Source organism: Micromys minutus (assembly GCF_963924665.1).
Source record: "Micromys minutus genome assembly, chromosome: 17".
Classification (NCBI taxonomy): domain Eukaryota; kingdom Metazoa; phylum Chordata; class Mammalia; order Rodentia; family Muridae; genus Micromys; species Micromys minutus.
Genome location: NC_137952.1, coordinates 22,184,494 through 22,256,582, shown reverse-complemented (window position 1 = coordinate 22,256,582; position 72,089 = coordinate 22,184,494). Strand labels below are relative to the sequence as shown.

The window sequence follows — 72,089 nt, the reverse complement described above, 5'->3', positions numbered from 1 at the left end:
AAATGCAACTGGAATTAAAATAAAATCAGTATGTCTTTTTAAGATGTCAATGCTTTAATTTGTATAATTTCATCAAACACTAAGCCAACTTGGGAAACAGTTTGTCATTTGTTGATGAGTGCTCAAATCCCTGGGTATAAGAAAAGAAAACTGATGCTTAGGTATCTATTGCTATATTCTAGTGAGGTGCAAGTTAATTTCAGAGTAGTCCTTTGGACTATATTAAATCCATTTGCAGACTGCCGTGCCTCAAGGATGTGAGGTAATTTGCCCGAATCCCTATGGGGAGGAAAAAGGGCCATGCCCAAATGTAGATCTGTCTGAGGAAAAGGCTCTCTTTTTCCACCATACTAAAATGGTAAGAGGTTTGTCCACTTTCCGTGATCCCCAAAGAAAAGGCCACAGCACAGGGTATGGCCTGACACTGCCCATGCCTTCCTCAGCCTCCAGTTTCAACTGGGAACTGCTCTGTGATAAAGATATCTGGGACAGAGAGCTGACTGTCTCTGACCTGCTCAAGCTACTCAGCTGTCATGACTGGCATGGCCTTGTACTTGGCCGGGATGGTGCAAAATGAAATGAAGGACTCTGGTAACGTAAAGCTGGGGCTGGGCTGTGAATTCAGACGGAGATGCACCAGCAGCAGCCTAGAAACTCAATCCATTTGTATATTCAGCACTAACTAGCTGAGACTAGCTGACTCCAGATTGGTAAGTAGAGGGGTCTCTGTAGGGGAGTGATCTCACACTGGAGTCCCCAGGATGAAGAAACTTCTTCGACTTTCTACACATACTTCCTTTAGATAAAGATCAACTGTTTCTCAGTGTCGGTATTCAGACCAGGGGAAGGAAGGCTTTGCTCTCCTTCTGAGGGCAGCGGTGTCCTTGACATGGCTGTGTTCCCGTCAGCTATACACACTCAGTCAGGACTCATCTGCTCCTCCCACTTAGGTGCCCAAATGTCTAACTCAACTATACATATGTATTCCATGGGTAAAATACAAAAGTGCCATATTTATCAATATCCAGAACTCTTAAGTGTTTCTTGCTTCTCAAAATTGCAGTTTCCATTTTTAAAGGAATCAAGTGCCCCTAAGTATTTCTGCACTTCTACAACCACCCGTGTTATACTATAATCCTCGAGCAAAACAGCACAAGTTGCAGGGCAGGCCAGAAACGCCCCCTATGGATTCTCGGCGGCTCGAGTTCCACTCTCCCCTCTGTAATGTAATGTCTGTTTCCACTCATCTCTTAATATTAGTGGCTCGACATGTCATAGCTCAAAGCCAGTGTCTGTCTGTCCAACACTCAGACCCTTGGTTCCAGTCACCCACAGCAACACTCGCCCAAGTGTGTTATGAATGCCAGGTACTATTAAAGTTCGGGGAATTTAGTCACTGGCCGAACAAATATTTTTGAAGCTTTGGAGCTTTCCCAGCAAACAAAAGAAATGAAATCTCTGCTTAAGCCCCAGGGAAACCACTTACGACAGGGACAATAAATAAAATGCTGTTTTCTGTGTCTGGTAACAAACAGGCACAGAAAATAGAAAGGGGACAGACACTGAGGGGACAAGAGGAGGTGGTAATTGCTTAGAAGAGTCAAAATGACTCCATGGCACACAGGGGGGGGGGGCGGGGGGGAGAGCTTTACTCTAAGTTGTGAAGGAGATGTTGGGGTGGTAGAAGGAGCTGTGTTCCTGTCTGGAGGCGGGGACACAGGCAGAGAGAATAGTAAGTAAGTGCTCAGTCTCCGGAGAGGACAGAGATGACTGCAGTGGGAATGAATGAAAGAAGGAAAGCAGAGCAGAGGTGTAGTGAGCAAGGGTCTGCTGGGAATTGTAGTCCAGTGGGGCAATGTCTTCTCTTGCTTGGACCGAATTGCAAAGACATTTCGAGCTCTTGAACGAAGAGGAGAGTTGGAGAGAATCGAGCTCGTGTTGTTGGGGGATTATTTGACTCCTGAGTAAGAAGACTGAAGGAGTCAAAGATGAAGACAGATTTAGAAACTGTTAGAGTCACCTGGGCGAGAGTTTGTGACTGACAGTGTTCTGGCTAACACAGTAGGAAGAAATCATTGGGTTATGATTGATATTGAAAGTCACCAACAGAACTTCCTGATGAAATAAATGTGGATATGAAAACATAAGAGGCTGTAAGGGACACAACTATGGGGACAGAGATGTAATTTATCTGGAAGATGAAGGAATGGAGCAATGACAAGACAGATCAAGAAAGAATACCACAGTGATGGCCAAACAGGGCACTTTCTTTTTGCTGTGTGCCTCTAAAATCCCAGCCTCGAGTCTTCTCACTGGCTGCGTAGATCTCTGTAGTCTTTCCTCTCTGCCATCACCTCTGGGCTTCCCATCTCTCCCTGGAGCTACTAAACAAGAGGAGCATGGTTTTATCGATAGTGTCTTAGCTGGGAAAGGGCTTTTTTTTTTTTTTTTTTAAGCAAATCATAGGAAAAGTTGATTATAAGAAATTCCAGAGTCTTACTTCCTACCTCCAAACAAACCAAAGCAATGACTTCTCTGTTTATTCAAACATCTATGAAGAATAAAAAGAAAGAGGTGGGAAGAAAAATGCATTGAATATATTTAAACAGAGGGAGAGAGAGAGAGAGAGAGAGAGAGAGAGAGAGAGAGAGAGAGAGAGAGAGAGAACTAGGAACTTCTTCCAAGAAGATGCCTATGGAAGAACTACTCTGCTTTCAGACAGATGTGGGACCATGTTCTTTCCCAATTATCCCCCTCCTTCCTGTCCACAACCAATCAATACCACTGAGGTTTTATTTCCAAAGAAAGATAAATGACTACATTATCTTTGCAGTTGCTTTGACTTTTATTTTTTATTATTTAAAACTGTAGTTATAAAAATTTTCATTCTAGTGCAGTACATATACTGTGAGGAGCGTGCAAAGGTGGACAAGCGAGTTTTCGTGCTGACCCACGCAATGCTATTCAGAACTCAAGTGGCTTAGCACTTTCTCATATTCTTAGGTGCATTTAGGTTGTCAGTTAACCTGCATTAAAAAATAAAATAAAATACATGTATATATTTTAAAAATAAGGTTTCCCTTGTGGGAAAACAGCAGCTACACGCTTCTTTCCTGTACTACTGTAGCAAACCAAGGCATTGATGAGAAGGCATGCAAACTGTGCTTCAGTTTACAGTGTTTATCAGAGCACTTAGTAAATGTAAGGCTGGTGTTTATTCAAAGTTGTACAGTGTGACTTAATTCACATGTATTGGAATAGAAAATATATTCTGTTGAGTATTTAAGAAGCTGGACATGTTGTCTTTTGATTCCTTTTGCTTTTTCATGTTCGATGCATCAATAAACAAAGTTGAAGGGGAAAAAAAAGGTAAATGACACATTTCCCCCAGAAACACACTGGCCAGGAGCATGTCTTTGTGGTTCAAAGATTGTTTTCTTCCTTCATGCTGTGCTCCAAAGGACAGGCTTAGCTTTACACTACCTGCTAGTGTGATACCGACACATGTACTACACTGGGTGTTAACACTATGGCACCTGCTTCCTCTGTGACCAAGGCTCATCAGCCAGCTCTAAGACAAGGACTGGGCGGAGCACCACTGAAGTTACCAACAGCCCGAAGACATACTTCTGCTGATCTCATTTTACTTGGACCTCCACTGAAAGTTTCTAGTATATACTAATGTAGGTAGACTTGTTAAAAAAGAAAGGAAGGGAGGGAGACCAGGAGGGAGGTAGGGAGGGAGAGAGAGAGGTGGGGGAAAATTCATACACCCAAACACCCATAAGCCAACCTCAGAAACGTCTAGTTCTAACGAACTGGGATTCAACTAACTTCCCACCAACTTCTCTCCTTCTCATATCATTTTGAAGCAAATCATATGTCCTCATCTGCATACTTTTTTCATTGTATACCTATAGATTAAATGCAGAGACTTTGTACATACACATAAACCAAACACCATTATTATATTTAAAAAGTAAACATCATATTAATGTAAAATTTTCAAACACATTTCAAATTTTCAGCTACATAATCGACAGCCTGATTGTCTTTTTATTATGTATTTGTTAGACTGTGAATCCAAATAAACCTACATGTTTTGATAGTTTAGCAAGACTTCCAACTGTGTGTATAAAAGCTGTGTCTTTCTTTCCCTCCTCTTCCTTTCCCTTTCCCCCCTACTCTCTTTACAGTTTATTGAAAGAATCAGGACTAAAGAGTCTTTGGTGGGCTATAAAGATGGTTCAGTGGTTAAGAGCATTAGCTGCACTTCCAGAGGTCCTGAGTTCAATGCCCAGCGACTACACAGTGGCTCATGACCATCTATGAAGGGATCTTCTGACATGATTCCTACTTTTTAAAAAATGCATAAATAAATAAACTTTTGGAAAAGGCTCTTCAGTGTTTTCCACAGCTTAGATGTTGATTACTGGTTATCCATGGTACATTTTGGTATTTTTTTTCTGTAACTGCCAAAGAATGGCTTTTTAAAAAATTAGTTCATGTTAGCACCAACCCCTGAGAACTACTGTATTTCTGTCAGGTACCAGACAAGTCTGCAGGATACCATAAAAAGTGAAAATCACTTTATAGCTTTATTTCAGAAGGGCAAGCCACCTTAAATCAAACTTTAGGTTAAAATTGTTATTTAAAACCCCCCGGAATGGGTGATAACTTTTTGGCATAAGTTATAATCACATACAGAACAAAAATTGTTCTCTACCTGGTCTCAGGGCAGAACTTTTATGTGGTGTAATTCACCTCCTCCTCTGGGAGGTAATTGGCATTGCTTTTAGAATGCTTGAACACACTTGTGATGGATCTAAATGAGATTAAAGACTTCTGGGAACCCAGGGTTACCCACCCAGCTGACTGGCCAGCCTAATAGTCTTTAACCAGACATTATTTTTTTCTGGTAGACAGTTTAACAAAGATTAACATTCACTTTTCCTACTGGATCCCCACAGAGAACCTTGAAGTGGTGCACACAGAGATGCCCCCACGGTTAGTTTGCAATCGAGCTTTGAACCAGACTTAAAATCTGTCTGCCAAGTTGTCTTAAGAACATTTTGGGAAGAATCTCTAACATTTTGCCTCATGAGGTTAAAAATGCCATCAAACAGCATTATACTTATGAGGAATAACCCTCAAAAACTTGAATATTATTTGAAATGTCTTTGAGGGCTCTAAGCTCTTTGATTTGACTAATGGAAAGAAATTCCGTAGACAGTGTAATTCCAGTTTAGCCCCTATCTGGGAGTTAAAAAAAAAAAATTCTTTCAGATTCTATAAGCACGTCTTGAAGGAACAATATCTCCTGATGAATAGTTTAACTGGGTTCCAAAGCATCATGGGTAATCTATGGACTTTAATGAGTCTGATGGATATAGGTTGAATTGTTAAAAGGTGGACTGTCCTTTCACCTTTTAAATAAAATAAATTTAACTCCATGGGAAGTAAAATGTAAATGCATGGGAAGTTTTCATTCTCAAGAATAAGGAAATTATGGAAGAGGACTGAAGAGATGACACAGTAAAGTGCATGCCGCAAAAACATGAAGACCTGAGTTCAGATCCCTACATCCGTGGAGAAGCCGGGTGTGACACTGTGTGTCTGCAACCCTATGTTACGGGCTTCAGTAAAGATGGGTGGATGCAGAGAGCTCTGCCTGCCTAGACAGTCTAACCTCACAGGGAGCTCTAAGTTCAGAAGTAAACCCCTTCTCAAAAATTAAAATAGAAAGTCATAGAGGAAGAAATCAGTGCCAACCTCTGACCTCTACAGATGCACACATGGGCAAGTTCACCCACATACGTACATACACACACATGCACTATTCCCACATACAAAGAACATTAAATGAAAAATGCAATAAAAAAGGCAGAGGCTGTAAATACAAATATTTGCTTTAGAAAACTATTTTAACCTATATATATAGAGAGAGAGATACATAGTATACGATTTTATACCAAATATATCATATCAATAATATATTTCAATAAAATATGTATCAAATATAAGTTATATTTGATATGGCAATATAAGTATTTTGGCAATATATATAAACTTTTTTGTTTTTAAAGTAAAGTATATGAACTTACATTAGATGTATTTCAGCAAAGTTGAGCCCCTGCTTTTGTGACTATTTGGGATGCTGAAGTATATTTTCCACCCTGTGTAGCTCCTTCGAGCCCTAAGTAAAGGTTCTAAAGGGTTAACCTGATAAAAAAAAAATCAGAAAGGATTTATGTAGATGTGCAAAACAGCAGGCCCATTCTAGAAAGCCAGCCCTGGTAATTTACACTGCCTCATCTACTTTCATTAGCCATGAGTCACTACCAAGAGAGAACAGGACTCTCACATTAAGGAAATGGACTCTGGGGGTGGTGGGGATAATGACTCTTTCATAGGATGTTTTAAAAGGATTAAAAATTATGTAAGGTATTTAATGTAATGTTCAGTAAATCTCTGAGATACTTTGAATATGTTTAACATTAAATTTCAAATAAGTAAATTTAATTTTTATCTAAAGTATTATAATTATAATATTTATAATTTTCTTCTCTTTTTAAAAATTCCCTCAGGGATCTTGGCAGTGCTTGTCCATCAACAAAGCCAGATGTGATCAAAGCACCTATATGTAGATGTGATGCTTTGTAATCTACAAAAAGCTCTAGAATCAATTACTGCACTTAACCCTTAGCTGGGCCATACCATTCACAGGGCTCTGTGGAACAGAAACAATATACCCAGGTTGAATATTCCCAGGAAGCTAGTAAATAAACATGTAATGATGTAGCCACATTCCTAGGGATTGTCACATCACAGTCAACACAGTCCCCATGCCCCTACATCTCACAGTACCACAGATTTCTAATTATGATGAGCAAATGAAGGTTTTCTAGGTTACAATACTTCCAATGCCCAGTGCAAGGACATCCTGGAATATCCAAGAGGAGACAGCCATTCTGAGTACAAAAGAAATGAACAAACTCTAAAACCCATAAACCAGGAATGCAAAACCTGCTGTCTTGGAGTCAAAGCAGACATGCTGTTCAGCACATTCTTGGTTTCATGGTGGGGCTCGAGCTTTCAAAGCCCTTACCTCTCCAAGGGAGTGTGAGGGCAGGTTGCAAAGCACTTCTCACCTTGGCCCCTAGCAAGGGGTCAGCACTCGTGTTAATCTCCTTCCTGGGTTTAATCATGCTCTTTCTGAAGCCTGGCATGTGTGTCTCAGCATGGAGTATGCAACCCTCTGGTTCAGGCTCTGGTTCCCCCTCACACTGCAAATGTCTGTGGAGGGCCAGACAGTCCTGCTGCAGCTACTTTACAGCAGCTATGATGAGAAACTCTACCACCATGCAGAGAAGGTGCGCAGTTTCCAAGCCTATTCTTAAAGAAGCCTAAAAACCCCATTTAAGATATTTTGAAGAACTGGATGTGTATAACAACAATGATACTTTGCATCTTTCAAAGTTGCATTCTCTCTAGTCATTCAAAATACGTATCTGGGTTTTAGAGTACATTGTTCTGCTCATTTTGCAGAAAAGAAGGTGAGTGATGAGATTGTGGTGTGTGGGGGTGGGAGATGCAGGAATGGAAGAAGAGAGAAGCATCCTATGGTCACCAATAAGTAGATGTTTCATAAACTAAGCTAACCTCCAGTGAAAGACAGCAGACGAGGGGATATTGATTTGTATTTTCACACCAGTTGCTGAAAGGAATGCAAACAAATACAGCACCAAGGGAAACCATAGTTTGGCATATGCCACTACCACAAGAGCAGCTTCTGGAAGAAACTAAAAAGTTCTAGAAGGAAACTGCAAGCCAAAGATGCAGGGAGACCCCAAGAGTGTAGGGAATCTTCTACCTACTATATGACTTGGCTATTTTAGAAAAAGGGTACTGTGGGAAAATTTGGTTCTACAGACTCTTAACAGATTTCACGAACATGATACATATGTCCCAGCAAAACTCTTGTACTTTGAAAGTTGATTTCAGCTGAGGACAATTACGCAGTGAGATAAATACCTTCAGCATCAGCCCTCCAGGTGCATTCCTTGACCTTGTCACCCAGCTTTAAGCTGTGGAATTCCAGTCCTTGCTCACTAAACTATCTCAGCTCTCTTGCCCTCCACCTTTGGGTTTCATTCAATGAATCAGAGATTCTTGAAAGAGTCAGACAAGAGAGACAAGAATGTAGGAATCAGAGGGATAGCAGAGATTGCTCTCAACATCAGGAAGGGTTGTCATGGTAACCTCCCTCTGGAGAAAAGGGGTATCTATTATGTGCATTTCTTCAACATCTATCTTTTAGGGCTCTGGTAATTTCTCTTTTCATCAACCCTTTCAAACCTAGGAATGGTGAAGCAACCCCACCACCACCACTGCTAACCCTGGGATCCTTCACTCTCCGGCGCTGATTTCCTTACACTTACCTACACCTTTCTTTTGAGTACATCTCTTTTTTTCCTCTTAGTACCTTAACTGACACTCTTAGTTTATTTAAGGTTGTGCACATATTCATAGATCACAGATCAACAAGGAAGAAGCACAACAGAGATAAAATATGGCTGTCATTTTATCCTGCCAAGAAACAGATTGCAGATAATAAAAGCTAAAATTGATCCTAAGACCTTATCCGTATTTCTCACATTACCGGCTTTTTTAGCCTCTGGATTCAGAAAAGGCTTTAAAATACAGTTAAATATTAGAAAACAGTTAAACTCTCACAAACCCATCATCTCAGCGCTCCATGAGAACTGGTTCTCTTCTGAAGACAAACTTCTCCTTTTCCCACACAAAAGAACACCTAGGTTTTTTTCTGGGTTTTTTTGTTTGTTTGTTTTGTTTTTGTTTTTGTTTGTTAGTTTGTTTGTTTGTTTTGGACAAAATTGAATGGGGAAAGAAGAAGGTTAAAACCATCACGGAAAAAGATGAAGTTTTTTCAGAGTATGTTGTGCATCAGGAATCCACACAAGTGATTCTAGTCAGAGAGGAGTTTCTTTAAGACTGGAGCTGCCAGTCTAGATAGAAAAGCTGAAAGAAAATATGAGCCAAAGGAGGGAGGACAGTAAAAGCACAGGAAAGAGTCCTGTAGATAAAATCCCAGGAGTTTATAGATGGGCACAGAACGGCTGGATGGCTAGAGGGTCTGTACAGAGGAGGTGGGTGGCCAGGGAATCTGTACTGGAAAGCTGATGGGACCAGAGAAGGCATATGGTCACTAGTATGTGAGCCATGAACTTCTGTGTCCTCCCGGAAAGAACAGTCTTTAGAAACAAGAGAAAATGCCTAAATCTCATTCTAGATCATCATGGGAAGACTGGATAAAAGATGGAGTGAGACTCCTCAATGCCCCTTGGTTTGAGCCCACTTTGGTCCTTAACCCTAAGTAGAAAAAGACCATAAGAAAGGGTAAAAAACAGCTGCCAGAATCCCTGCAAGCACTGCATCTAAATTGGTATGCTGTCAAAAGGCGTTGGCATTAGATTAGGGTTGTTTATAACACACCAAGAACAAAATCCTGAAGAAAAAAAAAATTCTTGAGATACAATCTTCAGAAAAAGGATCATAACATTTTGCTTCTAGAATTTGTATAAGTAAAGTGTGTACATTTCAACAGTTCTTCAAGTATTGTGTCTCCATTTTATTTATTTCAATAATTACTGAATAATAATTGTTTATAATATTCAGAGCTCTGTGTTTGACTCTGGAGAGACAGTGACCAATATAACCTGTCTTCAGATACTGTACATTTTGTCTTCAGGACATAGGAAAACAATATCAAACCTACCAGGAAATTGTTTCCCTGATGGTCAGCTTTCCTAATGCTGGAGAATACAGTGTGTGCTGCTTTGAGAGAAAAATCATGAATGATCTCCCCAGCACTGGACCCTGCATGCTGAAATACTTACTAACCTTCCAGACAAGCTGTGTCCACGGGTACAATAACAGTGCAACTGTTATCTGCTAACAATCACTTTCTGGTTGGAGATAAGGCATGCTGCAGGAGCAAACTTCACACTGGGAGATAATCCATGATTTGATTCTAGTCTCTGGTGTGGAACTTTATATTGTTATTTTTTGGTCATGCTGTCAAAGTACTTTCTATGTATTTATACACATATTAAATATATATCTGTGTGTATACCTATGGACCCGGACTACTCAACTTTTGTCAGAGAAATTTCTTTCTGCAGTGAGCAGCAGTCAAAAGAGAAATATATAACTGGTCAAAGGGCTGATACAAGGCTGGATGTTCAGCCCCGTAAGAGTACATCAACATTAATTCACATCCCATCCCTGTTAGGTTAAAGGAAAATTATGGAAGAGGAAGCAGAAGTGTCTGGAGGATGAAGAGGTGTACCGTGAGATGCTATCTTCTGGACTTGCCTTGGCTATCACATCACAAACACATAGCAGCTGTTGTTACCTGCACAAGACAAGCATAAGCTCAAATCAATGAAACCCAGCACAATTAGGAAAGATGATCATCAGGCCCCACTTTTTACTGAAGGGCTATAAGCAGTTGACAGTTGCTAAAAAAGGGAGAATCCTATGTATGTAAAAAAACACTAGTTACCATGTATATAAATTTAATGGGCCCAGAGCTCCAGCTGTCCCACCACCATCAGGACTCACAACCTGCCCTCAGAGAGCTAAACACACAAAAGCACTATTCCTCCTGAGCCCACAGGTGAGTCCCCACTTTCTCTCCACTTACTATCAGGGAGAGACCACCTGGAACTCTAAAGACAGAGGTATCACAGTGCTGAATGGAATAGGACCCTTCCAGCCTCCATCTGCTCCCAGAACAAGAACTGGATCACAGCCATCAGGACTCACAGCCTGCCCAAAAAGAGCTGAACATCCAGAAGCACTCTCACTCCTAAACCCACAGGTCCACAGGCCCACAGGAGAGACAAGCCCCAGTCAAAGACAACAAGATCAGCTAGCATCACAGATAATAAAATAGCAAGAGGAAAGTGCAAGACCCGAAGCAACAGAAACCAAGATAATCTGGCAACATTCTCGCACAAGCAGTGGATATCTCAACACATCAGAAAAACAAGAATTGGGTTTAAAATTATACCTCAAGATGATGATAGAAGGCTTTAAGAAGTACATGAGTAACTCCCTTAAAGGAATACAGGCGAACACAGGTAAACAAGTAGAAGCCCTTAAATCAAAAGAAGAAAAAAAAACACAAAAATCCATTAGAGAATTACAAGAAAACGTGAGCAAACAGATGAAGGAATTAAACAAAACCATCCAGGATATAAAAATGGAAATAGAAACAATAAAGAAATCACAAAGGAAGATAACCATGGAGATAGAAAACTTAGGTAAATGATCGAGAGTGTTAGATGTAAGCATCACCAACAGAATACAAGAAATGGAACAGGAAGATCTCAGGGGCAGAAGATACCATAGAAAGCATTGACACATTGGTCAGAGAAAGTGCAAAAATCAAAAAGCTTCTAAACATGCAGGAAATCCAGGACAAAATGAGAAGACAAAACCTAAAGATAATAGGTGTAGAAGAGAGCTAAGATTCACAACTAAAAGACGAACTAAATATCTTCAACAAAATTATAGAAGAGAACTTCACTAATCTAAAGAAAGAGATGGCCGTGAACATACAAGAAGCCTACAGAACTCCAAATAAATTGGACCAGAAAATAAATTCCTCCAAACACCTAATAGTCAAAGCACCAAAAGTTCAAAACAAGGAAAGAATATTAAAACCAGTAAGGGGAAAAGGTCAAGTAATATATAAAGGTGGGCTTATCAGAATTACACCAGAGTTCTCAACATAGACTAAGAAAGCTTACAAGATCCTAGACAGACATCATACAGATGCTAAGAGAACACAAATGCCAGACCAAGGTACTATGCTCAGCAAAACTCTCAATTAGCATAGATGGAAAAACCAATATATTCCAGAAAAATCAAATTAATGCAATATTTGTTCACAAATCCAGCCCCACAAAGGATAATAAATGGAAAACTCCAACACAAAGAGGGAAACTACACCCTAGAAAAGCAAGAAAGTAATCTTCTTGCAACAAACCCAAAAAAAGATAAGCACACAAATATAATTCTACCTCTAACAATGAAAACAACAGGAAACAACAATCACTCTTCCTTATCAGTGAACTCAATTCCTCAATAAAAAGACGTAGACTATCACAGTGAATATGTGAATAGGACCCAGCATTTTGCTGCATACAGAAAACTCAACTCAGTAACAAAAACAGATACCAGCTCAGAGTAAAAGGCTGGAAATTTTATTTCCAAGTAAATTATCCCAAGAAACAAGCTAGAGTAGCCATTCTAATATCAAATAAAATAGATTTTCAAATAAAAGTGATCAAAGAAGATAAGGAAGGACACTTTTTACTCATCAAAAAAATATATCTATCAAGATGAACTCTCAATCTTGAACATCTAATGCTCCAAATACAAGAATACCCTCATATATAAAAGAAACTTTACTAATGCTGAAAGCATATATTGCACCACACACAATAATAGTGGAAGACTTCAATACCCCACTCTCATCAATGGAAGCAGATCATGGAAGCAGAAACCGAACTGAGACACAGTGAAACTAACAGAGGTTATGAACCAAATGGATTTAACAGACATCTATAGAAATTTCATCCTAAAATAAAGGAATATACCTTCTTCTCAGCACCTCATGGCACCTTCTCCAAAACTGAGCATATATTCAGTCACAAAACAGGCCTCAACAGATACACGTAGATTGAAGAATCCTGTGCATCCTATTAGATCACCATGAACTAAGGCTGATCTTCAATAACAACAAAATCAACAAAAAGCCCACATACACATGGAAGCTGAACAATGTTCTACTCAATAATAACTTGGTGAAGGAAGAAATAAAGAAAAAAATCAAAAACTTTTTAGAATTTAGTGAAAATGAAGATACAACATAGCCAAACTTATGGGAAACAATGAAAGCAGTGCTAAGAGGAAGACTCGGCTCTGGGTGCCTTCAAAAAGAAGCTGGAGAGAGCATACATTAACAGTTTGACAGCACACCTGAAAGCTCTAGAACAAAGAGAAGCAAATACACGCAGAGAAATAGAAGGCAGGAAATAATCAAACTCAGAACAGAAATTAACCAAGTGGAAACAAAATAAAACTACACGAATTGTCAACAAAACCAGTAGCTGGTTCTTTGAGAAAATCAACAAAATAAATAAATCATTAGCCAGACTAACCAGAGGGCAAAGAGAGAGTATGCAAATTAACAAAATCAGAAATAAAAAGGGAAACAAAACTAATGGCATGGAAAACATAAACCCTTGTGATGGTCATCTTTGTCAACTTGCCATAACTTAGAATCATCTTACACAAAAGGCTCAATGAGGAACAGTCTACACTGGTTCACTTGTGTGCATGTCTTAATTAAATAAACTGATGTTGGAAGACCCAGCCCACCATGTATGGATCTTGACTATTTCTCATTTGAGGAGTCTTAAATTGTATGTGAGTGGAGAAACTGAGCTGAGCCCAGACACGTGGACAGTATGTGTCATTTATTTCTTTCCGCTCTCAGCTGTGCCTGTGACAGAACCAGTTTCAGATCCCTGCTGTCTTGGCTTCCCCTCCATAATGGACCATAGCCTAGAACTATAAACCCTTTCTTCTCTGAATTGTCTTTTAACAGGGTATTCCTTCACAGAAACAGAAGTGAAATTATGGTGGCCTTAACACCTGCAGTGAAATCACCAAAGTTCACTGGAGAACTGAAGATTGGATTTTAAATTATCTCTTCTCTTGAAATCCAAATACATTGTCAGGAAAACTGTCACATTTTCTTTGTTATTCAAATAATAGTGTTATTGTTTTGTTTTGTTTTTTTAAGAAAAGAAATTACCAAATTCCAATCTTCTTAATAATTCCACCGTGGAAATAAATGATAATTCTAGTCTAAGTGAGACTTTCCATCTGGTGATTCAGCAGGCAGAGAGAAAGAGAGCAGCTGAGCCCCATCAATGAGAAACCAATTTAGGTTAGAAGGATATGAAAATTAAACTAGTGTAGCGTGTCGGAACATGGTAACGTGGTTTTAAATCTTAGCCGGAGTGATTTATTGGGAAGCAGGAAGTGCCTCCTAGAAAAGAGGAAGTACGAACAAGAGAGCGTCAAGACTCAGTGGTGCTGAAAGACAGAAACAATCGTGAGACCAAGCAGTTCTGGCCTTCGGTTTGGCACCCATGTTTTATTGAATTTAAAAGGAAGCTTGAATGCTAAATTTATTTTATTATTCTTCGGTAAGCATATTAAGAATATCAAAGAAGCAGGAAAGAGTGAAAGGTGAAAGTAAATGAGAAGGAATGGTTCTGAACAGAAGAAAAACTGTAAGTGAGGAAGCAAAAAGGGAAGCCACAGACACAGAACTTCCAAAGGAGACAGAAGAAAACTGCCCAGAAGAATGCATTTTATCCGTCATGTTATAAAAAACACATATATCTCCACAAATTTTCTCCTAATGTAGGTGCATCTTATTTTCTTTTCTGAATATACCCTACTATACCGTTGAGAATTTTAAGACAAGACTTTCAAGATCCACAAATCTTCATTTGGAGCAACTGACTTAATACTGTATTCTCATACATAACAACTGGTGCTATGTGATAAGACAACACATTCAAACAAAATTGGCCCCAAACCTTACAACCTAAACCATCCTCAGACTTCAGAAATGTGAAGGGACTTGCCTGTGGGCATCACGTGTAGTATCAGGATGCATGGACTTGCTTGCGGGCATCATGTATAACATTGGCATGAACCTATCCACAGTCCGCAGGGTAAGAATGAGAAGCACTGAGGAGTGTGAGTACTGGCGGCCTGCCACACTGCACAGTCTCGGAGTGTGGATGCTGAAGGAGGCTGTGTGCTTGAGTTTCTCATCACTGAGTCGCAAAAACGCTTGAACTTGGCCTAATTTGTGGACCCTAATTTCCTATTTGTATTCCTTTTCAATCTTTCTTCTCATGCTTATTGCTTAGTTAGTACCTTTGACAGATTAAAAATCTCCAAACAATCGCTACCCCACAAAAGATGCATCAACACAGAGCGATGGGAACTTCTTCTAGTGGAAATATGGCTCACGGATTTCCTCTTTCCTTGTGGTTACTGGGTATGCTTTCTGCTTGACATCATGACCTTGACCTCTTTCCTGACCAAAAAAAAAAAAAAAATAGCCACAGACTTAGACTTGTGACATTACTATAAAACATCACATACAATAAGAGCATCTCTCTGGCTTCCTTTGTTATTCAGTCTTTTGTCTTCTCAGTCCCTCACCATGGGCATGGTGTAGGTAAAGTCTTACACTTCTAGCTGTCTTGCAGGAGTAAGATTGTAAAAATAAATTCATGGTGGTAATTTCCTCAAAGGAGAAGGTCAAAACTGTGCCAAGTAATTAAATTTTAAAAGTGATTTTTTTTTTCCTTAGGACAGGAAATCAGGAGGCTGGTTTATGGGTAATTCCGGGAAGGCTAAGGATGGGTGGAGGCTGAGGTCCTGTACCACTGCAGATTTAGTAGGGTCAGATCCTGCAAAGGAAAGTGTGTAAGCCCTCCACAGAACAATGTCATACTTTCAGGCCTCTGACTGTCAGCCCTCCACTCTGGTTAATATCGTCAAGGGAATCCTTGCCTGACAGAATGTAATTTAGTATTATTAAATATGATTACTGGGCCTTGAAAATTGATGGATATTGGACAGAATTATAGAATCACTTTACAAAAGAAAAGTCTCTTTTACATCCTTGCTTGTGGAGCTTAAAATGAAGCTTGGGGAAATCCCTCCAAGGGGTTGTTTCATTTATAGGCTAGGCTTATGAAAAAGAGAATTGATATTCATATTAAAACTGTAAAAATTGAGCAAGGTGAAGATAGTAAACATGCAGACAGTCGTGACGTGTGTGTGAAGGGTGACTGGCTCGGTGCCCACCTGAGGTACTCGCTTTAATTATATTAACAACATGAAAGTCGACACAATTCGAAACAAGCTCCTTGGGAGTTTTACTCCAAGTGAAGCCCCCAGTGACTACTTTTTATGGAACACCCCAATTTCCAATTACTTAAGTGTTTATAACTAGAATACTTCCTAGTTCATTGCTGGTTTGCTGTGGAAATGATCTGTGTGTTAGCTTTTATTTAATTACATTTGTTCCTGGCTATATAAATAAAATATGATGACGATAAAAATGGTTAAACATAAAAATTGCAAAGTTGATATTTAAAAATCATTAATAATCCTGCTACCTACAGGTTGCTGGGTTTTTTTTCTTTTTTCTTTTGTAGATCTTCTACGCTCTTCACATACCCATACACAAACACAGACACACACACATACACACCAACAGAAAGACAGACAGACAGACAGACAGACAGAGGGAGAGAATACATATATTTCAGACATACATGTAGCCACCACACTTGTGTCCACACTTGTATGTTCACCTGTAAAGACACACACATGCCCCAACACATATAAACATGCATATATACAAGCATTCACACAGATTTTTTTTAATTTTAAAATAGCTTCTGGCTCTCATTTTCTATTATACACTATTTGAAGTTGTTACAGAAGATTCTTTCAATTTATTGAGATTTCCTAAGGCTTTTGCCGTTGAATGATACTCAGATAATTTGATCTGTGAAAAATATATTTTGATAAACAGAAATCAGTCCTGTGCCATTTGCTTTGCCTGTCAGTGCATTCGCCTCTGGAATCAGCAGCGTCATAGCACTATGATTGTGTCTTCTTCTCTACTGACTAGGCATATGCACGCACTGTGTGCCATTGTAAACATCTCCATACTCAATGCCATAAAATAAACAAGAGAAACAAACTCCCACTGTAACAAACACAGAAACTAACACATATGTGAATTAATAAAAATGCAATGGGAAACGTGTACGATGAGAAGCACACATCTGCAACTGAGGACCACCACAGAGGACCGTCCGAGTTGACAAAGGTTGGAAAGTTTAGGGTTTTATTTTACTCTGAATCTTGCTTTGTAATTATATCTTTTCCTTCAAAAAATAAACTGGATCCACACAACATCAGATGGTCTTACCATAACATTAAAAACATCATCAGATCCCAGCCATCGCTCCTCCTTCTCTTTCTTTGAAAAAATTATTGACCTTCTTCTATGCCTATTTCTGAGTGTATTGGTAACTGTTGACTGTTGATTAAAAAAAAAAAACTATATCTTAAGCTCCTTTGATAATATACCAGCGACATGGCCGTATCAAGAAGCTTGAGTTCAAGGAAAGCCTTTGTATGACAGTTTGTTAGACACACTGCTTCTTAATTCCATTGTACAACTCTAACTACTGCATTCCTCTTTCCAGCTGAATCACAGCTGCAGTCCAACCTTAAGAAAAAATATGATTCCTTATGTAGCCATTTCTTCAGTTAATACAGCTAAATAAAAAACTTTAAACAGCATAAGGATTCTTAGGAAAGTGTCAGAAAAGATCTATTATACAGAGTTCTCAGTAGCACCCACTTTGCCTATTCTTTGCTAGTAGAAACTGTAAATCATTTTCAACTTCTAACGATGTATTTGAATGGCAGGCTGGAGGGAAAGGTAGCTGAGAAGTAGAGATAGCATATTACTCTTGCACAGGGCCTGAGTTTGGTTCTGAGTACACATCGGGGGCCTCACAACTGCCTGTAACTTTATCTCTGGGGTCTACTGCCCTCGTCTAAACTCTGAAAACACTGGCATTCACGTGTTCACATGCCCACAGTCACACACTTAGAAGAATATATAAAAATAAAGTCTGAGGGCGTTGTGTTTGTGTGCAAATTGAATAAATGATAGCCATTACTGAGAAGGTACGCCTATATAATATATAATATATATAATATTTTATATAACCTCAGTTTAATTTGCAAGACTTGATTCTGCACTTTCTCCATATCAGCCACTTCTTTTACCTTTGCTGTGTATGTAGACAACATCATATTCTCTGTGTTTGTAGACAACATCATATTCTCTGTGTATGTAGACAACATCATATTCTCTGCCTCCTATCTTTGCCCAGCAAAGGTTACAGATTATTTTCTCTGTAGCAAAAAGGACTTGCTTGAATAGCGTCATTTACCTATTCGAAACTCACTTGTGAAAATGAGTTCTGCAGGACTTCCTGACTCCGGGGTTCTATTTGTAAAATGGCATGGTAAAAAAAAAAGCAGATTGTGGTTGAATGAGTGTCCTCATATTATGTCAGGGAAGGGAAAACATGATCAAAATCAGCCTAAATCGAACTGAAGAATTTTTAAGTGAGGTGAAATTCGAGTAATTGAGTTAAGAATTATAATTTACAGGGTTTGACAGTATGTGTTGACATGGAAGTTTCTAATATATATACATATGTATATATATATATTACTGAAATTTCCAAGGGCTTGTGACATCCAACACATGTACTCACTTTGGGAGGAATTTGCAGCATCTGTGCAGTCATGTATGTCACACTTGTCATGCTTCAGCATGGGATCCCTCCCACAGCCATCTGTCCCTGCAGAAGCATGTAGTTGTGACAGCTAAGGGTAGTGGTTCTTCTGTGAGTACATGGGAAAACACGTTCACCTATCAGTGGATCAGACATTTTCCAGCTTCTTAGAGGAGAACTCACATAATCGATGTAAAAATAAATCCATCAGGGCTGGAGAGATGGATCAGTGGTTAAGAGCACTGACTGCTCATCCAGAGGTCCTGAGTTCAATTCCCAGCAACCACATGGTGGCTCACAACCATCTGTAATGGGATCTGATGCCCTCTTCTGGTGTGTCTGAAGACAGCTACAGTGTACTTATATATAATAAATAAACCTTTAAAAAAATAAATAAATCCATCAGTTAACTTAAAAAATAGTAAAGAAGGGTCTCTGTCCCAACCCCTGGGATGGGGAAATGTATCTATTTTCTCGTGATTAATGCTCAGCTGATGAAAGCTATCTAGTGTTTCGCTGACAATATCATAATAATGTTTTAACTAGGGCTAAAATGTTGCCTAATACTACTGCTTCTGGAAATTTTGTTTCTTCCTAAATAAAATCTATTAACACCACATTGTTTCATAAATAATAAAAATTTTAATTTCTGAAGAAGGTTTTGATGTTAATGGTGATTTACCTCATTATAGCCTCTTTCATAATGCTAGTAAATACTGAGTTTTACCTCAATAGCCTAGCATTTCCAGATGTTTCTACGATGTTCAATCAAGTCATGTGAAATCTCTTATCTAAACATAAAAATACCTAACTCATGTTGTGTAAATCATATGTAAGATCCCAAACACATACTCAGAGCATCTTAGTTAATCCTTGCCACAACTCTAGGAAGTAGGTACTGTTAATAGTTCATTTAATAGGTGTGATATCAAGTAGCTAAGTAACAGCCTGAGGTGATGCAGTCAATAAATACCAAGTGTAGATTAGAAGCCAGATGGTCTGAGAAATGGCTGTCATTCATGGAGGCAGGAAAGCCTAATGTTATAAAGCAAATGGGAAATGAAAGCCTTTCTGTCTGCTGTGCATGGACTATTAGGAAATTTTTTCTTAAAGATATTTGATATTTTATATCAAATATATATATATATATTATATCAAATATATATATATATATATATATACATATTAAACATAGGCCCCTCAGGCAGTAACCTTTATTACTACAATTTGATTTGGAAGCAATATTTTATAGCTTAGTTTAAAAGTGCTAAACCCAGACACTTACATAATAGAAATGCTGACATGACCTCGATTCCAGAGGTACAAAGGGTATAATTGAATTTAAGAACAATGTATCTCGTCCATTAATTCATTAAATAGATCATAATGAGCTGACACATTGGGTAAGTACTACACAAAAGTGGTTAACAATGGTATGCAAATAGAATGAGTCTGCACCATTAGCTACTGTGTTCTATGTTGTATTTGCCAAATATAACATTGAATTACAATACAGTCATTTAGGAAATGTTGTGAAAATATATTTTAATTGTTCCTGAACTAGGTCCAACATAGAAAGGGGATGTTGGAATCCAGAGGTGTTGCCAAATGAGTATGTGTAACTCAAATAGCTTATCTCTACATCCTAACCAGAAATACACACTTTACAAGCAAGCCTCTGGAATTACCCATATGGTGTAGCCCATCTGGTTACAGAGCATATATAAAGATACCAACTACATGCCCAAATCAGACTGTTCTTCCACATAGATGTCTATTTGATGCTGAAGAAAAAAACACCCAGATGTTTCTCATCACACAATAAAATCCAAACAAAATCGTCAGTGATAATGTCACAGAAATTAATATTGTCATCAAGGTGAGTTCATTAGAGCTAAAATATCACAGAAAGCCATGGCTGTCCCCTTTATTTTGCAGGATGGGATAGAAGACTTGGGTTTTCTATTTCTACTGTTCACTTATTTGACTCTTTAGAGCAGTGATTCTAGACCTTTTTAATGCTGCAATTCCTTAATACAGTTCTTCATACTGTGGTGACCCCCAACCATGAAAATGACTTTTATTGCTATCTCTTAACTGTAGTTTACTACTGTTGTGAATCACAATGTAAATATCTGCCATGCAGGATGGTCTTAGGCAACACCTGTGAAAGGGGATTGTAGTCCACTAGTTGAGAACCAGTGCTTTCAAGAAGTCATGAATTATGAACAACCCCAGTGCAGAAGAGGCACTAATGGTATGGAATGTCCCTAAGAGATCCAACCTTCCCTGTGAGCATGTCTTATCATTACTTTAGTGCCCTGTAAAAATATATATAGCAAATCACAAAAATATAAATATATTTTTATTTATAATATAAAATATAAATATAATATAAAAATTATAATATAATTTCTAATATAAAATATAATATACAAAAATAAATATCACAAAAATGTAAATATAGGCAAATGCTTTATGGCCATAAACATGTAAATAACACAGTGACCTACAAATTGAGTTTCCAAATCTATTTACCTAGGAAAGATTCAAGGGTTTACATTTTTGGAAGTTGTTTGATCAGTATGGTGAGAAAGTTATGATTCACCACACCACCCTTACTCCCTCCACTCAAGGCCCCAAAGGTCTTTTCCTGTATACTTAACTGAGCTGTCTTAGGAGCTTCCTTGGAGGCTGGAGCTGAGTAGTTGTGGCAAAATGTGTTCATAGCCTGGGTCTCACAAAGTATTGGGAACATCCTTTCTTTGTTAAAGAAAACTTCAGGCTAGGAAAGAGGACCATACAAAAGAGCCACATTGTCCCAGCTGGAGCCATCCTCCCTTCGTCACCTCCCAGCCAACATATCAGCTGATGCCAGGAAGCTCAGCTCAGAACAAATGAGAATAGCATACACTAGGGAAAAGTAAATAGAGAGCTTGCTATCCTGACTTGTAGGCTTATGAGAATAGCAAACTGTTTGAAACCAATGAGTTCTGGAGTAGCTACTTCTGCAGAACTGGATTACCGGTGGGGTTAGTGCTAGACAATTTTTGCACATCAAAACAATGCCAACATCTTGGTTATCCATAAATAACAATGTTAACACTTATGCTCCTTAGATTGATACATAAGCTAGACTTTAAAGCACAGCTACAAATTTGTAGTAAAGGCAGAACAGATGTGATTAACTATGGAGACCGGGATAGGAGAACAAGTTTGAAAGTATAGTGATGAACTTAAAAGGGGGGTGTCTAAATATGAAAGAGGGGTCAGGGAGGAAAGACTGTTTAGAGAGAAAGAAAAGGAGGGAGAATGGGAGGGAGGAAGGGAAGAAGGGATAAAAGAAAGAAAAGGGATAAGAGATAAGGAAGTGAGGAAGGAGAGGGAGATCCACACTATTATTGCTATTGAAAAACATAAGATTCAGATAGATTAAGGATCTCAAGAGAGTAAGAGAGTCATTTCGGCAAGTCTAACCCACAAATCCCCTAAAAGATAAAAGAATTAAGGTGCATAGGAGTACATGTTGTTTCATTATTGTTGCTTTTTTTTTTTTTTTTTTTTTTTTTTTTTTTTTTTGTGACTGTCTTAGACTTTTGATACATCACTGAGGAGGAAAGGGGGCAGAGGGAAACTTCCCTGTCATTGTGGTACCAACCTTTGCACTCCTTAATAAACCAATTAAATTAAAGTTGGAACATGCAAATCTTTACACTGAGATAACCACTGAGCAATCAATGATAATTTAAAAAAATCAATCGCTCATCTGTAGTAATTCAATTTGCCCACTTAGATATAATTGATATTGTTCACAACTAATTATCCAAGAAAGGGCACGAAGGGACTTTTAGAGACTAAAGGAATTGAGCCAAAGATTCTTCCTAATTTGAAATTGGACTGAATGCCATGTTTTCTCAAAACAAAACAAAAAACGACTGATTAAGTCTTCCCTAGAAACATAGTATTGAACAAACTCAAATGAAGGCAGAAAATCAGGATTTCATTAGAGGCAGTTTAACAGGATACCATATTCTCCCTGTGTGACCATGAGCAAACTGTTAGACCTCTCTTCCAGGTCCCTCTTCCCTGCATTTATCATCATGGAGGTGTAAGCACTAAGTTATTGCTGACACAGCATTTACGACAGTGTCTGGTCTACAGCAGACCTTATCTTGGCATCACTCTTCATGGTTGATTGGCACTGTCATTGAAAGGAAGGGTAAGAGTCACCACCACACGTGTGTTACATTGTTTTCTTCACACATTTGTTCCTATCCATATTTTCCATGCAAGATCTATTGTGCCTTTCCCCCCACATTGTGAGGTTCTTTTATTCTTCTTAGAAAAGATAAGTAACTAAAAATAAGAAAATGTCAAATTCACAGTTTGCCATGTGGCTTATATGATTACAAGTGATTGAGCCAAAATGCCTCTCTCACAGACAATTGGTTCCTCGGCACCAATGGAGAAAAATTATAATAAAATAAACGAGGACCCTGTCATTACTGGTGATTAATTTTGAATACTTTCTAGAGAAGGTATCAGGGTAGTTTGCTACAGTCCTCCGGCATCCTCAATGACATGTTATGAAAAATGCTACTACCTGTTTGTTCTGATACTTAATGCAAAAGTGTCAGAGCCATCCCAACTGAAGAACACTAAATTAGAGATTCCTGGGGCTGAAATGTATGGTAAGAAACTGTAAGCTGCTGAACCTACACTCTGGAGAAGAATCTATGGCTTTTATAGATGCAAACCTTTCTAAATTATAGAGAACAGATTGAACTATAGTCTGGGTTAAGTTTTTGACTCTTCCCCCAAATTTTCTTTTTTTTTTAAAGCTCTCTGGCTTCATCTGCAGGACACACAAACTTGTTCTACGGAGAATCATCCTTCTGACCTAGGTAGCATTGTCTGTTGCTCTCCTTTGCCTCACACCCAAATACCCCAGTGCCAAAAGACAATTCTGTCTGAACAGTGCATGGCTACCTCAGAAATGTGATTTTAGGAAGACTGAGTGATAATTTCAATCTATTTAAGAAATGATGGTATGGAATCAATATTTCTAGACAAGTTTTCTCACCACAATAGAACAAAAATAAAGGGGAAAGGGGGCCACAAAGTGGTTGATAGATTATAAATGAAGAAAGAGGTTAAATCCGAATCTCAGATAAATAGTGGGTGTTTTAGTATCTGTCCCAAGTATTTTTGCTTGCTCAGCTTTACATTTGTTTTTGTACATGATTGCTTCTCCTTCTTTATCACTATTTCATTGCTCACAGTGTACTTTATTAAAGTACAATATTGAAAACCTGTGTTAGGAAGCTGAGGGAGACTTGTGGAGGTGACACCATGGAGACGGCAGTTATGGTGCAGGTATTTAATTCTGTGATTGCAAACTACCAGTAGGAAAAAAAAATTATCCCTTGGAGAATGCAGAATCTGGAAAGTGTTTCTGGCAGGTTTGCTGCATTCCTACACCCACCAGCACAGCCCTAGATCCTCTCCTCCACGGCTCCCCTTGACACATGCACAAACTGTATTAATCAGCTGGATGGTGGCGGTGGTGAGTGTGGCTGATGAGGAACTCCACTGTACTGACTGTGCATGAGGTGGGAGAAATGAGAACCAGAGTGTAGCCTCTTGATCTCAACCATATCTCATCTAGGTCTCCAGTTATTCACAGATGGTCTGAGAAGTCGATGTTTAACAATGATGAATCTCATGACTCCGATCCTTTGTTCTCCTTCCCAATCTACAACATTCATAATTTCTAGAGATGAGGCATAGGAATTTATGTTATCCAATTCTCCTTGTAAAACCGATGTTATGCAATTCTGGCAGCCACTGGCCTCTAGTAATGAGAGCACATTTCAGAATCAGTAGACATCGAATTCAAACTTCAGATCCAGCATTCATTAACCATTGCTCTTAGAGAGTTGAGTGTTTTTCTTTTTTGCCCTTCTGAGATTCCATATATCCAATAAACAAATGAGGGAGAAAGGAAGATGGTGAGCAGAGAAAGAAACAGAATAATTTACGGTGTGAACAGATTCGTAGAAATCATGAAGAGCCATCACTTGACACATTAGTCAGAGTACTAGTTGTCAATGACCATCATTCCTGTCCAGATCTCAAGCTTGGTTCTGACATTAGTACAGAAGCAGCTGTATTTGCAGTCTGCTTTCACTTCCAAATAGCCTGTTCGATATTCATTTTTACCAGTATCTTCCATAGTAAAGGTTTGTCTGCTGAAAAGAGGGGTTAGAATTGATACCAAAGGGTAAAATATTATATTTGTATTTCCTCAGTCCTATCGAGGACAAAAAAACATTCAAAAAGCCAACCTCCTGACAGCTAGATGATGACAATAAAGACAGTGGCATTGTGCTGTGCCCTTTCAGTTGATGGACAATTGCTCTTGGCACACCCATTCATTACTGAGACAAAAAAAAAGTCCATGGAAACATGTGTCAACATAGTTTTTAACATAGGTACTTAGACTATTTAGATCATGCTTTGTAGATCTGAGCCGTGTTGGTTGGTTGCTTGGGGTTTTTGGAGTTTTTGCTTTTTGATTTTTGTTTGTTTTGGCTTTTCTTTTGAGATAGAATCTCACTATGTTGCCATATATACTTCTTGGCATCAGCAATGGTGACTGGGTTTGGTCGCTGCCTATAGGATGGATCCCCAGGTGGTATAGTCTGTGGATGTCCTTTCCTTCAGTCTCTGCTCCACTCTCTGTCCTGTATCTCTTTAAGACAGGAGCAACTCTTGGTTACAGAAAGTACAGAGAGGGAGGAAGGAAGAAAGATGGAGGAAGAGGACTATCCAGATTCCGTGTGGCCATAAATAGGCACAGGTAGCTATGAACATCTTATAAGGGATGGATTATTACAGGACATTTTTTTTAATCTAGGTGGGCAGTTTATATTACTGTCAGTTGACTCTGAGTTCATTGTATGGACATTTTGTGGGGTGAGAATTTACTGATCTAAATCTGACTGATAAATTACAAACCTCTAGAGTTTTGATTTTATCGGGTTATGGGGATTTGTGACAGATAACCACAGGGGTGGATAGCTGGGAATGTGAGCAGAATCCACAGTAAGAGAACTGCAAGATGAGCGGTTGTCTGCATAGGGCTAGTCATGGAGGTGGTGAGACCACTGGAGCCAGAAAGTGGCTGGTGGTAGTATAGAATTGTGCCTTTCTTTATATTTCATGCAACAGTTTACAAGGTTGAACTTATTACTATTATTGTACTAAATGGACATAGTATCAAATTGTCCTCTAGATTCATATCTCTGTACACATAAATTACTTAATCACTTGGACATCATCAGACAAGTTTCTTTGTACAGTGATTGGTGGATAACATAGACACACACTACTGACCAAAGTGCAGAGAGTAAATATCTGTGGGATGCTAAGCTACAAATAGGATATTGAGATCACTACCCTTACCCCAACCAAAGGTTTGGGAACCAATGCAGAGGAAAGGAAAGAAAGATGGTAAGATCCTGTAGTCAGGGATGACCAAAGTGATACAGTGTTTTCTGGCCATGGCAATACCTGCATGCTATATTTGCTTGCACAAGACAGGCCAGATCAACCTTGCAAGATGAAGCCTGAATAAAGGAGGAGCTCACAAGCCACCACCATCCATCTACAAAGAAGGATATATTGATAGTTGATTACTTTTTTAAGTGTTTCATGTGAATATAAACATCTTTAATAAAATCGATTTAACTTAACAGGAATAATTTTTGAATTATGCAAATTTTTCATTTATCTTGCAAATTTCTAAATTATGGCTAACAGGTTTTGAAAGCCATCATTGTAAATGTTGACTGTATTCCCCTTCTGCCTGGTCCTTTCTGCTGGGACAGACCGCTAGCTAATCTGCTCCCTGGAAGAGGCTACATCCTGAGACATACCAAAGGATCCGCTGCACTCAGAGCATTTGATATCACATCTTGAGGCATCTCAGGAGATCCACTGCAACCAGAACTCCACAGCTTGAAGGCATCCCAGGAGTACCTCTATACACAGGGCAACTGGGAAGCCAACACTACAATTTGAAGACCTCCCAGGGGCTCTGTGGCATGCAGGACAACTGACCCAAAAGACTAAAACCCTCCCTGGAGTTTTGCTACACACAAGCAAACACAAACCACAGTCTAAAGCCCCCACCCCAGAACAGCTTCACACAGGACAATGATTTGACATTTGACTTCTCCTCTGAAGGCCTAACAGTCTGAAGTCCTCCCAGGAGATCTACTGGAGCCAGGTCAACAAATCATCAGTTTTTCTGCACCTCTGAAGACCCTCCAGTTTTGAAGGCCCCATAAGAGGTCTACTACAGCCAGTGCAGCAGGCCTATCAGGAGACCTGTGGCAACCGAGGGACAAAAGAAACAGACTCCAGACAGGGTCACCTAAACCAGTAAACACCAGGAATAACCAGATAGCAAAGGGCAAGCACAAGACCACAAACAACAGAAACCAATATTTATAGCCATCATCAGAACCCAGTTTTCTCATTGTAGTAAGCCCTGAATACAGCAACACACCTGAAAATCAGGAAGCTGACCTAAAATCTTATCCCATGAAGATAATAGAGTCCTTTAAGGTGAATATAAATAACTCACTGAAAGAAATACAAGAAAACATGGGTAAAGAGGTAGAAGCCTTTAAAGAGGAAACAAATTAATCACTTAAATAAATAGAGGAAAACACAATTAAACAAGTTAAGGAATTGCATAAAACAGTCCAAAACCTAAAAGTGGAAGTAGAAACAATGCAGAAAACACAAATGGAGGCAAACCTGGAAATGGAAAACCTAGGTCAGGAATGTAAGCATCACCAACAGACTACAACAAATAGAAGAGAAAATCTCAGGTATAGAAGATAATGTAGAAGAGATTGACACAACTGTCAAAATTCAAAACATAAACCTTTCCTAATCCAAAACATCTAGGAAATTCAGAACACGATAAAAAGACCAAATCTAAGAATAATTGGAATAGATGAGAATGAAGAGTCCCAGCATAAAGGACCTGAAAATGTCTTCAACAAAATCAGAGAAGAAAACTTCCCCAACCTGAAGAAAGGGATGGCCTAAAGGTACAAGAAGCCTATAGCACACTGAACAAATGGAGCCAGAAAATAAAATCTTGTCACATAATAATCAAAACACTAAACCCATGAAACAAAGAAAAAATATTAAAAGCTGCAAGAGAAAAGGTTCAAGTAACATGCAAAGATAGACCTATCAGAATTACACCAGACTTCTCAACAGAGACTAGGAAAGCTGGAAGAGCCTGGTCAGAGGTCATGCTGACTCTAAGAGAACACAAATACCTGCCCAGAAATATCCAGCAAAACTTTCAATTGACATATTTGGAGAAACCAAAATATTCCAGAACAAAACCAAATTCAAACAGTATCTATCTACCAATCCAACCCGACAGAGGATCCTAGAAAAAGAACTCCAACACAAGTAAATTATCTACACCAAAGAAAAGACAAGATATTAAGCATCCTACAACAAAGCCAAAAGAAGAGAACCACAAGCACATAAAGCCACCTACAGAAACAAATATAACAGGAACCAACAGCCATGTTTTTAATATCTCTCACTATTAATGGACACAACATACCTATAAAAAGACATAAGCTAACAAATTTGATATGCAAACAAGGTTCAGCATTTTGCAGCATACAAAAAACACACCACAATAACAATAACAGACACTATCTAAAAGTAAATGGATGAAAAAAGGGTCTTCCAAGCAAATGGTTCCAAGAAACAAGCTGGAATTGCCATCCTAATATCTAATAAAATAGACTTTCAACCAAAATTTATCAAATATGATAAGAAAAGACACTTCATATTAATCAAAATGTACCAAGAGAAAGTCTCAATTTTGAATCTCTATGCCCCAAATGCAAGCGTACCCACATTCATTAAAAAAAAAAAAAGAAAAGAAAAAACTATACTAAAGTTCAAATCACACATTGAACCCCACACAATAATATTGGGAGACTTCACACCCCACTCTCTCACCAATGGACAGGTCAATGAACAGAAACTAAATAGAGACAGTGAAACTAATAGAGGTTATAAACCAAATGTATTTAACAGATATCTACAGAACATTTCACCCTAAAACAAAAGAATGCTGGCGAGGGTGCAGAGAAAGAGGAACACTCCTCCACTGTTGGTGGGGTTGTAAACTGGTACAACCACTGTGGAAATCAGTCTGGCAGTTTCTCAGAAAATTGGACATAGTCCTACCTGAAGACCCAGTTATTCCACTTCTAAGCATATACCCCAAAGATGCTCCAACATACAATAAAGACACATGCTCCACCATGTTCATAGCAGCCTTATTTATAATAGCCAGAAGCTGGAAAGAACCCAGATGTCCTTCAGTAGATGAATGGATACAGAAATTGTGGTATATTTATACAATGGAGTACTACTCAGCTATTAGAAACAACGACTTTATGAAAATCCTAGGAAAATGGCTGCATCTAGAGAATATCATTCTGAGTGAGGTAACCCAGTCACAAAAGAACAGACATAATATGCAGTCACTGATAATTTGATACTAGCCCCAGAAAGCTCTGAATACCCAAGAAACAACTCATAGACCACATGAAGCTCAAAAAAAGAAAGGTTAAGAAGTGGAAGCCTCAGTCCTTCTTAGAAAAAAAAAAAATAAGTGTATAGCACCCTCTCAGAGTGGGGTGCACCTAGACCTTAAATCATTAATAACTCAAGAGCAAAGAACATAGCCATGTGGCAATTTTGTTATTTAAAAATCATTATGTTTACTCTTTACACACCAAGAAAACTTTGACTATTTTTATGTTACATTTCATTTTACATGTACTTTATACTCATTGTAACTAGTAAGATTTCAATGCATACTATCAAACCTTTAAAAAAAATCAAGTACTGACAAAAATACATTCATATAGTTTTATGCCAAAATGCTTTTAAAAATCCTTACATGTATTTCTGTTTTTTATATAAAGTTATAAGAAAAAAAAAAAAGAACAGAAGCATCTACTCTTTGGTCTTCTAACTTCTTGAGCTTCATGTGATCTGTAAATTGTATCTTGGATATTCTGAGCTTTTGGGCTAATATTCACTTATCAGTGAATGCATACAATGTTACATTACCAATTAACAGAACTTTTGAAAGCTCTAGAACAAACACAAGCAAACTCAACCAAGAGGAGTAGAAGGCAGGAAATAGTCAAACTCAGGCTTAAATCAACCAAGTAGAAACAAAGAGAACAATACAAAGAAATCAAAAAAAAAAAAAAAAAAAAAAAAAAAAAAAAAAAAAAAAAAAAGGCCCAGAGGCAGTATCCAAATTTACAAAATCAGAAATGAAAAGAAAGACATAACAACAAAAACTGAAGAAATTCAAAAATCATCAGATCCTACTACAAAAGCCTATATTCAACAAAACTGTAAAATTCAGATGAAATGGATGGTTTTCTATACAAATATCACATACCAAAGTTATATCAAGAGCAGGTAAACTTGGCAGGAACCAGATATGGATGTCTCTTCAGAGGCTCTGCCAGAGTCATAGATACAGATGAGGACGCTTGCAGCTAATCACCAGACTGAACATGGGGACCCCAATAAAAGAGCTAGAGAAAGGACTAAAGGAGCTGAAAGGTTTGCAACCTCACAGGAAGAACAACATCATCAACCAGCCAAGGCACTGAGGTGGAGAGGGTGATTGGGAGAGGGAGCACCTTCATGGAAGGAAGTTGATGGGGAGGAGAGAGGGGAGGAGGGAAGGGCATAACATTTGAATAAATGTAAATACAGAGAATATCCAATAATTTTTTTTTTAAAAAAAAAGAGCAGGTAAACTATCTAAATAGGCCCATATTCCATAAGGAAATAGAAGAAGTAATTTAAAACCTCCCAAACAAAAAAGCTCAGGGCCAGATGGATTTAGTTCAGAACTGTACCAGACCTTCAAAGAAGACCTGATACCAATATTCCTGAAACTATTCCATAAAATAGAAACAAAAAGAATATCACTTAGTTCATTTTATGAATCCACAATTACTCTGATATCTAAACAACACAAGGACCCAACCAAAAAAAAGAGAGCTTCAGATCAATCTTGCTTATGAATATTGATGCAAAAATGCTCAGTAAAATTTTTGCGAACCGCATCCAAGAACACATCAAAACCATCATTCACCATGATCAAGTAGGCTTTATCCAAAGGGTGCAAAGTTGGTTCAATATATGAAAATCTATTATAATCCACTATATAAACAAACTCAAAGGGAAAAAAAATCACACGATCATTTCCTTAGATGTAGAAAAGCATTTGACAAAAACAATATCCCTTCATGTTAAAAGTATTGGAGAGATCAAGAATTCAAGGCCCATACCTAAATATAATAAAGCAATTTACTGCAAACCAACAGCCAATATCAAATTAAATCAATAGAACCGTGACACAATCCCATTAAATTCAGAGACAAGACAAGGATGCTCACTCTCCTTATATCTATTTAATATAGTACTTGAAGTGCTAGCTAGAACAATAAGACAAAAAGAAGAGATCAAGGGGATACAAATTGGCAAAGAAGAAATAAAGGTATCACTATTTGCAGATGATATGATAATGTGCATTAGCGACGCCAAAAAATTTGCCAGAGAACTTCTCCAGCTGATAAACAACATCAGCAAAATGGCCAGATATAAAATTAACTCAATGAAATCAGTAGCCTTCCTTTATACAAATGATAAATGATAAAAAGGACGAGAAAGAAATTAGGGAAACAACTCTCTTCACAATAGCCACAAATAATATAAAATATCTTGGGGTAACTCTAACCAAACAAGTGAAAGATCTGTATGACAATAACTTCAAGTCTGTCAAGAAAGAAATTGAAAATCTCAAAAAATGAAGAGATCTCCCATGCATGGATTAGCAGAATTAACATAGTAAAACTGGCCATCCTGCCAAAGGTGATCAGTGCAATCCCCATCAAAATTCCAAAAACAAAACAAAACAAAAAAAAAAATCAGAAGAGTGAAAACAATTCTTAACAATAAAAGAACAGCTGGGGGAGTCACCATCCCTGACCTCAAGCTCTGCTACAGAGCAATATTGATAGAAACTGTATAGCATTAGTACAGAGACAGACAGGTTGATCAATGGACTAAAATTGAAGACCCAGAAATAAAACCACACACTTTTGTACACTTGATAGTTAACAAAGAAGCCAAAATTATACAATGAAAAATGGAAAGCATCTTCAATAGATGGTGCTGGTCTAACTGGCTGTCTGAGTGTAGAAAAATGAAAATAGACCCATATTTGTCACCTTGTACACAGCTCAAGTCCAAGTGGATCAAGAACCTCAACATAAAACTAGATACACTCATCTAATACAAGAGAGTGGGAAAGAGCCTTGAACTCATTAAAACGGGGAAATTTCCTAAACTGAACACCAATGGCTCATGCTCTAAGATAAGAATTGATAAATGGGACCTCATGAAACTGGAAAGCTTTGGTAAAGTAAAGGTCAGTAAGACAAATCGGCAATCTACAGACTGGGGAAAAGTCTTCACTACCCCTACATCCCATAGAGAGCTAATAACCAAAATATACAAAGAACTCAAGAAGCTAACCACCAAAAAACCAAACAACCCAATTTAAAAAAAAATGTGGTATAGAACTAAACTGAGAATTCACAACAGAGGAATCTGGAATGGATGAGAATCACCTAAAGAAATGCTCAAAGTCCTTAGTGATCAGAGAAATGCAAATCAAAATGACCCTGAGATCCCACCTTACACCAATCAGAATGGCTAAGATCAAAACCTCAGGCAACAACACATGACTGTGGAAAAAGCAGAACACTCCTCCATTGCTGGTAGGATTGCAAACTAGTACAACCACTCTGGAAATCAATTTGGAGGTGCCTCAAAAAATTGGAAATACATCTACTTAAAGACCCAGCAATACCATTCTTGGGAACATACCCTAAAGATGCCCCACCATGCCACAGGGGCACGTGTTCTACTATGTTCATAGCAGCCTTATTTTTGATAGGCAGAAGCTGGAAGCAACCCAGATATCCCACGACAGAAGAATGGATACAGAAAATGTGGTTCATTTACACAGTGGAATACTACTCAGCCATTCAGAACGAGGATATCCTGAGTTTTGCACGCAAATGGATTGAACTAGAAAATATTATCCTGAGTGGAGATAACTCAGACTCAAAAGGACATGCAAGGTATATACTCACTAATATGTGGATATTAGCCAAAAAAAAAAAAAAAAAAAAAAAAGTACGGAATATCCAAGATACAGTCCACAGAACTCAAGCTGAAGGGTTCAAGTGAGGATGCCTCAGTTTCACTTGGGAGGGAAAAGAAAGCAACCACAAGGGTGGAGGGAGGGAGGGAGGGAGGGATCTGGAAGGAAAGGGGTGGAGCCATGGAGGGAACCATTATCTGGTATTGGGTGGTCAAAACGGAATGAAGCCCTGAGGGCCAGCAGAAAGAATGGAAACAGACAACCTAGGGGGGTAGAAGGTTGAGAAGACCCTCCAGAATGTACCAGAGACCTGGGAGATGAGCGACCCTCAGGACTCAAAGGGAGGACCTTATTACCACAGGAAAAGCGGACTCAGATTGAATGCTGGCTACAGGGATAAAACTGAAAGGAAGATTCCATTCTTTGCTTATCTGCTTTCACAAACCACAAGTACTACTTTGCTATAGCAATGTGGATCAATGCCAACACCATATTTGCTACTTCAGTACGTTGGATTTTCGGAACTTCGTTTTAAAAGCAAACACTATTGACAACATTGACGGATGTGAATGGGGTTAATATATTTATTGTGCCAAATCCGGAAGTGAGAAAGAAACTCACTGCCTCTGAGATCCCTTTCTTTAGTCTGCTGCTCCTCATTGTAGATTCTAGAGTGCTTGTTACTGGTAACATCACTTCCTTGTTTGTTCCATAGGAAGGTAACTCCCACACTGTGTCGCATGCTAAAACAACTTCCTTTTCATTTTGCGTCTCAGTACCTCCTCTCCTTCGGCCTCATTCATGTTCCACCCCCGCCCATAAATGTCTCTGGGGATGTACCGCCCCACTCTGATCTATTTATCTCTATCTCTCTCTGATTTTCAATACAAAATGCTGTGTGTGCAGTTCTGCTGAGCCATATAAGTGAAAAGAGAAGGAAGAGGAGGAGGAGCCACCCTGTTTTCATCTTCCTTCCATGATGTATATACAATAAAGAAAATCAACCCTAATTTACAGAGAGAAGCCAGACTTGAGATGTAGAAGGCCAAGCCCCAAGCTTGTAGTCTGAACTCCGTTACCAACTTCAAGTCTAACTTTGGGCACATTGCTTGTCACTATAGTAACATTCTCTCTGTCTCTCTGTCTTTCTCTGTCTATATGTTTCTCTCTGTCTCTACCTCTCTCTGTCTCCCTTTCTCTCGGTGTGTGAATTTCATAAATATATTTTAATAAATTCTTCATAATTTTTATATTTATTTATACTTCCCCTTCCTCCAACTCCTTCAAGATCTTTACCCATCTTGCTAGCACCTAGCTTCATAGTCAAAGAATTTCTGAACCAAGAATATGTATTTGGAGTCGTAGACAAAGCCTATGTATACCTGATGGATTGTATGCACCTCTGCTCAAGTCTCTTTCAACTAAGTGTAGACATATGGTGGACAGTCCATTGAAGGATGGCGAGAGGCACCCACTTGCATATTCTCTTTACATCCAGAGATGTATATAGTGGCATGCTAGTGTGGGAGCTATAGCATCTTGTAAATGAACACACTGCAGTAGAGGAAAATGGCTTCATAAGTTGTATGAGCTACTTGTGACTACATAGGAGGAATAAGATGACCACGGAGACAGAATGAAGAAGCTGCAGACTCTGACACTTGGCTTCAGCTAGATTCGGATTCTGGATCTAAGGATAATTTATAATTTTTTGTCAGATTTTGTCAGAGCTTCAAACTGCCACATGAGTAGGCATGAAGTATTAAATATTATAGTAACAGAAATTAAGAATGACAACGTATTATTAAGCCTGGCCTGATTCTTCTATTGACATGTTTTCTGTGTTTGTATCAGAATCTCCTTAGATGGAACTAGACAACCCTGAATTAACTAGAAACCCTGAGACCAGAGTCTAAAAGTCATACTGTTTTTCCTATCAGTGTTTGGGGATTAGAAGTGGTGGCTTCCAAATTTGGTTCTGTAGATCCCATTGTTGTGATATTTCAAGCAGACATATGCATTTTAAAATTGTTTTAGGTGTAGTTTTAGCCACAAAAAAAAAATTCCCTTGAAAACCTTGGCCCGGTCTACACAATAGCTGGATGACACTGGACAATTATTTACCCTCTTGGGGACTGAATTTAAGTATAAAATGAAGCGGCAGGTTAGACATTCTATGTTTCCTTCCAAATCTAAGGTCTTATTATTGTCTGTGACTTTATGGCCAGTTCTGTCTAGAGATAGTTAATAAAGAAAATTGCAGAACATGAAAATCTTTAGAACTTAGCAAAGAATTGGAATGACCATTCATGAGGAAATGTGGTTGAGTTAAAAAGCAGAGTGGAATTCTGTGAGGAGCTTCAGTCTGAAAAGAAAGTTAAATGTGGTTTTCACAGGCTTGCAGGATAGAGACCAGAAACTAAAATGCCATAATTTCTGAACAGCTGTATTAAAAGAGAAGCTCTAAAGCCCTAAGACAGGTTTGCTTTCCAGAACATGATCACACACACACTCCCACACACATACTCATACACACACATACACACATATACACACTCACACACATATAAACACATACACACACACTCACATACACACACACACTCACACACACATACATATACTCACACACACATACACACACTCACACACACATACACACACTCACACACACATACACACACTCACACACACATACACACACTCACACACACATACACACACAAAACCAAAACCAAACAGTACACATAAAACAGCTGATAATCTGTTGTTTATATTTATTTAATATAATGTCTTTTCTTAGCATTTTCATCAAACACAACTCTGAAAGCTAACTATATTTCAGTGACTACTTACAGCAGCCCAATTTTCTCCTTTGCTTTCACCCACCAAGATTATTCATCAAAGTTCAATGAAATTCAGGCTATTATATGAGAATACAATTAACTAGTGGTTTCATAACCTAAAGAAATTTATTTATCATAATTCCAAGATTAAAGTACCAGCAGAGTTAGAGTCTGGAGCAGAACAATTCTTTTGAGTTCATGGGAGGAAGGGGAAAAGTTCTCCTGAGTCTCTGCAATATCTATCTATTAATTCCATCACCATGGAGATCGAGATTCCAGCAAAGGAATTTGAAGGAGCACAGACATCTGCTCCAGTGCATCCTCTCAAAGTCCTATGAGTGTGAGTCTTTGCTTGCACACTAGTGTAAATTCCCATAGGGATACTATGGGAAACTGAGATTTTCAGCTTTGTTATTAGACTAAATCACCGTCATCCAAAATACTCTGCCACAGTGTCCAAGGTCACATCAGGCCTTCACCTTTCTGCTAAAGAATAAGTCTAGAAGTGTACAGCATACCTTAAAAACATTTTCAGAGGGGAAAAAAAAGCTTGAATCCAAATCCTTTGGGACTAATCAATATGCAGGAAATTGCAGAGGTGGTGTAGAAGCTCTGGTAAGCCCTCCTTGAATAAAGGAAGTTCAATAATTGTAACAGTAAGGCCTTAGGTGCAGTGTATATCATATTTGTTCCCTGAATTTTACCTCAATTTGTAAAATGATACACTTTTGCAAATCCTCTCTTCTAAAACAATTAGTTGAACACAAAGAAGGCACAAGGAACTCTCTGAGAAATAGATACACAGTATTAATCCATTTTATTTGTAGCCTAAATAAAATATCATTTCTGATTGTAACAGACCATTGACATGAAGGTCTTTTCTGAGCATCAAATAGAAATGTGTGTATAGTAAGGTGGCTGGTGATCTGGGGGAGGGAACATTTTACATACTACAAGGGCAACTTCCCCTACCTTTCAGCTTAGGAAGTCTCAGAAATGGCTTTTTCTTCAGTAGATAAAGCAAGATAACCACTGTATCTACACATGCTTTCGAGTTTTATTTAGCCAACACCTGTATGGTGCTTAATGTGTGCAGACCCTCCAAGTGATTTATAAACACTAGTTCTTGATATTTCTTTTTCACGAGAGCATCAAAAAATAGACAATATTATTGAGATCATTTCAAGAAACTGAGGAAGGGGGAGTCAGAATATTTTTAAAGCACATACCTAACAAGCAGCAGACCTCAGGTGTTCTTTGAGAGTATCACATTATTTAAGGAGGACGCTGGGTTATCACATACACTGGATGACCACAGCCCCTCCGAACATTGCTTCTCCACCATGGAAACCCCACTCCTACCTTCTGGCAACCTCCACCTCCTTATCCTGGTGATTGTTTCCAAGGCTGCCTCTCTCTTTACAAAATCATTTAGGATAGAAAATAATGAGAAAATTAACATGAAAGAATTTTTAGGACAATTTCCAGAATGACTTTTCTTGACAAGTTGAGGTTGATGTTCTAAGTTTAGAAGAAAATTAATAACATGTTTTTTTTTTTTTTTTAAGTTGAATCTGAGCAACTAAATACTTTAACATTTATACAAAAAAAAGGTTGGTTTTGTGTTTGTTTGTACATTGGTGCGAATGAGTCCTCACTGACTTTAAAAAATAAAAGATATCCATTCCTATAAGTCTTTTGCCTAAAGACACTAGAAAGTGTCATCTAATCAATACAAGAAGATATGCTTAGGGTCACTAGGATGGCTCAGCAGGCAAAGATACTTGCTGCCAATCCTCAGAATCTGAGGTCAGTGACTTAGATCCACATAGTTGAAGGAAAATAGACTCCAACAGTTTGTCTTCTCATCTCCACACATGTACCATGGTACATACACGCACGCGCGCGCGTGCGCGCGCACACACACACACACACAATTAATAAATGCAGCAAAGGAAATTTTTCAAAAGGAATTTTGCTTGAAGAATTGTTTGTCATAACAAAACTCTTTCAAGAGATCTATCTACCCACCAGAAGACAAAATGCTCACGTAATGGAACACCAAATCAATCATTAAAAAGAATGAAGTACACCATCAATTTGTATTCACATATAAAGATATATGGTGTGTATGTGTGTGTGTGCATGTGTATATATGTAAGCAAAATCAATTTATAGCATTACTATATTATTATGAGAAGATCACACAAGAATATTAGTTTCACATGTCTATGACATTTAGACATGTTCAGACTCAAATAGAGAAAGTTTACAAACCACTTAAAATGTGTGCTGGAGACTGTGCTGAAGGCAGGGGTGGTTGAAGGGAAATAAATTTTCACTTTACAGCCTTCCACTTTCTTTTGTTAGGTAAGATTCGCCAAACCACAGGCAAACACATGGAACCTATTAAACAATTGGACAGAGACAGAAAAGTAATCAACTGTAAATAAGCTGTGTATTAGTCTGACAACCTGACTCATGGGGTGTATTACATCACTCACCAAGTCATCCCTAGCTATGCATAAATCACTGTTGCTAGTTTTACCAGACTTTTCTTTCGGTAACTGTAGATTTTAAGGTTTAAAGTTCATTAAGTCTATTGTGGTGGTGGTGGTGGTGGGTTTTTTTTTTTTTTTTTTTTTTTTTTTTTGCTTGTTTGTCTGTGTTTGTTTTCTTAACAAATCAGAATTTCTGTGTACAGCCTTGGCTGGCCTCAAATGAATAAAGATCCTCCTGCATCTGCTTCCTGAGTGTTTGGATTAAAGATGTGTGCCATCACAGCCTGGCCATTCATTAAGTCTTAGAGAAGGAGAATACTGTCCTCCAAAGACTAGAAAGTCAATAGTGTGAAATCATTTTGTTCTTATTCATCCATTTTAGAAATATACATACGCATTTACATAGACCGTCACCATATCTCATGCTGTTAACTTAAAATTTTTGTATGTGTATCCCAGAGTTCGTGTGGAAACCAGGAAACTAAACATAGGTCACTGGAGATGCCTCAATGGAAGACTGAAGCCAGCTCAGTCAAACAACAGGTTCCCAGGGCTGGAGCAAGGATTGAAAGAAAAGAGAGACAGTCAAAATTATAACTTGATTTCTGCCAGTTCTGAGGCTGAAGTGAAGCCTTTTTTTATTCAATCCTCTTTTAAACCACTTTAATTACATGCAGAAAGATAAGCCCAGTTCTGAGTCAGGGAACAAGCAACTTAATGATCAAAAATCCTGTAAACATTCTTCTGGAGGGTAGGTGGGAAGATCGGGGCCAGAGGGGGTCCAAAGAGACAAAGAGACTGCCACACCTGCATCCCTGGATCCCGCCCTGAGCTACAAATGTAAAAGTTTTGCCTCTAGCTTCAAAGTAAGTGTTTTGCCTTGAGCTTCAAATGTAAATGTCCTTAATCTGGGCCAGTTTCCTGAGTTTTGGGCCAGAGTCAGATTACTGCCTTGACTAGCTTCTGATTGTCCTTGGTGATGTAAAAATTTCCCCTCTGCCAACTGTCCAGTGGCGCCAAAATGCTCTCCACAGAAGACAGAGAGTAAAATACAGATAAAATGAAAATAGACAAGGGGATACTGAGGGTAGAAGGCTTCAAGAACGCAGGAGGCAAATGAAGTGTTAATGAAATGCTTAACCGAAACGAATGGCACTCGAAAAGGCTACATAAAAAACTACCGCCTCCCATGCTTCCCACCCCCATTCCATTAGCAGGGACAATGGAATACAGATGGCCTACAAAGGGAAAAGGATAGGAGGCACCAAGAGAGGAGAAACCTAGGGGTTAATTATTCCAACCTATGGAGATATGAAGAAACATCATGGAAATTCACTAGTTTTCAAGCTAATTAAAAAGATTTTTAAAAATACATATTTTAAAAGGGAGTTTGAGTACTGGTTTTCTGCATGGGTATACATGCTGTTCCCAGAAAACATGGGTTATTAAATATAAATCTCAATTGCAGGCATATATCGGTATTTCCCTAAAAGTTATTGATTAGAGGAAATCCCAGAGGCACCCCAAACAACACAAATTATGTTCATTGTTCATCCCAGTTCCAGGCCTTATATAGATACTTCCCTAAAAGTTATTGACATCTTACCATAACTAAACAATAAAACCCTATTGCTGAAGACACCGCTCACTTTAACTATGGGGCACTGTGAAATCCACCTTGAAATGACCAGAAAACATTCTCCCTGAGATACAGTGCTAGAACATGCTATGTAAGATGCTGAGGGAGAAAAGCCAGCACTGTTTCCCAGCACGGGACCATGAAAGCTACAACACTGAATTGCTGGCAAGATGTGCCTGCCCACTGTGCAATAGTGGCAGGTTGGTCATGGGGGTTACCAACTACTTTTGACTTCCAATGAGGCTGTTCCAAAGAGGGAATTCATGCATGACACTGTAAAGCTTGCTCAAAAACTCATTACTGGGGAGATCATAGGCCCTCGTGAAGAATACGCTGTTGTTTTGCTAACTGTCCAGGTTGTCAGACTACATTATAAGATGTATGTACATAACCGCTGATTTTTGTTGATTTCAACTTTTATCAGAGAAGCTTCTTTTTGCTGTGAGTAGTGGTTAATACAAAGACTAAAAATTGGTTAAAGAGACACGAATAAATGACTATCTATTAGAAGAATACATTAGATTTTTTGGGGTTAGGCAGGCCTCATTATGTGTCTTGGGATAGCTTGGAACTCAATGTAAACTAGTCTGGCCTTAGACTCACAGCGATCACCTAATACTGCCTCCCAATTACTGGCATTAGAGCTGCACCTTCCTGGTTAAACATCTTACACACACACACACACACACAGAGGGGGGGGGGGTTGAGTGCTTTGCATGTATGACACATGCATGCAGTGCCTGCTTAGGCCAGATATGAGCTTGGATCCGGGGAACTGCAGGTAATGGAAGGTTGTGACCTGCCTGGTGGATGCTGTGCTCTCTCTCCAATCCCTCTAAATTATTTTGTCCTTCTGTTCGACTCCTCAGTTCAACTACATTAACAAAACATGAACTTTAAAAAGAATATTCACCCTTGCCTTGTAAAAAGTACATGGATATTTCCTGGTCTATTTCAGTATCTATCACTTTTTAAAAAAATATCAGTCATAACTTCAGAATGGATAATGCCATTTATGGTATAGAACACACCAGATTTTAAAACAGAGATAAATTCTCACATGCATATCAAAGGACGATCCAAAATGTTAAATAAATTAAAATCATGATTTAATTTAGTTTTATTTTCATTAGTTATACGTTTTGTATATTGTTTCTCCCTATTTTAGTGACTTGTACTCTTGAACAGGGGCAGAAATCCCTGTCCTATGGCTGAATGACATCTAGCTAGAGTCATAGGATGTGTGGTAAGACCAAAACCAGAGCAGCTTGCAATATGGAAGTTGGGGCTCTTTTTTTTTTTTAACCAATATTGAACATATTTGGCCACCTATCTGACATGTATATGTTATATATTGTATTATATTCACATTTTCAGTGTCTTAGAAGGCAGCTTGTTTGTTGTAGTTTAAATGTTCTATGAGTAAATTTTAAATGACGGTTTATGAAATTTGAGCTGCTGTGAGGAACCTGTGGATCAATTCTTATTTCCCTAGAGGAAGTATGGTGATTTGAATAGTAGATACTAATAAATGGCCTATAATTCTTTCAGAAGTTTAAAAATAATGAAACTTTGGTTTGAATAGGTGGGGAAATTTTTATTGTATGAAAACTAAATTGTGCGGACCACAAATAACAGTTGTGCCAATTAGATCCCTGCTTGTAGCAAACATACTTATCTTGGTGTCTTTAGAAAAGGTGTTAGTTGTGGGATATATTGCCTATGGCTAACTTTGTCTATATGTGATAGAAACCCAAAGTAGTAGTAACTTAACTACATCAGTGTTTGCCTGTCTTGTAAAAGCCTAGATAGAGAACATAGAACTGGCTTCTGTCCCAATTATGAATGACTAAGGTCCTTTTCTGCATGCTCCTGGGACTCTGTTCAATTTGTACAGTATCTAGGGAACTGGATAAAGAAAGAGAGGAGTAATTATGTCTCCCCTCCTTTTAAGGCTATGTCCAGAAAATCACACACGCCGCTTCTTTTGGCAGCCGATTGCTATGGTTTGAATCTGAGATGACCCTCATAGGCCCATATGCTTTAACACTTAATGCTCAGTTGGTGATGCTGCTTTGGGAGAATATGGAATCTTGGAACTGAAACATGGGGCTTATCTGCCAGACCTAGAGCTACAGAAGTGGGGGCTAGAGCACAACTGCTGCCTTGGTTTCAACCAGCCGCATATCTTGAGGCTTCTTCATTAATTTCCTCTGTAAATATATATGACAATTATATAAAATTATAAATCCTATACACAAATTTAAATAGATGCTGTATATTTATTTTATAAAAGATTTAAATAAAATGTGTAACACATAAACATATATTTGCATAAATTCATATATACGTGTGAATTTACTATAGAGTTCTGACCTTATAAAATTGTATACATTGAGTAAAAACATGTATCTGGAGTCAGAGCCTAAGGCTCTGTCAAGATAATAAAAATATATTTGGATTTTCATTAGTGTTCTGTTCTACTATTACAAGGTATGGTAATTTAAATGAAAAATATCCCCTATAGTTGCATATATTTGAACACTTGGCCCCTAATTGGTGGCACTGTTTGAGGAGGTTTAGAAAGTATGGCCTTACTGGAAGACATATGTCATGAGGGTGGGGGTGAGTGGATTTGCTCTTAGTTCTTTCTGTTTCATGCTGGTTTGAAGATCTGAAATCTCATCTGCCTGCCTGCTGCCATGATACCTCACTATAATGGACTCTTTTCTCTTTAGAACCAAAAGCCCAAATAAATCTTCCTTCTCTAAGTTGCTTTCATTGAAGTATTTGTAGCATCACAACAACAAAAAAGTAATTAATACACAAGGTAACAAAAAGGATGTAGTTTGATAGCCCCATGAGTTCTTCCTTATCTTTTCTTCTTGTAGCAGTCTACAAATATTGGATTTGGGGGCAACAAAATTACCATCCCTTCCCTTCCTCCTTCCTTTGCATTCAGATGACCATCTGTACACATTCTTTGTTGTTGTTGTTGTTGTTTGGGGTAGGGAGATTGGTTGGTGTGGTGGTTTGAATATTCTTGGCCCATGGGAAGTGACACTATCAGGAAGTGTGTCTTTGTTGAAATAGTTGTGGTCTTGTTGAAGAAAGTGTATCACAGGAGATAGGCTTTGAGGTCTTATGCTCAACCCCTACCCAATGTAGAAGAGACTCTCCTCCTGGCTGCCTTCAAGAGTCTTCTTCTGGCAGTCAGATTAAGATCCAAAAACTCATTTTTTTTCCAGCATCATGTCTGCCTGGATGCTGCCATGCTTCCTGCCATAATGATAATACTGAACCTCTGAAATTGTAAGCCAGCCCCAATTAAACGCTGTCCCTTATAAAAGTTACCTTGACCAAGGTGTCTCTTCACAGCAATGAAACCCTAAGACAGTTGGTTTTTGTTTTGTTTTATTTTGTTTTGTTTTGTTTGCCTCTTTCAAGGATGCACCACTCCATTTAAGAAGAAGAACTATGAACACAGCCTAGGATTATGACCTAAACAGTTCTTCTCCTTACTGAATTATTTAAAGCCTGTTTCTCTAAGTGCAATAATATCTCTTTTTGATTAGACTCCGATCTTGGAACAATTAGAACCACTAGTTAATGCTACATGCCATAAGAAATACTATATAAACAATCCACCCAAAATTAGAGAGGTAACCGTTGGAATGTGAACAACAGTTATTTCCAGGGTACAGAAGTAGGAATTTATTTATCTCTAAGCACCAATACTTCTCTTGGGAGTAGTTGAATTCCTTATACTCCAAGCAGTATGCTAAATTTTCTAGATATGTATGGCAGGTTGTTGATAACACTGGTTATCAATAACTGGCTGGAGAAATGAGTTTTACATTTGTGTTTAATATTAAGAGAATTGAGAAGCAAATCATTCCACATCACTGTTGGAGAGAGATTTGAAAAAAAAACAATCAGGCTTGTTGGATCAGTTCCTATAGGAGGCATTTAAAAGCAAGAATACAGGAAAAACTCAGAAGCACTTGGGGAGAGTTGCAATATTATGTCTACTCTTTATTTTTAGATAACTTATTCATAGGTAAGATGCCTAATCAAAGAACTGTTCAGAGTTAGAGGTGAAGGCATTAGACTGTCAACTTAACTAAATCATGACACACCTACTAAGTTGGTAAGGAACAAGTGTCAATGTCTCTTTCATGGTGCTTCCAGAGATAAAAAAGATCCTGAGGGTTTTGTATGAATGAATTGGCCCCTTGAAAATATTACGTGGAAGTGGTAAAAGATAAGGGGTGAGGCCTACTTGAAGGTCACTAAGGGTACACCTGTCCTTGGGATCTGTATCATGCCTTGGCTCTTTCTGGTATTCTTTTTTTTTTTTGTTTGTTTGTTTGTTTTCTAAATGTCACAATATTAAATACTTTATTCTGCCATGGATGGATACTGTGCAACCATGAGTCAAAATAAATTATTCATGCTTTAAAATTTTATTACAGATATTTTTATCACAATGACACAAAAGTAGCTAACCTATTACCCAAGTTACCTAGTTCATGGTACAAATGGACTCTTTTCTTTAAGTAAATCCACATAACTAACAAAGCTCTGGGGCTTTAAACAGAACAACATGGTTACTAAAACATGGCTTCCTAGTTGGGAATCTTACTTACAGGGTCTCGCAGTTTATTGGTAATATTTTAAACCAAATAAAACTCCTTCCAAAAAACTTTACTCCTTTTATCATGGTTTTTGGCATAGCAATGAAAAACAAACTAAGACCCTCACCTTACTGAGACTGTATCATGAAGAAACAGGAAACCTAAACAAATCGGTGAGAAATGACATTGAATTCATAACATAAAAGAACTCATGAAAGAACCTATCAACAGCAATTAGGTTTACTGCTGAATTTGAATCTTTCAAGAAGAGTTAACAGAAATGATCTAATTATTCCAAAATTTGAAAAGGAAGGAATTTTTTTCAAACTCAGTTTACATAGCTAAAATTATGGTGATACTCAAACCGGAAAAAAAAAAAAGACATTACATACACACAACAACCTACTGGATAATTCTTTATGTTTGTCAAAAAAAAAAAAATCTTCAAAAGATACTAACAAAGGAAGCCAAAGCACATCAACAAAAATGTTTACTATGATAAGTAGGATTCATGCTAAGGACCTAAGGATGATTTGTTATGCAAATTAAGAAACATAATATACAATATCAGCGGAATGAAGTTTTAAGCATATGCTTATCCTAATAGGTGCAGAAAAGCATTTGATAAAAGTTTAGCTTTTATCAAATTTATGATAAATATCATGAACCAGTAGAGGTAGGCAATGAAACCCTCCTCCTAACTAACTCTGTGTGCACGAGTCTTCTCCTAGCACCATGTTCCTGCCTTGATGAAAATGGACTGAACCTCTGAACCTGTAAGCCAGTGCCAATTAAATGTTGTCCCAGAGTTGCCTTGGTCATAGTGTCTTTTCACAACAGTAAAACATTAAGATACATGCCAATAGCAAATATCTGAAAAAAAGAAAATGAATTAAAAAAAAAGCTCATAATCAAATGTAACCAGAAACATCCATAAACTGGTGAAGTTATATGATGTATGTACACAGTGAAATATTATGTAGGCATGAAAAAGCTGAAATAATATAGTGGAATCTTGGGGACATATATTTACTGAAAAGGGACAGAATAGATAATACTGCATGATCTGACTCATAGGAGGAGCTTTAAAAAGTTGATCTCATAAAAGTTAAGCATTAAATGCTGGCTATCAACAGCTCAGAAATGTAGGAGGTATGGAGGGTTAAAGAACCTCTGGTCAGTGAGCACTGACTCAGAGCTAGATAGGAGAAATAAGGTTACAGTCGATGTCTTTATAAAATGGACAATAGAGTTCAAAACAATTGTAAAGAGTTTGAACATTGTCTTCACAAAGAAAGGGAGACTGTTTGAGGCAACTAGCATGGTAACCTTGATTTGGACATTGTACAATGGGACACCAGAGGGTACCTCATAAACATGTACAATTTTATGTGTTATTTGAGAATCAAGTTGATAAATAGCAAATCCAAAATCTCTACTAGATGCTAGTGTTGGCATTCCTTCTATGCTCTGCCCAACAGTTGCCTAGCAACAGCCAGGTAGGCCTGGCTTGCTATAAAAAGGGACTGCTTGCCCCCCCCCTTTCTCTCTCTCTGTGTATGTCTGTGCCTCTCTCTGTCTCTGTCTCTCTGTCTGTCTGTCTGTCTCTCTCTCTCTCTGCCACTACTCCCTTCTCAATTCCTCTTCCCATGCACAGTAACAAATGATGTGCTTTATAAAGTCAAGGATATGTTTTATAGAGCTAAGGCACCCCTTTCCCTAAGGTACCAGCTATATGGCATGTCTAGTATACAATAGAGTTTATTTGGAAACATGGGGAGTGGAGTTGAGAAGGAAGTAGAGGCAGAGAAAGAGAGGGGAGAGAAAAGAGAAGAAAAGAGGCTAGCCGGGAACATGTGGAGAGAGAAGGGGAGGGGGAGAGAGGGAGAAGGTGGTCAGAAAAAAAAAGAAAAGACTCAGATAGAGTCAGAGAGGCCAAACGGTCCCTTTGATAGAAATCCAGAGCTACCTGGCTGTTGCTAGATAACTTTGGGGGAGGGGTCCTAGAAGGAATTTCAACAGGTAGGGTTTGAGGAGAAATGTCCACATCTGTTCAGACTCTTACAGAGACAGGGTATATATATACACACACACACACACACACACACACACACACACACACACATATAATTTTTTAGAAGGATTTGGTCACCATAACTCTGAAATGAAGATACAGAAATAGAAGACTCATGGTGATAAACTCTGCTGGTCCCATGAGCAAAAATTCAACAAGCACCATAGTTCTCCTTCCTGTTTTTGTAGTTCTGCACATTGAACTTGTAATTCTCAGAGATCCATTCAATGAGAGTTAGTCCTCATCAAAGGTTAATAAGTGTAGTCAAAACCTACAGTTTGGGGCTATAGAGATGGCTCCATGGATAAAGAGCACACAAGGGATCTCAAGAGCAAGATGTCCAGCTGAAGCAGTGAGCACAGGGCTTAACAAGAATCCCAACCTCAACACATAAGGTGGAGAGCAATACAATGTCAGACCTCCACATGCACACCAGCACACACGTGCACCCACACATAAATAAGCATGCGGACGTCGATGCACATCCACAAACGAAAGCTCAAATTACTAAACGTGCCTTCCTTATACCTGCGGGCCCTCAGCACTACAGAGTGTGAATCAACTCGTGAAATGCTGAGTGGTGTGGATGGAATGATGCAGCTGCTTAGCTAGATCCTGAAATCCAAAGATGTTATCAAGATATACCATAACGCAGCTTGCTGTGAGTTAAAAGTGCTCCAGCGGCCCTGGGTAAATCATGACTCTGCTATTCTGTATTGTCTGATTTTAGCTAATTCTCTTCTCTCCTCCCTCATTCTCCATCTCATCCCCCATCCCAAGGGTCCTCAAAAGTTATATGAAAGGGTTTACAATTTTTCTAAGAAAGTGTATGATTGAGAGAAGAGACTTTATTCACAAAATCCCTCTTAAAGGGGGAGCCGGGTTTGTTGAAATTTTTCTTTGATAACTGCTTAAGAATAGAAACTTCTCTTTGAGGAATCCAGATTTTGGCAGGCTATGTACATGAAAGAGGCAAGGAGATAGTTTTGTTTGTTGCTCCACAAGAAAGAGTAAATAAATAGAAGGAGTAAGCTGAAAGAAAAGAGAGATAACTTCCCTAAGAGGCCTGGTACTTCAACAAGCATTAAAACCCGAGCCTCTAATACTGCATTTGGAAGTTTTCCGAACCATATGTAAACAACGACAAACACAAAATCATTAGTATAGAAGCATTTTTTCAGTGTTTTAAAAAGAACCTAACAATCGATAGGTTCCCTCTCCACCTCCCTCAGCTCTCCTGTCAGGCAGACCGTCTAGGCAGCAGTGTAGCGGTTAATGGATCCTGTTCTCTGAGCTTCAGAATCATTTCCCATTTCCTGATCTCTGGGCGTAGCTCACCCTAGGTTCCTTTGCCCTGGTGTGTGAAAGCAGTAGCATTCCTATCTTCCCACTGAACTACCAAGTCCCATGGCCTCCTGTCAACAGCTAGGTTATCCCTATGGTTGCAGAGGGAGTTTTGCAACTGTAAAGAAATATTTGTTTAAGTTACTAGCTGAATGGACCAGTCTCCTACTAGAATCTTGTCCTTCCTATACTCCATGCTTGAGAAGTTCCAATGTATTCAGTTTCCCATTTAACACTACTTCTTATACTGCTTTCTATGCTTGGTGTATTCTCTACCTAATTGCCTATAAGCAATGCTCTTAGTCTGTTATATTACGACACTACCTCCATTTGTCCTCAATTTCCCTTATTCCGATTAGGTTTCACTAAAAATATTGCATGACTTCTTAGTAAGGCTACCTATTAAGAAGCCAAATCCTTCCTGTTCTAGTTTCATTTGTGTTGTTGTGACAAAAATCTTGATGACAAGCAACTTAAGGGAAAAGGGATTGTTTGAGCTACAATTTTAATTTCCAGGAAATCAAGGCAGGAACTCAAGCAGCTAGTGACACATTATGCATACAGTCCCCAAAGTTCAGGACAAGTAGAAAGGATGAATTGGACTTTAAAGGAGACCCTAACTAAATTTACACTAGAAACTGGTGATGAATGGGTGTTCTGCCTTCCCTTCATCCTCCCATGAGTCAGGAACACCCCCTTATTTAAAGAAAGTGAGATAATATTTGAAAGATCTCCAGTTATCCCTAATACTAAAGCAGACCCCCCCAGCAGATATCTCTAATCAATTTATTGTTAAGTCAATCGAGGCACTTCAGAAAGTCAAGATTAGACTCCACACCTATGTTTGACATTTGCAGAAATCGAAACCAGTCAATCCCTATGGGTTCCTAATCCCGGTCCTAATCAAGAGGCAGCAGAAGGAATCATTAACCCTTCACAGGAAAGGACATCATGATCCTGACCACACCCTGTTCAGGTTGGTGGGCTCCAAACTTGGATCCACCACTCCCACATGAAGTTCAATGCTGGAAAACACTGGGACCCAGACCATCGATGGATCATGAGGCCACACCCAGAGGACCCACCAAAGATAAGGCTAATTGCCAATGGCTCCCCTTGATCCTCTTTGCTTGCTCCTTAAATCTGATACCATAACAAAGAGCCTATGAAAACAGAAAACTATAGACCAAGGACATGGCTATGGAGACATCCAGACACTAAAACAGGCAAGACTATTGCTGAATGTGATCACTGCTCTTACCATGAGTTTCCCCAGCTTAAAATAGATATCTGCCATTTATGGTTAGGCCCTGGGATGCCAGGGTCTAGACTCACCACTGGGTGTCCGTAGAGCGAACATCCTGTGCATTATATGGATGTACCACCTATGCCCTATCGTTAAAAAGCCTATGGCCTATAGCTTAGGCAGGAAATAGAAGTTGTGGTGTAAGAGGGGAAGGAATTCTGGGAGAGGAGGAGGCTGGGAGATTCACCAGGAAGGGGTGACAAGTCAGACACATGGTACCTGAGCACAGGCAACCAGCCATGTAGCAAAATATAGGCTAGAATAAATGGAATATTCTAGTCAGAGAAGAGCCTAGGTATATGGCCAAGGTATTTGTAAATAAATATGTTTTGGTCTGAGTTTTATTTGTGGGCTCACAGGGCTAGGAAAAAGAATCAGAGCCAACCTTTGAGAAACACTGAGGAGACAAAACTGGGGAAGATCATATTATACCTGTCCCACTGAGGAAGCTGAGGTAGCCTACTGTTAGGATGAAGAAGAGATCTACTGTCTCCATTGGTTTTGTGTTACTTGGTCTAAGGGCTGGGAGCTTGATATGACTGATGAGTACTTAGACATAAAATGTGAAAGAAACCTTAGTTGTAAGATACGCTGTACCTGCAACCTGGTCACCATCACTTTAAGGAGATGAGACCTACTTCCCCTTTATGCCTACTGGGGACTTAGATCATACCTGACAGATCAAGATCCAAGAACCTTGTTCACCATTCAGGAGTAAAACAAAGCCTCCCTCTCCAAATCCACCAGACCTTTGGCAGAAACTCCCAAGGTTCCCCTTCTCAACCAGGTTTCCTCCGTTCCCCCTGGATCAGGAACCACAACTTATACTTCCACGACCCCTTCCGTAGGACACCTCAGACTCCATCTGTCACTCAGATTCCTGTTAATAGGCCTTGTTTTGGCTACCTTTAAGTTTTTAAACGGCGCCCAGCACAATATGAGAGAGGACTGTTGGCTCTGCCTAGACCATAAGCCCTCTATTGTACAGGCAAAGCAGTAATAGATATCAGACCCTCAAGCTGGTTCCCCTCAACAACAGCATACTGGGATACTGCCCTCACCTTAGGAGATACAAGGGGAACTGGAACTTGTCTTAGGTAAAAACATGTCCCCCTACCTACCTGACCTTATTCTCATATATGTCATGACCCCGATATGCATTTGATACAGGTCTCTAATGCCATCAGGCTAAAAGAGGACAATCTACTGGCTGCACCCAGAGGGGTTTGGTTTGCCTGTACTTCGGGACTTAGTCCCTTCTCTCTGTTAGCCATTTTGCCATTGAGCAAAAACCTGAATTGTGCATAATGGTACATATTCTACTCCAGATTCCCTACTATAAAGGTAACGCAGGATGCATTCACATGGGTCCTGCAACAGAATGTGCAGCGCCCATTCTGATACCCACACTAGGGACAGCATGCTCTCCTACACATGGCACAACAGCTCTAGTCACTAGATGCTAGCAATATTAACATCTCAGTGAACAAGCTGATAAAGACTTAGCCTAGCTTCATTCAGCCACCTCCTTTTAGAAAATCAAGAAGACCCCTTAACTGAAGTAGTCCTACAGAATCAAAGGACTCTAAGTTTATTGTTCTTAAAAGAAAGAGAGTTATGTGTAGCCCTTGGAGAACAAGGCTGTTTATATGTTAAGTGCTCTAAGGTAATCAGGGCCATCCTGTCAAGATAACCTCCTTGATAGGGAACAACAGAGAAAGAAGTAAATGAACTGGTATGAAACCCTTTGAATTGGTTGCCTTGCCTAATTTCACTCATCACAACCTTGGTGTCCCATCCTCCTCCCGTGTTTACTCTTGCTAAAGCTAAATTTTTGTCCCTACATTATTAACGCCTTGATTTTTTTTTTTTTTTTTTTTTTGTCAAGAAAAGCATTCCCACTGTTCAGTCCATTGGTTCTTAAGACAATATGATCCTTTGCTCATGGAGGACACTATGTCGTCAATAATTTTGACCCCATATACAACTCAAGGGGAGAGGGACGTTAAATATTAAAACTTGACAATAGCTCTGCCACATTCACTCAGCCTTCCTTTTGAAGTGAAACCTTAGCTTGACCCATTGTCCCTTGCCCTGACAAAAATACCTTGTACTTTGTTTCGGAGCCTCGATTCCTCTAGCCTCTTTGCTTCTAGACCCAGCGAAGCAGCTAAAAGGTCAGACAGCACTGCTTTGTCTAGGTAGCCTATATGTTGCAAATGTTGTAAATTTTGCAAATACACCTGTTGCATGTAAAAACTGGTTCTGAGGCTTGCTCCCACCGCAGATTTGTATTTGGAGTGTGCATTCAATGAAACACCCATGCCTTACTGAGATTGGTGTCTGAGCGGTTTGTGTGGCTATTCGTGGACCCCAACAAGGGTTCTATCTTTTCATAAAGCTTTTGTATTTGGTATAAAACTAGTGACGCCTATGTCGAGTACTCTCCATTCATGTTTTCCAAAAAACACCTTATATAAATTGTCAAAGAAGAGCCAAAATGCTGGGCAAAGAGCTTTCTATATTGTAAATGTCCAAAATACATAGAACTAGTGAGATCAGCAAGACATGCCCCTGGCAGGACAATGGAGAGAGCCCCCGAGAGGAGCTGATTCTATGTGCCTTTACCTTTTCGTCGTGTTTACAGAAATATGAAATGCTGAGAACAATCCCGATCCAGAACGTATCTAATACTGAGAGTTAAATCCACAGCCCCGACCTTACAAAAAATTATGAGTGGGCTTTGAACTCTAATAGTGGATTCCAATAAGAGCCAGAGTTTTACAGTCCTTTCTGGGATTTCCACAACGAATGGGTACGTAACAGTAGGATAGACAGTGCACCCTTTTGAACCTTCCGTTTCCTCCCCATGGAAATAGCAGCACTGAGTGGATAAGAGACGGGCCTAAAGATCGTGAGAGGCTGTTTCCGGCCGGACCGCAATCAGAACGCGCCGGAGCGCCGCGCCTGCGTACTTAGTCAGTCGCCGCGCCGACCCTGCGGACGTGCGCTTGGCTACGGTTTTGGCGAAACGGTGGCTGTGAGATGCGTCCGTGTCCGGCCCGTGCCAGCTCCAGGTGAGTGTGGAGGACTCCAGGAGCCTGAATGAGAGGTGGAACGAATCCCAGGGAGGGTCAGGCCTGCCCAAGTCCACCCGATGTTCCCGGGGATCCGAACAGGGTGCCACGACCTCAGCTCCTTGCATGTGCTTCGTCAGAGCGGTAAACTCAAAAGAGCTGAGCCCCGCTCCCAATTTCCTGGGGTCGAATCACTTATTTTCCACCTTTCACTCAGCTCTTTCTCAGCATCCCATCTTCTGGCTGCAGTCAGTAGAGCTTTCACCCTTGCCCTTCTTTTCTAGGCATGGGATCTTACAGTCCGTGAACTCGGCTCGACCCCCCCGCGTACTCGTTACTTGCACCGGAGGTGAGGCTGAACTCATAGCTCACGTCTAGGGAAAGGTCATGGTTCAAGGCCAAGAGAGTGGGCAATGGACAGGACAAAAAAAAAAAAAAAGAAAAAAAAAAAAAAGAAAGAGACGAAGACTGTTGTAAATATCAACACTGATAATTCTCCAACTAGAAGCCCACGTTTCTCTCGGGTGTTTTGTTTCTTGTAATTTATTTTGTATTTTGTGATTTTTTTTTTAAAGAGCTATTTGCTAAAACAATGCTATTTCAACCTTGAAACAACAGTGGATTTTTATCATTGTCAGTTTTAATAGTTACTTGGCTTAATGTTATGTGAGCTTCTGTCATGATAATATCTGGATAGAGCCTTTGAGCACATCCATTGGTTTGTAATGTTTCACTTTAATGTAAAAATTAGCTGTTGTGTATTTTTTAAATGTTTACAAATTCAGTGGAGAGAAAAGAAAATCAGTTGAAATGGGATTGAAACCTTTTAAGTACACAGGGGGTTTGTGCTTGGAGTGTAGAAATCCCTGACCTTTTACTTATAAATAGGAAATGAGATCACCACTTTGCCACAAATGATTCTGACAAAGTAGGGCTCAAAGTAAGTGCTTTCCCAAAGCAAGGGATGGGCGTATCCAGTCTTAATACTAGGATGACTGCTTGACCACAGACCCTTTGGGGTACAGGAGCTATAGGTAGCAAGTGCCTGGTATTATAAACGTATAGTTTCCCTTGTCGTTGTAGTTTGGGACTTTCTGTGTTTGAGAGGGGGGTGGTATTCTGTAGAAACAATAAGTGAAAGGAGAAGTATACAAAAAGAATGGAGAAGCTTCTGCTCCATGCCCAAACCCTATAGCTTGACTTTAGGCAATTGCAAGAAGCCACCTTCCTATTCCATGCTTAGTATGGAGTCAGTGCGGTACAGTTTATTTCTTCCCTCAGCCTTTCACCAGCCCTCCCTTAGCACATTAGCCCATAGGAGTCAGGAGCTTTTTGGGTTTGGTTTGGTTTGGTTTTGTTTTTTAAGATTTATTTATTTTATGTATTTGAGTATGTGGTGTAGACACACCAGAAGAGAGAGGACATCAGATTCCATTACAGATGGTTGTGAGCCACCTTGTGGTTGCTGGGAATTGAACTCAGGACCTCTGGAAGATCAGTCAGTGAGTGCTCTTAACCGCTGAGCCATCTCCAGCAGGAGACCTTTGTTAGGGGATTTCCTATATCCATTTAACACTCACTTGGTGTCTTTCTGTTTAAGAGAGCACTTGGGAACCAGCTCCTTTTGTCTCTCTTACACTGTTGTAGCAAGTGAAGAAAGGTTTGGCTCGTTGTCCTGATTGACCATCTTGACATTTGTTGCTGAGCAGGAATTCAGTGAATTGCCTGACAGGAATTAAGCACATTTCTGATCTTTGCAGTTTGCTGGGTTTATGATAATTTTAATCCTCTTAGCTCTTAACTCTTTGCCAACAAGCTTGCAAGTTATTCATTTTTAGGTTTTTGTTGTTGTTTTTGTTGCCTTGTTTTGTTTTTCAAAACTGAGTGAAGTAGAATTATACATAACCCCAACAGGTGTTTGTTGCTGGGTTATATGGTGTATTTTATAAATTAGTAAAGTGCTGTATGGTCTTATTCTTTTATTTCATTATTTAGATGAAAGTTTTCATTTGGCTACTACTAAGATAGTTGTGAATTCCTATTTAAAATAATAGAACCTATGGGAAGAAAACAGGACCCTATTGTTTTCCATAGAACTCTTGCCTGTGGCCCCTTACTACATGGCATATATTCTGGTACTTTATTCTCTATAAGACAAATTGAACTGACCATGATCCACTGAGTTGACTTCACAGGGTAATACTGTCTATGGATCTGTACATTGGAAAACACTGTTAAAAGCAACTAGTACAAAATAGTCTCTCAAATTTTATTTATTTATTTTTTCAGATTGCACAGTGATTGTATTTGGTTTTGTGTTTAAAGTGTCTCCTAGGAGAGATACTAAACGTATAGGTTGATTGCAAAGTTGATAGACAAAAGAATTCTGAGTTTCTTGTATAGTTATATTTCTATATATACTAGAATGAAAGAACTGGTGTAGCTTCAGTTAGCTTAGTTTTTATTTTAATTGCTGGCTTATTTAAGGCTAATAGAGTAGTAATGGAGAAGAAACTTGTCTTTTCTGGATGATGATGCATGAGAATTGTGACATGTTTGTTAAGTTTTCGTCCGTCTCAAAGATGGGAGTGATGAGTACATCTCAGACCAGAATGACCTATTTGAATATTGCCTGACAAAAGAACCCATTGGACATTCTGGCTTTTATTCACAAATTTATATGTGAGTATGCAGTTTGTCAACCTTGTTCTTTTGTACTTATTTTTATCTGTTTCAACAAAGCAGAACAGAGAAAAGAACTAAATTTTGTGTGTTTATCTAAAGGAACCCAAAAGAGTTAAACGCTACAACATAAATTTGGTTAATGTTGAGCTAGGTGGCATCTCATATTCTGTTGTTTCGATGTTTTCTGACACGTGCACATAAGTTATCGTCATTAAGTTGCACAGCATTACTCCCAGGTTAAAGAAGCTTGGATTCCCGTTTTCCTGACACGCAGATTAGGCAGTAAAAAAAAAAAAAAAAAAAAAAAAAAATATATATATATATATATATATAAATATATATATATATATATATAGGATTAAAAACTCAGCTTTTCTGGGAATATTCTCCTTGTTGATCTTAAATTTTTGAGGAGAGAAAGAGAAGGAGAGAACTTTGTTTTTTGGAGACAGATCTCATTTTATAGCTCTGGCTGTCTTGGAATTCACTATGTAAACCAGGGTAGCCTTGAACTCACAGAGATTCAGTTCCCTTGCCTCCCAAGTGCTGGGACCAAAGGCCTGAACCATCAAGTTCGTTGAGGATAGTTTTAATGCTGTGTCAGCAATCTAAATACAATCAAATGAAATGTCTTAGGCTCAGAACATGTGCAGTATTTCTATAATTTATGGATAATATGTCCTGCTCTTAGTATTTTACATTTTTGTCTTTTTTATTAATCAATTTACATATGTTTGTTTATTGTTAGGGCAGAGTCTTACTAGCTGAGCCTAGCCTGAAGTTGCTGAATAGCCCGTATTAACCTCAAACTCATGATCTTTCGTGTGTCTAACTTAATGATGAGTAACTTTATAGAGGTGCACCGCAATAACAGGCTTGTCATTTTATTTTTAATGACAAAGCAACTCATTGACATATCTAATAATGAAGGAAGAAAATTGGAACTAAAAGGGTTATTTAATGTTAAGAAATAAAGTTTGGTCATTTTTAAGTATATAGCTTATCAAGTTAAAAAGTAGTTTAAAAACATACAGAATTTTAGATAATTTCAAGACTTAAATCTGTCTAAAATTAGTTCCATCACTCTCAAGAATTCATTTAAGATGGTTGTTAAAGTAGTTGAAAACACAAGAAAAGTTCAAATTCTCCCTTACTTGTAATCTTTAGCCTAAGGACAACTAAATTACTTGCTTTTATACAAATCTTAAAATTAATACGTTGTTGTTTTTGTTTAATTTTTAGAAATCTGTGGAACCTAAGAATGCCGTGGAGCTCATCCGAGTATGCCACTGAAGAATATGATGGCTGAAAACAACTTTAAAAAGCTGAAGATTCAGCAGTGTGTAGCCAACAAGCTACCTAGGAACAGGCCATATATTTGCAATATCTGCTTCAAGCACTTTGAAACACCATCAAAATTAGCTAGGCATTATCTCATTCATACGGGTCAAAAGCCATTTGAATGTGATGTATGTCATAAAAACTTTAGACAGCTTGTTCATCTGGAGAGGCACCAGTTAACTCACAATCTGCCTTTTAGTTGTAATATTTGCCAACGCCACTTTAAAAATCTGAAGACATTTGTGAAGCATCAACAGCTTCACAATGAATCCTATCACAATGATATTAAAGTCAGAAGACTGCTTGAGACCAAGCAAGAGAAGCCTGTGTATGGAGTGTATAATACTTTTACTGCAGACGAGAGACGGGCACTACATCCATGCTCTAAGTCTGAGCCCACGTACAACACCACGAAGAGAAGAAAGAATATTCATGCATGTACAATCTGTGGCAAAATGTTTCCATCACAATCAAAACTTGATAGGCATGCACTGATTCATACTGGGCAGAGGCCTTTTAAATGTGTCCTGTGCAGTAAATCTTTCCGACAGTCAACCCACTTAAAAATCCACCAACTCACACATTCAGAAGAAAGACCTTTTCAGTGCTGTTTTTGTCAAAAAGGATTTAAGATTCAAAGCAAACTTCTGAAGCATAAACAAATCCACGCTAGGAATAAGACTTTTCAGAATCTTCCTTTAAAAGTAAAGAGCCCTGAATCGTGTCCCCTACCTAATAAATTAAATGCAAAGCAGGATGCTTTTGAAAATGGTGATATGGGTGACTCTGAGGAGAATAATCCTCTTGATGTCCACTCTATTTATATTGTCCCTTTTCAGTGTTCAGAGTGTGAAGAATGTTTTGAGTCAGAGCAGATTCTCAATGGACACAAGTGTCTTCCTGCCAGAGGTGGCAGAATTCCAAGCAGACTCAAAAGAAGCTGTAACTATAAGACCATTGTTAAAAAGCTCCTGGCTAAACTTAAACGTGCTGGGGGTAAAAAATCAGACAATCGTCAATCAGAGAAAACATTTAAAAGCAACTGCTTGAAAAATTGTGAACGTACTTCTGGTAAGGCGAACATGGAACAAACTCAGAGAACGTTTGTGGGTTCTCTTAGCAGACATGGGTCATACAAGACAGTCAGCAAAAAGAAGAAAACACTGACTCTACCGTTTTCTTGGCAAAAGCAATTCCAGAGCCAAAATATGGGTAAGAGTTTGCAAGGCATCCTTACGACAGGAAGCATATTAACTGTGGATGGTTCAGTCAGTCATAAAGACTTGTCAATCCATGGCTCATCAGGTGAGGAATACTTCAATAACTGTGACATGCTTCAGTGTGGTTTTTCAGATTCAAATGAAAATATACATACTGGACATAAAATGTGTCCCTGTGATAAATGTGACAAAGTGTTTCCTTCTATTTCTAAGCTACAAAGACATTATTTGATTCACACTGGACAGAGACCTTTTGGCTGTAATGTTTGTGGAAAATCTTTCAGACAGTCAGCTCACTTAAAGAGACATAAACTAACTCATATTGAAAAGATGCCTTACAGTTCTTTTTGGCAAGTGGACTTTGGAAATGTGAACAAACTTTTCATTCATCCAAGTGATGATGTTAACTATAGTGCTTCCCAACAGTGTGAGGGGCTTGGTTCCCAAAGGTATGAAAGTTCAGAGTCCAATCAGGTATCAGAAATTGAAGTCAAGGCAGAACCAGAGGATTTTATGCTTGGTACCCACTGTAGGAACAGGCAGTCTTCCCTCGCCAACACAACTCTGGAGTCGGAACAAAGCCATCATTGCTACAGTTACTTAGGACGTCCTGAAAGAAGTGACGGGCTCCTTTACCAGTGCAGTGTTTGTTGTAAACATTTCCGATCTCCGTCCAAACTAGAAAGACACTATTTAATTCATGCGGGACAGAAACCATTTGAATGCTCAGTCTGTGGCAAAACATTCAGACAAGCACCTCACTGGAAGAGGCATCAGCTCACTCACTTTAAGGAACGACCTCAAGAGAAAGTGGTTCTAGATTCAACTGTGTAACTAATGTGCTTGTGATCTCTGGTGATACAATACCCCTTAGGACATTTTCGCCAAAGGCCTACATTAGGTGACTACATAGGCAATGCTTGTCTTACATAATGAGTAAGTTAAATAAAATCAGAGTGTTTATAAGGAATAGAATGGTTTGATGCCATCAATAGGAATCTGGTTGTCAGCATATAACTGTAGGAATCCATCATGTTCAATTTGGCCTCATTTATTGAGTTACTCCTTAAGACATTCTGTGTCTTTATGTATGCATACCTCCCAAAATGAGGCCAGAATTGCTATTCAGCTGCATCAAACTACCCTGTCCTATTTTCTTCTATATGGAAGCTTAAACTCTATTGCGAAACATTTTTCTCACAAGTTAAAAGAAAATAATAGATAGGGAAATGGGTTGGGGAAATTACAGCATTTTACTTCTCCATGTTTTTTTTTTTTTTTTTTCTCTTGAGACTGGTAATTTTACCATCCTAGACAAAAGTCCCCACCCATCCCAATCTAGGTTACAATTACTTTTTCCTAAGGAATTTAAAAGTAGTTGTGTCCATGTGTATTTACTGTACTAATGTTTACATTTGCATGGTGTTTTCCAACTGCCCTGAGTTTTTCTTACCTGTCTGCAGTTGTATCTTTCTAGACCGCTAAATGCAGTGCACCTGTTTGCTCATTGGTAGTTGACAGCAGACAGCAGTGTCCAGGCATAAGACTTTAACAACTATGGCCCTATGACTTAAATCTATTCTGCTAAATTCAACCAAATGACAATAGGTATGTCGTTTCAGACTTTACTCTGTAAGAGACACTAATGCTACAGTATTATTTTGACTTTTGTTGTTACTTGAGTAAGAATGTTTCTCTGTATAGGAATAAGGTGCTCATAGAGCTCAAGGCATTTTATTCTAAACAGTGTTGACTTGACAAAAATATTTAATCCTAATCTGTGAAAGGAATGATTTAGTCACAGATGGTCTTTCACATGTGTGGAGTTTATAAAATCTTTAACATTTTCTAGCAATAAAACGGTTAATTGTTTTGTTTCTAAGGTGAAAAGAGACAGGTAAATATTTAGCACACTTAAATACAGTGAACAGCCCTCTGGAAGTATGTGCAGTGGAGTAATCGTAAGTTTGGATCATGGTGTAAGAGCTGTACTTTGTGAGGGAAAGGAAGGAGAGAAGCTTTCACCCAGGTGAGCCTTAAGAAACTTGAGTACAATTTACAGAGAAAATGTGATGTTATGAGTAAAATGCCCAGATGATAAACTCATGTGCCTATTTTGAAGTAGAGACATCTGTCTAGAGAGCCACGTGCTCCAAGGAATAACTTCTCCCTGTTTCTTTGAGACTTGGGGTGTATTTCTAGTACAAAGGAGTTGTGGCTCAGAATTGGCTTTGCACAGAACTTTTGAAGGATCTGTCTTTTGGTTTAAAGCAAAGCATAAATAGTTCGTGTTATCTAAAAATAAAAGTTCAAGAGTTATTTAGTGTGTGAAATTATGGATTTGGGCATTTCTCTAAGTGATTTATATAATCTTATTTGAAAGAAAATGCTTGATGTGTTTCTTTCCCACCTGAACAGGGAAAGTTCTGAATGTACTGTTTGTATGACCATGAGTATTTGCCTGAGTGGTAAAATGAGACTTTTTTTTTTTTTTGTGGCTCATGCCTTTTGAAGCTGTTTCATATTGAAAGTTGAAATATTGTAAGAATTCTGTCAAGAGATGTATTGTAGTGCTATTTGAAGTACCTGTAACAAAATACTTACCTTTATTACCATTGCAAGCTTCTTATGGGAATTGTAGGAGTGAAAATAAAATATGAATTTATGTTAAGATAAACATGTTCAATGATGGTTTGCTGCATGCTAGAACTGTACTTACTGAGTCAATTATTTTGGTTTTTGGAAAAAAATAAACTTTATAAATATCTTTTAAGAGAACTAGAAATTTTGTTTGGTGATTCCAGGTTTTAGCATGATTGTTTACTGGAGTTTGATTAGCTGAGTTAGGACAATTACTGCTCCATGTTTCATACTGCAGTAGTGTCTGATTTTAGTATATATGTTATATGTTAACAGAAAGAAGATGATGGTTAACATTCTTGAAAGTCTCAAATTGCAGAATAATTTGAAAATAAAGTTTCAAGTTACACAGTTTGCACTTTTTTTTTAAAGGAAAAATCTTCACAAATTATTGGAATAAGCTATCAGTCGCAAACACTTTCTACACTGAACTTACATGCCTATCTAATATATGCTTTATTGTTTTAAAAAAGATTTCTTAATTATGTATGTATGTGTTTTGTGCATGTGAGTGCAGGTAAACATGGAGGATAGAACAGGGCATCAAGCCCTCTGGAGCTGGATTTCCACTCTCCAACCTCATATACATTTATTTGTGATACCTCTTTATCATTTATGAAAGGATATGTTATTCCATTGCTTGTCATATGACCTACCTGTTCTTTGACTTTGTCATATGACTCTACCCTTCTCTTGACTTTGTACTAATAGGTTGCCTTTTTCAGTGTACTACCACAATTCTTTCTGCATCTGTCTTGCTTGACGAGTGTTAGCTTAAATTAGGCACATAGTCGCTCTCTTCAAAGAAACAGCTGAGTCGGGCTTCTATTTTCTTAACAGTTGTGGGAGAAAAAAGCCCCTGAAATTAATTCAGGAAACTGTAGATTCTATGTGTTGTATAAAACAACTTATCAGAACAAAAGATCTTCTAGGGCAGATCAACAAACAGGCTTTAGGCTTTGAAGTCAAGGTATCTTACGAGAGAACTTTGTTAGAAATACTTGTAGGATCTGTTTTATGATGTTGAATTACATCTACCTCTAGAAGCTGCAGGAAGAGAGAATAGTTAATCCCCATCTTGTAATTTCTTGTCAGTTGGAAGAGCTTAGAATTTCCGTACGAGGTGGAATTCTGTTGACACCGGGGGAAACAAGAAAACGACTGGGAAGAACAGTGGAGCAGTGGTGTTAAATGGGATGCACAGGGCAAGCGGCTGCAGCTCTCAAAGCTGAGCTTCATTTCCCTGAGAGCCTTTTTGATTTACTCAGGCTTCCTAGTCACTGTACCTCCACTGCTTACAACGCCTATTAACTCTGTTACTGTTTAGTAAGTGCCTGAAATCTTCACCTTCAAAACAGGAAGATTACTGTGGCCCCTGGGTCTTGGAGGTTTTGTACCTATATGTATCCGCTTGTCTGGGCCTGTGAGAAGATGATATATAATAGCAGGAAAAATGGGGTTGAAGACTCTTAACCTTGGGCTCCGGCAAAGTAAAGAGAGTAAGCACAAGAGATAGTGTCCTACCATCCTTCAAAGGCCCAGTTCAACCTTAAATGTCATGCTAAACCCCATCTCGTTGAAGGTCCCCATTGCCTTTTGAGAGCACCAAGCTGAGGACCTGCTGTTAATACTTAGGCCATAGGGTCTAGATTGTTGTCACTGTTTGTCACTACAGCAGTCAGGGTTCCATGTGCACTGGTTGTGTCAAAAGTATTGATGCCTGCTCTGTACCTTAGGGTTTCTAAGTTTACATAGGTTACCTGCTGCTGTCTTGAGACTATTTTAGAAATACAGGTAAACTGCTTCTGGAAAGAAAAAAAAAAGGAATATCTTCTTTTTAAAAAAATATATATATTTATATGTGGCATCAGTTTTCTATCAGTTGCTAGGCAAAGCCTCTCTGATGACAGGCTAGGCTCCTGTCTGCAAGTATATAGCTGAGTATCTTAATAGTGTAAGGAGTGGGCTCATTCTCATGGCTTGGGTCTCACACTGGGCCAGTCACTGGCTAGTCCGTCCCTCAAAGTCTGCTCCATCTTTTATCCATGCACATTTTGTAGGCAGGACAAATTGTGAGACTAAGGTTGGTCTAGCTCATCCCAGAGATGCAGTCCCCAATCCAGTTGTCTCTTACTATACTCTCCATCCTCCCTCCGTTTCATTTCTCATGCTCCTATCCCATTCTCTCCCCCACCCACTTCCCGCTTCCATCCACCCCAATGTCTAATCTGTTTCCCAGTAGTGAGAGATTCAAGCATTTCGTTCTTGGGCCTTCCTTGTTACTTAAATTCTTTGGGGTCTGTGATTTGTAGCATGGTTATCTTGTACATTATGACCAATATCTCCTTATAACTGAGGACATACCATGTTTGTTTTTCTGGGTCTGGGTTACCTCACTCAGGTTGATATTTTCTGGTTCCGTCCATTTGCCTGTAAAATTTATGATGTCATTATTTTTAGTGACTGAAGTAATCTACTGTGTAAACATATTACATTTCCTTTTCCCCTCACATTTTTTTATTGGAAATTCTCTGCATTTACATTTCAGATGTTATCCCTTTCTCACAGTCCCCTCCCCCTCCCTTTATCCATTCTTTAGTTGAGGGACATCTAAGTTGTTTCCAGTTTCTGGCTATTATGAGTAAAGCTGCTATGGACATAGTTGAGCAAGTGTCCTTGGGGTATAATGGAGCTTCCTTTGACATATGCTCAAGAGTGGTATAGCTGGGTCTTGACGTAGATCTAGTCCCAATTTTCCAAGAAACAGCCACATTGGTTTTCAAAGTGGTTGTACAGGCTAGCACTCTCACCAGCAATGGAGGGGTGTTCCCTGTGCTCCACATCCTTGCCAGCATAAGTTTTGGGTCTGAGCCATTCTGATGGGTATAAGATGAAATCTCAAAATTCTTTTGATTTGCATTTTCCTAATGACTAAGGACATTGAACATTTCTTGAAGTGTGTCTTGACTGTTAGAGATTCCTCTGTTCAGAAGTCTCTGTTTAGATCTGTACCCAGTTTTTTAATTGGATTATTTGGTTTGCTGACGTCTAATTTCTTGAGTTCTTTATATTATTTTGTATGTCAGCCCTCTCTCAGATGTGGAGACGTTAGAAACCTTTCCCCCATTTTGTAGGCTGCCATTTTGTTCTTTGCCTCACAGAAGCTTTTCAGTTTCATGAGATCACAATTGTTAATTATTGATCTTAGTGCCTGAGTTGTTGGTGTTCTGTTTAGGAACTTATATCCTATGTTAATGCATTCAATGCTATTCTCCACTTTCTCTTCTATCAGATTTAGTGTATCCAGTTTTATATTGAGGTCTTTGATTCACTTAGACTTGACATTTGGTGGTAGATAAGGGTCTATTTGAATTCCTTTCATGCCGACAACCAGTTAGACCAGCACCATTTGTTGAAGATACATTTTTTTTCCCATTGTATAGTTTTGGCTTCTTTGTCAAAAATCTAGTGCCTTTGGATATGTGGGTTTACTTCTGGTTCTGAGAAGGGTAGGCTGATTCCATGGCAAACTTCAAATTGGCAGTTAAAGACACTAACTGCCTAAAAACTGGGCAAGTCCAGGCAAGCCCAAGCAAGTCAATTACTAATAGAAAGAAACCCAGACTCCAGCCTTCACACCCAGGTAATAGAATGTCCCAGCCACCTGGCCTGAAGCAAGAACAATAGGTCAGCAGCAATTTCCCACTTCCTCAGCTACTTCCTCAGGAACACCAGTCCTCACACCTTGGTAAGGGAATGTCTTAGAGATGGACCCAACAGATTAACATAGAAGCAATTTACCCCGGAACTCCCTAATGTGCTTTAAATCTGGCCTGCAAGCTCATCTGGGTGTGTCTATCTTGGAAATGGGGGGATCCCAGCATGCTGGAATAAAACAGTGTGTTTACGTACAATTTGAGTCTGGGGTGTCATTCTTCAGCAAATCATGGACCCTTACAGCTCTTAGATTCAATCCAATTCCATTGATCAACCTGTCTGTTTTTATGCCAGTACCATGCAATTTTTATTCTTATTGCTCTGTAGTACAGCTTGAAATCAGGGATGGTGATACCACCAGAGCTGGCCCAGTTCTGCTTCTTCAGTGAAGCTTGTCTGGGCAGGTGTTTCAGACAGGTATTTTGACAGCAACTTGTTTGTCTTGAGTGCCAGGGGAGGTGGGGGCAGGGACAGGGACTAGGGGTGTCATACAGGTTTTTGACTTGGTCTTTGATTTTCTCGGTTAGAGTTATTCCAAGACTATTTTATGTTATTTGTAGCTATTGTGCAGGGTTCTGTTTCCCTCATTTCTTTCTCAACTTGTTTGTCATTGGTATATATGAGAGCTACTGAATTTTTGAGTTAACTTTGAATCCAGTCACTTTGCTGAAAGTGTTTATCAGTGTAGGAGTTCCCTTGGAGAATTTTAGGGATCACTTATTGTCTTAGTCAGGGATTCTATTCCTACACAAACATCATGACCAAGAAGCAAGTTAGGGAGGAAAGGGTTTATACAGTGTATACTTCCATATCTCTGTTCATCAGCAGAGGAAGTCAGGATTGGAACTCAAGCAGGTCAGGAAGCAGGAGCTGATGCAGAGGCCATGGAGGGATGTCACTTAATGGCTTGCTTCCCCTGGCTTGCTCAGCCTGCTTTCTTATAGAGCCCGGGTCTACCAGCCCAGGGATGGCTCCACCCACAATGGGCTGGGCTCTCCCCCCTTGATCACTAGTTGAGAAAATGCCTTACAGCTGGGTCTCATGGAGACATTTCCTCAACTGAGGCTCCTTTCTCTGTGATAACTCCAGCTTGTGTCAAGTTGACACAAAACCAGCCAGTACACTTATGTATATTATCATATCATCTATGAGTAGTGATACTTGAACTTCTTTCCCATTTGTATTCCCTTGATTCCCTTTAGTTGTCTTCCTTCTCTGGCTAGAACTTCAAGTACTACTATATTGAATAGATAGGGAGAGAGTGGGCAACATTGCCTTGTCCCTGATTTTAATGAAATTTGGAGTTTCTTTAGTTTATCTCCATTTAACTTGATGTTAGCTATTGGTTTGCTGTATATTGCCTTTTTTAATGTTAGGTATGCGCCTTGCATTCCTGATCTCTCCAAGACTTTTAACACGAAAGGGTATTGGATTTTGTCAAAGGTTTTTTCAGCATCTAATGAAATGATCATGTGTGTGTGTGTGTGTGTGTGTGTGTGTGTTTCTTTTGGTTTGTTTATATGGTGGATTACATTGGTGGATTTTCATATGCTAAACCATCCCTGCATCTCTGGGATGAAGCCTACCTGATGGTGGATGATGTTTTTGATGTGTTCAAGTATTTTAATAAGTATAATACTTAATTATTATACCATTCACAAGGGAGATTGCTCTCAAATTCTCTTTCTTTGTTGAGTCTTTGCGTGGTTTAGATATCAGAGTGAGTGTGGCCACATAAGATGAATTTGGCCATGTTCCTATCCTGTGAAATAATTTGAGGAGTATTGCTTTAGCTCTTCTTTGAAGGTCTGGGAAAACTGTACTAAAACCATCTGGTTCTAGGCTTTTTTGGAAGTTGGAACACTTAATGACTGCTTCTATTGTTTTAGGGGTTATAGGTCTATGTAGACTGTTGCTTGATCTTGATTTAGCATTAGTATGTGGTGTCTATTGAGAAAATCATCAGTTTCCTCTAGGTTTTCCAATTTGTGGAGTACATGTTTTTGAAGTATGACCTAATGATTCTTCTGATTTTATTTTGTGTCTGTGGTTATGTCCAACTTCTCGTTTCTGATTTTGTTCATTTGGATATTCTCTGTCTGCTTCTTAGTTAGTTTGACTAATATTTTCTCAATCTTGTTGAAGTTCTCCAAGAATCTCCTTTTTGTTTCATTGGGTTTCTTTTCTATTGTTTTCCTTGTTTCTAACTGATTGATTTCAGATTTTGCTTATTTCCTTTTTTTTTTCCCTAGAGCTTTTAGGTGGACTTTTAAATTGCTGATATAAGAACATTCTAATTTCTTCATGGAGGGACTTAGTGCTATGAACTTTTCTCTTAGCACTGCTTTTATTGTGCCCCATAAGTTTGGATATGTTGTGCATTCATTTTCACTGAATTCTAGAAAATCTTTAATTTCTCTCTTTATGTCTTCCTTGACTCACTGGTCACTGAGTAGAGTGTTGTTCAGTTTCCATGAATTTATAGGCTTTCTGTTATTCAGCTTTTAATCCATGGTGGTGTCATGAGACACGGGGGGTTATTTCAGTTTTCTTATATTTGTTGAGGCTTGCTTTGTGACTGAAATATGGTAAATTTTGGAGAAGGTTCCTGAGTTACTGAGACAATATAATCTTTTGTGTGTGGGTGAAATGTTCTATAGACATCTGTTAGTTCCATTTGATTCATAACATCAGTTAGTTTCATTATTTCTCTGTTTAGATTCTGTTTCCAATGACCCGTCCATTGGTGAGACAGTTGTGTAGAAGTCTCCCACTATTAATGGGTGGGGTTCAATGGGCTATTTAAGCTTTAGTAAAAAAAAATTTTTTTTTTATAAGAACATTGGTACCCTTGTGTTTGGGGCATAAATGTTTGGAATCGAGATGTCCTCTTGGTGGATCTTTCCTTTGATGGGTATGAAGTGTCCCTTCTCCACCTCTTTTGATTACTTTCGGTTGAAAGCCTATTTTATTGGATATCAGAATGACTACTCTAGTTTGCTTCTTGGGTCTGTTCTCTTGGAAAGCTTCTTTCCAGCCCTTTACTCTGAGGTAATGCGGACTTTTGTTAGTGAGGTGTTTCTTGTGTGCAGCAGGATTATGTTCCACATCTGTTCTGTTCGCCTGTGGTTTTCATTGGAGAGTTGAGAGATAGTAATGACCAATGATTGTCAATTCCTGTTATTTTGATGTTGGTTGTGTGTATGTGTGCCTCCCTTTTAAAAACTTATTTCTTGTGTTTTCTTGGGTGTAGTTAACCTCCTTTGGCTGGAGTTTTTCTTCTAGAATTTTCTGTAGGACTGGATTTGTACATATACATTGTTTAAATTTGGTTTTGTCATGGAGAATCTTGTTTTTTCATCTATGGTGATTGAAAGTTTTGCTGTGTAGTGCTTTGTGCTGGCATCTGTGGTCTCTTAGAGCCTGCAAGACATCTTCACAGGCCCTTCTGGCTTTTTAAGTTTCTGTTGAGAAGTCGGGTGTAATACTGCCTTTATATGTTAGTTCACTATTTTCTTTGTGGCATTTAATATTCTTTCTTTGTTCTGTATGTTTAGTGTTTTGATCATTATGTGGTGGGAGGGTCTTCTTTTTTGTCCAATCTATTTAGTGTTCTGTAAGCTTCTTTTATGTTTATAGGCATCTCTTTCTGTTCATTAGGAAATTGTTTTTTCTATAATTACATTGAAAATATTTTTGAGCCTTTGAGCCGGGAATTTTCTGTGTTCTACTTTTGTTTTTCTTAGGTTTGGTCTTTTTTACAGTGTCCCATATTTCCTGGATGTTTCATTTTAGAAACATTTTAGATTTAACATTTTCTTTGACTGGTGTATCTATTTCTTCTATCCTCTTGTATGCCTGAGATTCTCTCTTCTATCGCTTGTGTGCTGGTGATGCTTGCAGCTGTAGTTTCTGTTCTCTGACTGCGGTTTCCCATCTCCAGGTTTCCTTCTGTTGGCGTTTTCTTTATTGCTTCCATTTTCATCTTCAGATCTTAAACAGTTTTATTCATTTCCTTCACCCTTTTAATTGTATTTTCTTGTAGTTCTTTAAGAAATGTATTCATTTCCTCTTTAAAGGCTTCTATCATCATCTCCATAAGATTGGATTTAAGGTTTTTTTCTTGTGCTTCAACCATGTTAGGATATGCCGTGTGGTAGGATAGCTGGGCTCTGGTGCCACCAGATTGTCATTGTTGATTGTGTCTTAACCTGAGCGTTAGCCAACTAGTTGTTTCTGGTGCAGGCGGTCCTCTGAGAATGCAGGCAGAGTTGTGAGCCAGAAAATGGAGTGCAAGGGAGAAGGTGCAGTTTACCACGTTTGTGTGTGCCCTAGGGGTGCCTAGCAGGCACGAAATTGGGGGGGGGGAGCGTCTCACCTGGTTGTACATGCTACTCACACGTCCCAGGGAATGCAGGCAGATCTGTGAGCTGGAAAATGTAGAGCAGAGGACCAAGTGCAGTTTGCTGCTGTTAGGTGTACCCCAAAGGGAACCTAGCAGGCAAGGGCTTCTGGCAAAAATATATTTTTTTAAAAGAGGGAGCAGGAAGAGAGATCATGATACTACATTTTGTCATAGATCTGTTGGGTATTAAAAATTACAGCTGTTCCCTTCAATCTCTAGACAATGACATATGACCTGAACTCATTGGTTTAATTTTCTTCTGGCCACCTCATAATGAAATAAACTGAATTTAACACATATCTAAACTGGAAATTCTCACCTTTTCCCTGCTACCTCAGATTTATTTTCTATTCAATGGAACCATTTTTCCCTTTAAAACTCAACCCACCTCTGTATTTCCTGTGACTTGTGGTTCTGTACTTCTTTCAACTACTTAGAATAGATTTGTGTTTGTCCTGTTTGCTAAGTGTCTCCCCTGTTTGTTTCTTTCGTTACATCTTTCCTGCTAGAGCTCACCCTTGGCTCTTTTCACCCTGTGATTATGGTACTTCTAGCAGACAGCCCCACCCCCATGTTACCTACTCCAACCTTCCTAAAATACCATTCAAAAGGCGTCAACCAAAAATAATGTCCAACCCCTGGTTCCACGCTGTCTTCACAAGGTCATCTCTTTAGATCTCGTTTCTAATGTCTAATGTCCTTCCACCATGACCTGCTTCCCAGGCCTTATGGGGTAGCTGTGCTGAAGTATAGAAATAACAGTGTCAGTGTATCAAGATTCGTCATCAAAGCCATTAGAAAACCTGCCCTACTGTTTTATAGGTACCATATCTGGCGATAAGAATCTCAGTAATTATATATTCAAAATGCTTTATATTTAAAATTGTAATTGAGCAAATTTTTAGCTATACATCTATATGTTGTGACCTGCCATTGGAGCCTGGCCTTATTTTTCCTTCCTCCACTTGTTTTGCTAAAGAACTCCTTCCTTATATCTGTTGTGGTTCTTAACCACGCCCTAGAACGATCCATCCGAGCAACATCCTGTTTTGTACACTCGTGACTGCACCTGACCTCCCCAGGCTTTGTTGTTCACCCCATATAAAAGAGTACCGAGTAAAGCCTGGTGGGCATTCACTGATTATTGAGTGACGTGCGCACGCGCGCGTGTGTATGTGTGTGTGTGTGTGTGTGTGTGTGTGTGTGTGTGTGTTTCCTTTTCAATCCCCCAGGCCTCTTCCTAAGGCTCGGTGACAGTGGCGGTGCGGGCATCGTCACTACAAACCATAAAAGATGGAGGGACAAAAACTACATCTACATACTTAATCACCAGACCTACAACTATTTTCTTTCACAATACTCATTTTGAGCAGATGGATATATATCACACAATTAATGGAGAATGGTGTGCCAGTCTGATGGTGTGCCAGTCTGCTGCCTATATTCCTCCAGAGAAAACTGTTCAGCCTGTGTATGAATGTGTGAATGGTAGGGATGTGCAAACCCAAGAGTTATAAAATCAGTGACCAAATAAAAACCAGGCAAAAGTTTCAAACAGTTATTTCCCTGGTGAGGATATAGGCATAAAACTCAACAAAGAGATGTTCAGCATCCTTAGTCATTGGAGAAACGTGAATTATACCTATAATGTGACGCACCTGTTAAAATAACTATTAAAATAGCTAAAGCAACTTTTAAGAACTATCCATATTAAAAGTCAGCGAGGGAAAGAAGACGGCACAAGCTGCAGATGTTAGAGAGGTACAGCTACTTTGGAAAGACAGAAGTTTCTTAAAATGTTCAACACACACCCATCATATGACTCAGCAATTGACTGTGTTACTTCGGAGGAAATGTATCTCTACATCACGATGAAGAATTGCCTGTAGAGGATTTCCTTTTAATAATCAACAACTAGAAACAGTCTAAATGCCTATCAACACACCACTGAATTAGTGGATTGTAATATGTCTGAAAAGTTGACCATTATTTAGCAAGACAATAGAATCGGTGGCTGATATGACCAATAACACAGATGCATCTCACATCATAATTTTGAGTGAGTAGAAAAAGAATACATTCTAAAATCTTGTGGAAAATAGTCTCTTTTTAAATTTTATTTTTATTTTATGTGCGTTGGTGTTTTGCCCGCCCATGTGTCTGTTTGAGAATGTCAGAACCCCTGAAACTGGAGTTAGACAATTGTGAACTGCCATGTGGGTTCTGGGAATTGAACCTAGGTCCTCTTGAAGATCAGCCAGTGCTTTTAACCGCTGAGCAATCTTTCTCTTTTTTTTTCCTCTAAAAATTACATCGAGTTTATAAAAAATTCTCTAGTAAACAGTGAGCAAGTGAAGGCTGCGTGAGAAAAAGGGATGACAGGTTGAAGGCACAAGGACACATAGTAACTACTTATGGCTTTGGGTGATCTCATTGCCATAATTCTGGTGATGATTTAATAGATATACAACTATTTCAAAGTGTATTAAGTTTTACACTCTGTGTATGTCTATTGTGTGGCAATCAGCACTTCCAGGAAGCTTTAGAAGTCACATGTGCCTCGATGGCCGCTCCTGCGCAGCCCAAGAAAATCGTGGCCCCCACGGTGTCCCAGATCAACGCGGAGTTCCAAGAGAATGGGTTTCGTTTCTTACTACTTCTTTCTTTAGCATTCAGATAAACTCTCACTTTTAGTAAGCACATTCAATCTTTCACTCCCCTCTCTCCCTGAGACTCTAATCCTGCACTCTGAATGTTATATCCCCTCCTTCCATTAGGGGGCAATAAAGAGATAGGTAACGGCTGCTGACTCTCTAGCTCAAGCTTAACACTTGCCTTGACTTCCTGGAGCACTAGTTCTATTTCCGGGGAACGCCGGGACTTCTTAGGTTCCGGGCGGAGCCGTGAGAGCCCTGGGTGTCTCTGCCGGGCGCTCTGGCACCCCGGGGCTAGGTTGCAGCCGCTGTTTGAAAGCTTTTGAGAATCGCCGCTACGAGCCTCTGGTCGGCTTCGGAGGCGACCGCTGCGATGGCGGCTCCTGCGCAGCCCAAGAAAATCGTGGCCCCCACGGTGTCCCAGATCAACGCGGAGTTCGTCACCCAGGTGAGCCCCGGCGTGCCCAGTTGTGTAAGGAGGGATGCTGAGACCCCAAAGCCCGGCGTTGGTATTGTCGTTGATATCTTGTGTACGTGCAAGTTACTAGTTAAGCATTGGAAAGGCTACAGTGAAAGAGGCCGCTCCACGTTGGGCTACAAAACATGCTTCCGAATTGTATTGATCTGACAAGACTCTGTCTACAGCTAGATCTCTCTATGGCCGTTAATTGTCTGTCACTGTGGAGCTTTCGTTTGGAAAAGTCAATTTCGGGCCTTTAGCCTTGCACATCCTTGTTAATTCTTCGGAAGTTATTGAGAGTGTAAGTGCGGGAAAATTTAAGCCCTCCCGCTTCTTTCCGGCCTCAGCAGATTTGTCAAGGCAGAAGCCCAGAAGCTTTTAACGTTCTCTTAGCCCCTGCATGCCTACCTGGAGTATGTCTATTTCTGGACCTCTTTCACCCTAAGTTGCCGTCCCCACCAAGACTTCTTGATCTGTCATATTTCCTCCTGTCCTGCAGCCCACTCTTCAGATTGTTCCAGAGTGCTCACGGCTGCAAAGCTGCACACATTAGTTGTTTTCCTAAAATGTCAGTTCAGATTGCCCTTGGGATAATGACAGAAATCTTTGAAAGTGCTGTGATATGGCCTATGTATTTACCCAGAGTGCTCAACATCTTTCTCTCGTTCATGTTCATTCCCTCTCCTCCCT

At 39.0% G+C, this 72,089-nt stretch overlaps 2 protein-coding genes across 2 annotated transcripts in view; both read left to right on the top strand.

Moving 5' to 3' along the window:
• The first annotated feature begins 52,189 nt into the window (after nt 1–52,189).
• Nucleotides 52,190–60,397, top strand: ZNF770 (zinc finger protein 770). The gene is made up of 3 exons (XM_080931220.1): nt 52,190–52,277; nt 52,562–52,626; nt 56,205–60,397. Exon 3 carries the CDS (start codon nt 56,246–56,248, stop codon nt 58,355–58,357), a length of 2,112 nt encoding a protein of 703 aa, XP_080787346.1. The 5' UTR covers nt 52,190–52,277; nt 52,562–52,626; nt 56,205–56,245; the 3' UTR covers nt 58,358–60,397.
• Nucleotides 60,398–71,223: 10,826 nt separating this feature from the next.
• Nucleotides 71,224–72,089, top strand: part of AQR (aquarius intron-binding spliceosomal factor) — an 80,529-nt gene continuing 79,663 nt past the window's right edge. The window contains exon 1 of the mRNA XM_080931025.1: nt 71,224–71,387. Coding sequence (XP_080787151.1) covers nt 71,313–71,387 — 75 coding nt within the window. The 5' untranslated portion in view covers nt 71,224–71,312. The remainder of the gene's footprint in view (nt 71,388–72,089) is intronic.

Excerpts from the sequence above, each read along its gene's own strand:
- ZNF770 (XM_080931220.1), top strand. The coding sequence starts at position 56,246 with ATGCCACTGAAGAATATGATGGCTGAAAACAACTTTAAAAAGCTGAAG.